Raw genomic sequence first — 72,089 nt, 5'->3', positions numbered from 1 at the left:
GGATTCCTAACCACTGTGTCACCAGGGAAGCCCAAGAAAAATATATTTTAAAGATATTAACCTATAAAACAAATAGCAGAATGGAGAGAACAGAGCAAAGCGTCAGTGAAATGACAAAATATTTCAATTCTTTCTGATTTTAATTCTTTTGGATAAATATTTTTTTTGGAAATCAGGATCTTGAAGAGCTGTTTGCACCCCCATGTTCATCTCAGCATTATTCACAATAGCCAAGATATGGAAATAACCTAAATGTCCATTGACAGATGAATGAGTAGAGAAAATGTGGTACATCCATACAAAGAAATATAATTCAGCCTTAAAAAAGGAAGGAAATCTTGACATATGTGACAACATGGATGAACTTGGAGGACATTGCTTTAAGTGAAATGAGCCAGTCACAGAAGTACAAATACTGCATGATTCTGCTTCTGTGAGGTATCCAAAATAGTCAAACTCAGAGAAGCAGATAGTAGAATAGTGGTTGCCAGAGGCTAGGGTGGAGTGGGGCAGAGGGCGGGAATGGGGGGGAGTTGTTGTTCAATGGGTATAAAGTTTCAGTTATGCAAGAGGAGTCCTAAGTTCTAGAGATCTGCTGTATAACACAGTGCCTACAGTTAACAATACTGTATTGTGCACTTTAAAAACGTGTTAAAAGGGTAGATCTCATATTGTGTTCTTACCACAAAAAAGACGGGGAGCACAAGGAAACTTTTGGAGGTGATGGTTATGTTTATTACTTTGATCGTGATGATGGTTTCACGGGTGTATGCGTAGGTCCAAACTTACCAAATTACATACATTAAAGTTGTGCAGTTTTTTGTATATCAATTACTCCTCAATAAAGCAGTTAATTAAAAAAACATAAAAGAATGAAACAAGTGATATCACTGTAGACCCTGAAGACATCAAAAGGATAATGAGGGAATACTAAAAACAAACAAAACAAAAAACTCTGAACACCTAAATGTGACAACTTAGATGAAGAACTAATTCCTTGAGGAACACAAACTACCATAACTTACCCAATATCAACTAGTTCATTTGAATAGCCCTATAACTATTAGGGAGATTGAATTCAAAATTTTATAACTCCCAAAAAAGAAATCTCCAGGCCTAGATGGCTTCACTGGAGAATTCTCCCAAACAATTACATAAGAGTTAACACCAACTCTACAGAATCTCTTCCAGAAAATAGAAGAGGACATTTCCTAACTCATTTTATGGACCTAATATTACCCTGATACCAAAACCAGACAAAGATGATGCAAAAAAGAAAACTACAGACCAATGTCTCTCATGAGCTTAGATGCAAAAATCCTCAACAAAATATTAACAAACCCAACCCAACAATACATAAAAAAGAATTAAATACCATGACCAAGTGGAATTTATTCCAGGTATTCAAGACTAGTTCAACATTTTAAAAACAATCAATGTAAACCACCTATCAACAAGCTAAAGAATAAAAATTACATGATCAGATTAATTGATGCAGAAAAAATCAATTTGACAAAATTCAGTACCCATTTATGATAAAAAATAGGAATAGAGGGGAAATGCCTCAACTTTTTAAGAGCATCTGCAAAAAACCCAGAGCTAACATTATTGTTCATGGGAAAGGAATGAGTGCTTTCCCCCTAAGATCAGGAACAAGGCAAGATGTCCCTTCCCACCTCTCATATTCAGCGTAGTGCTAGATGTTTGCAAATAATGGTTTGTCTTATGTTGATGTATCTTGGAAGTGATTAAACACTTATTGTTGAGATCAAACACTCATAAGTTGTCCAATACAGAGGAGCTGCAGGTGGTGGGTTAAAGTAGCCAAGGAGGAAGAACCTTCCACAAAGCCCACCTCTCCCCACCGTTTGTCTGTTCCAAAGGAATATGTCTGGAATGCAAAGTGTACATGTAACACCTGGAAACCCACAGGTCCCAAGAGGTCCAGGCAGGTGTCCAAACAAGTGAAGAAGGCTACTATGACTTCCCACCCCAGGAGGTTATTGCAGCCAGGATTGTGGCCACACAAATATCTGGCCCCTCTAAAAGTAAACTTTATTATTTTCTAGGTTTACTATTTCCTTAATAATATGATTCGTAATGTATTTGAAAAGTGAAATATTCTAGACATCTCAAATCATTTTTTTAAGAAGATATTTGGAGTAGGAGTTTATTAATTAATTAATTAATTTATGCTGCGTTGGGTCTTCGTTTCTGTGGGAGGGCTTTCTCTAGTTGTGGCGAGCAGGGGCCACTCTTCATCGCGGTACGCAGGCTTCGCACTATCACGGCCTCTCTTGTTGCAGAGCACAGGCTCCAGACGCGCAGGCTCAGTAGTTGTGGCTCACGGGCCTAGTTGCTCCGCAGCATGTGGGATCCTCCCAGACCAGGGCTCGAACCCGTGTCCCCTGAATTAGCAGGCAGATTCTCAACCACTGTGCCACCAGGGAAGCCCCTCAACTCATTTTTTAAAACAAGTTAGATTCAAATAAGATTCAAAAATTAATATATAATCCCCTTGGTTCTTACCAGCTAGGCAGTCCTGCCCAGAATGCACTGCTGAAGAGATGTAGCAGGTCACCTGGTCCTTCCTTAAAATTTCTGTGCCTCAGTTTCCTCACCTGTAAATTCGTGATCATAATAATTCTTATCTGGTAGGGATGCGGAAGGGATTAAAGGAGATCATTCAGGTGAAGCATTTAGAACGGTGCTTGCATCTGGTAAGCCTCCTGAAGAGAAGTGCTCCTAGCCTTCTGCCCACAGTTATTGGGGAGTCAGTCTTTTGGAAGGGCACCGGAGAAACTGCTTTCTATGAATCTCATTCTGTATCCAGAAGTGATTAGTGAACACTGTAGTTGCTCATTACCATTCACTGAAGGCTGATGAAAGGAGATAGCATTAAGAAAGGAAGCCCAAGATCACTCACTGGATGCCTGCAACTGCATCCATTGATGTCTTATTTGGTCTGATTTTCTTCACCTGCCTGGCCCCCTAAGGCATTTGAGTTTGTGATGTCTGCTGTTTTGCTAATCTACGTTATAGAATTCCCCACCACTTAGGCCAAACAGCCATGGTTGAACGGCTGAGAGAGAGCAGTCCTCTCAGAGGTAAGGGAATAAAGGAAAGACTTTAGCATTTGCCATCACTTTAGAGAAGTCACTTATTTAAAGTTTCTCATGTGAAACCTTAACACTAAGTGGAGGAGGGACTGAGGGTGGATTTAAAGGATTCTCAAGGGTACTTTGGGTTATCTGCTGTGCGGAGGTCTTCTGTTTGCCCTCCTGGTCCTCTCTCCACCTTCCCCACCATGCTCTGTGCCCAGGACTGCATCACCAGGTTGTGTTGCCCTCTGGCTTCCAGTTGAGTTCAGGCAAAGGTTGGGGGTAGGGGTAGGGGACACCAGCAGAGATGGAGGGGCAGGAGAGCAAGGCTGGGGTGTCTCTGCTCCTCTCAGGTGACCGTGTCCATACAGCTCTGTCTCTGGGTTCCTGCGAGTACCCTACTCCCTCCCATGGCCCCTGCAGGTCTAGGAGTGGAATCAAAGCTTGCTATTAAAGACGCTTGGTACCTACACAGAGCCGACACCTTGGTAAGCAGTCCCTGTGAAATAATAAGAAATATATATTGGTCTCTGCCCCTGGTTCCTGACACAGAGCTCCTAAAATCCTTGTAAATTACGGTGCTAGGAAAATCTTTTGCTCTAACAGTCAGTCTTTGATCCCTGTTCCTGACCCAGAGCTCCTAAGACATTTGTATTGATAATTTTCTGGGTGATAGGAATGTCTTTTGTTCTAATGAGACAAGTCTGGGTGGGCTCCTGGATGGAAGCTGGTCACCAGAAAGGCCAAGCCGTGATTAGAAGCTAGGAAAGTTCAGCCACTCGCTTTCCCCAATTCTCTGGAGAAGCGAGGAGGGCTGGAAGTGGAGTTAAAAATCAATCATAGCCAAGGGATGAAGCCTCCATAAAAATCCCCAGAGTACAGGATTCAGAGAGCTTCTGGGTTGGTGAACACACCCATGCACCAGGAGGGTGGCACACGCCAACTCCACAGGGACAGAAACTCTTACACAAGATCCTTCCAGATCTTGCCCTATGTATCTCCTCATATGGCTGTTCATTTGTACCCATTAAAATATTCTTTGTGACAAATCAGCCATAGAAAGTAAATTTTTCCTAGGTTCTAAGAGCCACTCTAGCAAATTATTGAACCCAAGGAGAGGGTTATGGGAACCTCCAATCTGTAGCCAAGTCAGACAGAAGTTGTGGGTGACCTGGGGACCTACTACTTGGGACTGGCCTCTGAAGTGAGGGGCACTCTTGTGGGACTGAGCCCTTTACCTGTGGAGTCTGCACTAAATTCTAGTTAGTGTAAGAATTGAATTGATAGCAGGACACCCAGCTGGTGTCAGAGAATCAGTCATTGCAGGAAGAACCCACAACCTGGGGTCAGAAATATGTGTGAGAGTAAGGGAAAACACAGTTTTTCCTAGACATCCTCTTATTAAACTCTCTTCAGACACCCTCCTTTGACAGTTGCATCTATTTCCTAACACTATATCTGAATATATCTGAGTATGTTGCACATATATACGTATCTTCACCTTCCTCATCTTTGAATCTAACCCCTGGGTAGAGTATGATTGGACCAAGGGCCAGGGTCAGCAAGGATGGTATTGATAGATAAGTAGATAGGTAAGGATAGATTCGAACCTCAACCTGAAAACTCTCAAGTGTACAGAAAATACAACTTTTTCTACTTTTCTATAACCCAACTTATTTTCTATTTCAGTTCCCAATCCTCCAGGGTTGCAGAAACATAAGCTAAATCAGTTTAGGGTCCCCCCTGACAATTAAAATACAATTAATAAGTGTAAGAATAGAACTACCCACTAGGAATTTGGGTGCCAAGAGGAGGGACACCTAACACATCATCAAAGGAGGGACAAAGGAGTGCCAGGGAACTTCCTGGAGAGTGTGGTGTCTGAGCTGAGACAAAAGGATGAATGGAGTTAAACAAGCAAACAAAGAAAACCTCATGATAGGCACAGGGTCAAGCCCAAGCAAAGGCACGGAAGCAAAAAAACAGCAAGATGCATAGGAGACTACAAGCACCTCAGTGTTTTTGGAGTGTAATGTTCAAGACAAGGCGAGGTGACTGATGAAACAGTGACCAGATCTTTTTTTTTAAACTGAAGTATAGTTTGTTTACAATGTTGTATTAATTTCTGCTATACAGCAAAGTGACTCAGTTATACATATATATTCTTTTTTTAAACTATTCTTTTCCATTATGGTTTATCATAGGATATTGAATATAGTTCTCTGTGCTATACACTACGACCTTGCTGTTTAATCTACCTTATATATAATAGGCTACATCTGCTAACCCCAAACTCCCAATCCACCCCTCCCCCAACTCCCTCCCCCTTGACAACCACAAGTCTGTTCTCTATGTAACGGTGACCAGATCTTGAAGGGTTCCGTTAGATCAGGTTAAAGAGCTTAAACTTTATCTCTTAGATCAGAGGTCCCCAAGGGGGAGGTACACACACCCCAGGATGTACACAAGAACATTCACTGGAATACAGGAAGAAAGTGTTAGAACTTCTAGCTTATGTTTTAATTTTTTTACTTTTGTGTATGTTTTATAATGTTTATATTAGTGCCAGAGGACATGTTATATAATAAACAAATAAATATTAGACACACATTGAAGAGTGGGTTCAATGTCAGAATTCAACCAGAATCTGAACTGACTTCGGCTTTGACCAAGTGCTCCTTTGAATGTCATTTCTTTCATCCCTGAGCCACTGTGTAATCAATGATCCTGTGAAAGCACAGATCACCAGCCTATCTAATCAGTGTAACAGCTACAATTGAACAAGACATTGGTTTGGTTTCATTGTTAGTATTAGAATATTTGTTTTCCAAAGTGAGTGAGCTTTCTAGATGTAATTTTGAGTAAATTTTCCTTACGTGTTTATAAGTGGAAATTCCCCCTTTTGGGTAAAATATATATAAATGTATATTTATTATTGCCAGAGTAGAATGCTACAATTATTAGTGATCACTGTGAAGCTAGAAATTTTACATATGAAATCAATTTAAAACTTTCAAGTTATTAACTAAATAGAGAAATTGACTGGCACTTAATATGAAGATTTAGAAAGATTGAGGTAGCTGGATAACTTTATGAAGAACCTTATTTTGTTTTTATTGAAATATAGTTGATTTACAATATTGTGTTAGTTTCAGGTGCACAGCAAACTGAGTCAGTTATACATATGTATGTATATATCTATATTCTTTTTTTCAATTCTTTTCCATTATACTTTATTACAAGATATTGAATGTACTTCCCTGTGCTATACAGTAAATCCTTGTTGTTTATCTATTTTATATATGGTAGTGTGCATCTGTTAATCCCATACTCTCAATTTACCCCTCCCTCCCTTTCCCTTTGGTAACCATAAGTTTGTATTCTGTGTCTGTGAGTCTATTTCTGTTTTGTAAATAAGTTCACTTGTACTATGTTTTTTTTAAATTTATTTACTTATTTATTTATATTTGGCTGCGTTGGGTCTTCGTTGCTGTGTGCAGGCTTTTCTCTAGTTGTGGCGAGCGGGGGCTACTCTTTGTTGTGGTGCGCGGGCTTCTCACTGCAGTGGCTTCTCTTGTTGCAAAGCATGGGCTCTAGGCACGTGGGCTTCAGTAGTTGTGGCTTGAGGGCTCTAGAGCCCAGGCTCAGTAGTTGTGGTACACAGACCTAGTTGCTCTACGGCATGTGGGACCTTCCCGGACCAGGGCACGAACCTGTGGCCCCTGCATTGACAGGCGGATTCTTAACCACTGCGCCACCAGGGAAGTCCCTGTACTATGTTTTAGATTCCACATATAAGTGATATCATATAATATTTTGTCCTTCTCTGTCTTACTTCCCTTAGTATGATAATCTGTAGGTCCATCCATGTTGCTGCAAATGGCATTATTTCTTTCTTTTTTAATGACTGAGTAATAGTCCATTATATTTATATATCTATATATATCCATATATATATATATATATCACATCTTCTTTATCCATTCCTCTGTTGATGGACACTTAGTTTGCTTCCATGTATTGGCTATTGTTACTAGTGCCGCTTGAACTTTGGGATGCATGTATCTTTTTGAATTAGAGATTTCATCTTTTCTGGTTATATGCCCAGGAGTGGGATTGCTGGATCATACGGCATCTCTATTTTTAGTTTTTTAAGGAACCTCCATACTGTTCTCCATAGTGGCTGCACCAATATACAACCCTCCTACAACAGTGTAGGAGGGTTCCCTTTTTTCCACATCCTCTCCAGCATTTATTATTTGTAGATTTTTTTTGGTTGATGGCCATTTTGACTTTTGTGAGGTGATACCTCATCGTTTTGATTTGCACTTCTCTAATAATTAGTGATATTGAGCATCTTTTCATGTGCCTGTTGGCCACCTGTATGTCTTCTTTAGAGAAATGTCTAATTTAGGTCTTCTGCCCTTTTTTTTTTTTTTTTTTTGGCTGTGTTGGGTCTTCGTTGCTGCGTGCGGGCTTTCTCTAGTTGTGGTGAGTGGGGGCTACTCTTTGTTGCGGTGCGTGGGCTTCTCATTGTGGTGGCTTCTCTTGTTGCAGAGCAAGCGCTCTAGGCATGTGGGCTTCAGTAGTTGCAGCACGCAGGCTCAGTAGTCGTGGCTCACAGGCTTAGGTGCTCTGCGACATGTGGGATCTTCCCAGACCAGGGATCCAACCTGTGTCTACTGCATTGGCAGGCGGATTCTTATCCACGTGCCACCAGGGAAGTCCCTTCTGCCCATTTTTTTATTGGGTTGCTTGTTTTTTTGTTATTGAGTTGTATGGGTTGTTTGTATATTTTGTAAATTAAGGGCTTGTTGGTCGCATTGTTTGCAAATATTTTCTCCCAGTCTGTAGAAAGAACTTACATTATTTTTGAGCCAATATGTTTATAAAACTTTAAAGAATAATAGAATGCTGGGAATTCCCTGGGGTTCAGTGGTTTGGACTCAGTGCTTTCACTGTTGGGGCCCAGGTTCAACCCCTGCTTGGGAACTAAGGTCCCACAAGCCACACAGTGCTGCCCCCCCAAAAAATAGAATGCAGACTAAAATGGATTATATTATACTATAATTTTAATAGTTGTAGAAGCACTCAGTGTACAAGCCTGCATTTGTAACACAAAATAACTTGTAAGAATTGTATTAAAGTTTTAATTATTTAATTCCATTTTGGCCATGAGCATTTCAAGACAAGAATATTTATTTGGGTGTTCTTTACATCATGTCAACTGTGCCACTTCAAAATTTCACTCCAATTTCAAGTACCACAATTTCAAGTACCTAATACCTTTAATACATTTATTATGTCTTTAATTCAGACATAATAAAGATATAAGTAGCAGTTTTAAAGATGAAACTTTTAAAGAAAAATGAAGTACCCCAAATATATTTTGATTTCACCAATTAAACTTCTACCATTTTCCATAGGTGAAGTAAAAAATCTTTTGAGATTTCCCAAGCTATGGATCCTAGGTACAAAGTTCCTTTAAGAACACAAGATACTGGAAAATCTTTTCCAGAATTTCATTTGCCATGTACAAAAAGGGTAGTGCTTTTATTGAATGTGCTGTTTTGGTGTTTTAGGTGTTGTATATGTAGACATTTGGCTAAATGGAGAAAATCTGACTTCTGTAAGTTTGGTGGTTCTGTGGAATAATAACTAAACCAACTCTCCTGCTCTCCTTCATGGCTGAGAGGTTTTTGGATTTCCCTAAAACTGATAGCATAGAGAATCTGATTGATAAAACAGTGATGGAATGGAAAATCACTTAGGTGTCATACAATTGTCACTGCATAAAACAAGCAAGGTAAAGGTTAAGAATGATTTAGGAATCACAAATATTCAATGTTTTGTTCACATCTTTTAGTTATATGTTCAATAAGGTAATTGTAGTATGGCATAATGTAACAGGATTACTGGCCATGGGTTCAACTGTGGAGGGCCCCTCTCATCATTCTTCAGTTAAAGGAAGCTATTGAACATATAAGAGATTTAGGAGCTCTCTTATCTTTCACTTATTATAAAAGATGCTCAAATAAGATGGAACAGTGACTATTACATGTTTTAAAGGCACTTGAACAAAATAAATCCTTAATAATGTACCACAGAAAACAATGGCAATGTAGCAGAGCTTAGTAGCAGTTCAATAGTTGGTTGCAGAGAAAGTGCCTCATTTGCTGGAACCTGATGAAGAAATAAACAAATTGATGTGCCTTATGAGTTCAAGTACAGCCTTTCCTGAATGATACCTGCTGTAGGGATCCTCTTATAATTCTATTCCAGGTAAGATGCTGAAATTGGCATATGTGCAGTGACAACAGAGGCACAGATTGAAATTCAAATATTATTTGGTTATTGCAAAAGCCAGTTATTTTCTTCTCTTGCCCCATTCCTGGATCCAAGCTTCAAGAAATTTTTTTTCCAAGTGATTGTGTGAAACAATTAATGAATGCTAAAGTATTAGAAGCAAGAAATATAAGGAAGGGCAAGAATCTTGAGTTTGTTTCTGAAAATATTCAGAAAGCATCCTCTTTAAGATTGGCACAAAGCTTCAGATGGTGCGGTTGCTTCAGTGAAACTGCATCATCAGAAGCACCCAAATCTTTAATCCAGAAGTAGAAAGAGGAGATTCGTATTTATGGCAGCCAGATGATATTAGAAATGAAGGGAAAAGACGATTAACAACATTAATACCGGTAGACTTTGCTAAGTTATGCATGTATATTGGTACACCTAGAGCAACAACGAAGAAAACTGTACAAAGCAATATGCCTAAAAACACTGTAAATAAACCAAGAAGGAATCCTTGAAAATATGCAAATAAGAGAGAAACAGAGAAAACAAGAAGAAAACAACTCATAAAAAGCTAAAGTATATCAATAATTACGTTAAATGTAAATGGTCTAAGCACACAAATTAAAACAAAGAGATTGGCAGAATAGATTAAAAAATAATAACCTAACAATATTCTGTTTACAAGAATCTCATTTCAAATACAATGGCACTTGTAGGTTGAAAATAAAAGGATGGAAAAAGTTAAATCATGCAAACATTAATCCAAATAAACAAAAACAAAAAAAGCTGTGAATGGCTATATTAATATCAGATAAAGTAGACATCAGAGCAAAGGAAGTTACTAGAGACAAAGAGGGACATTACATAATGTCCCTCTTATAAAAGATAATATGATAAATGTTATTCCACCAGGAACACATTGCAATCCTAAATGTGAATCCACCAAGCATGTGAAGCTCATGAAACACATGACCCACAAAACACACGAAGCAGACAGTGAGAGAGCTGAAAGGAGAAATAGACAAATATATAATTATACTTGGGGAACTCAACTCTCTAGTCTTAACAATTATTAAAACTACTTAAACAGAAAATCAGCAAGGATATAGAAGAACTCAACAACACAATCAACCAACAAAATCTAATTAATATACAATACTTAACAACAGTAGAACACACATTTTTAAGTACCCATAGAACGTTCACCAAACAGACCATATCCTTGGCCATAAAACAAACCTCAACAAATTTAAAAAAGTTTAAATCAGACAGAGAGTATTCTTTGACCATAATGAAATCAAACTAGACATCAGTAACAGAAAGAGAAGAAGAAAATGTCCAAACACTTAGAAATTAAACAACACACTTCTAAATAATACAGGGGTAAAATATAAAGTCTCAAGAGAAATGAAAAACACATACAATTGAATGAAAATGAAAATATAACATATCAAAATGTGTAGAATTTAGCTAAAGCAATGCTGAAATCAGGAAATTTCTAAAACTAAATGCTATATTGGAAAAAAGAAAAGGTCTCAAATCAATCATCTAAGTTCCTACCTCAAGAAATCAGAAAGAGCAGAGTGAAAAAAAAAAAAATCTAACGTACACAGACAACAAAAAATAATAAAGATAATAACAGAAATAAGTGAAATTTAAAACAGGAAATAATGGAGAAAAGTAATGAATTAAAGAGCTAGAGCTTTAAAAAATTAATAAAATTGATAACTGTTTAGCAAGACTACCACAGATAAAAGAGAAAATGATTTAGCAATATCAGGAATGAAATAGGGACTATCACTACATATTCTGCAGCTACTAAAAGGATGACAAAGGAGTACTTCAAATTTATAGTCATAAATTTGACAATAGAAAAAAAGGGACAAATTACTTAAAAACCACAAATTACCAAACTCAACCAAGAGAAAATAGACAACTTTTGTTGTCCTGTGGCCATTAAAGAAATTTAATTTATAATTAAAAACTCCCAAAAAAGAAATTTTCAGTTCTAGATAGTTTCACTGAAGAATTCAATCAAACTTTTAAAGATTTAACACCAATTTTACAAAATCTTTTCCAGAAAATAGAAGAGAAGGGAACATGTCCCAACTTCTTTTATGAGGCTAGTATTACCCTGATACCAAAAACAAAGACAGTACAAAAAAAGAAAATCACCAATATTTCACAATATATCACTGAGACACAAAAATCCCCAGCAAAATATTAACAAACCTAATCCAAAAATATATAAAAAGAACTATGCAACTTAGGCAAGTAGGATTTATTCCAGGTATACAAGTCTAGTTCAACATGTTTAAAAATGATCAGTGTAATCTACCATGCCCATAAGCTAAAGAAGGAAAATCACATAATTGTGTAAACTGAGAGAGGAAAACATTTAACACCATCCAACACTCATTCAAAATAAAAAATCTCAGCAAACTAGGAACAGAAAGAGCTACCCCAAATTGAGAAAGAGCATTTACCAAAAAATCTACAGGTAACATCGTACTGAACGGTTTTTATGAATGCTTTCCCTCTAAGATCAGGAGATCCTCTCACTATTTTCATTTGACATAGTACTGAAAGTTCTAGCCAGTGCAGTAAGGCAGAAAGAAAGAGAAAGTCATGGGGTAGGGAGGGAAGAAAGAAAGAAAGAGAGAAAGAGAGAAAGAAAGAGAGGGAGGGAGGGGGGAAGGAAGGAAGAAGGAAAAAGAAAGGAAGAGAGGGGGAGGGGAAGAAAGAGGGACAAAAGGCATACAGACTGGAAAGTAAAATATAAAACTGTCCCAATTTGCAAATGACATGATTGTCTAAGTACAAAATCCCAAGGAGTCTACCAAAAAATCAAAAAGCAAAACTCATAGAGCTAATAAGTAACTACAGCAAGGTCTCAGAATACAAGATCAAAACACAAAGACCAATTGCATTTCTATATTCTAACAATGAACATGTGGAAACTGGGATTTAAAACAGTACTATTTACAATCACTCCAAAGAAAATTAAATACTTAGGTATAAACTTACAAAACATGTACAGGATCTGTACACTGAAAATACAAAATCAAAGATCTAAATAAACAGAGAGATATATCATGTTCATGCATTAGAAAACTCAACATAACAAACATGTCAAGATTTACCTATAGGTTTCATACAATTTCTATAAAAATCCTAGCAAGGTATTTTGTAGACATACACAAGCTTATTCCAAAATTTATATAAAAAGACACAGGCCTTAGAATAGCTCAAATAATTTAAAAAAATAAGAATAAACTGGGAAGAATCACTTTACCCAATATTAAGTCTTACTATTTAGCTAGTGATCAAGAGAGTGTGATATTGGTGGATAGGTAGACACATAAGTCAATGGAACAGAACAGATAACCCAGAATAGACCCACACAAATATGACCAAATGATTTTTGATGAAGGTGTAAAAACAATTCAATGGAAAGATAGCCTTTTCAACAAATAATGTTGGAGCAACTGTACATTCATAAGAAAAAAAATTTAACCTAAATCTAAACTGCACATCTTCTACAACATTTAACATAAAATGGATTTTGGACTTAAATGTAAAATGTAAAACTATAAAACTTTCAGAAAAAAAATAAGAGAAAGTCTATGGGATCTCAGGCTAGACTTGACACCAAAACATGATAGATCATGGAGAAAAATTGAAATTGGACCTCATCAAAATAAAAATAATTTTTGCTCTGCAAAAGACTCAGTTAAGAGGAAACTCTGTTAAGTTACAGCCTGGGGGGAAACATTTGCAAGCCTTTAATCTGACAAAGGACTAGTATTTAGAATATACATAGAACACTCAAAACAGCAAAAATATAAACAATGCAATTAGAGCAGGAGACAGGAGAGTGAGACCAGAGAGAGATATGAGTCAAGAATGACTCTCAGGGACTTCCTGGTGGCACAGTGGTTAAGAATCAGCCTGCCAATGCAGGGGACACGGGTTCGAGCCCTGGTCTGGGAAGGTCCCACATGCCAAGGAGCAGCTAAGCCCGTGTACCACAACTACTGAGCCTGCACTCTAGGGCCCGTGTGCCACAACTACTGAGCCTGCGTGCCACAACTACTGAGCCCATGCACCTAGAGCCAGTGCTCCGCAACAAGAGAAGACACCAAAATGAGAAACCCGTGCACCACAACTAGGAGTAACCCCTGATTGCTGCAACTCGAGAAATCCCACGCGCAGCAACGAAGACCCAACGCAGCAAAAAATAAATAAATTAATTAATTAAAAAAGAAAAAAAGAATGACTCTCAAGTTTCTATCTTAGGTGAATAGGGATTACCAGCTGATAAGGGATAAGAAGGATAATAAACTATTTTTTAAATTAGTTTCTGCTTTATAACAAAGTGAATCAGTCATACATATACATCTGTTCCCACATCCCTTCCCTCATGCATCTCCCTCCCTCCCACCCTCCCCATCCCAACCCTCCAGGCAGTCACAAAGCACCGAGCTGATCTCCCTGTGCTATGCGGCTGCTTCCCACTATCTATCTACCTTACATTTGGTACTGTATATATGTTCATGCCTCTCTTTCGCTTTGTCACAGCTTACCCTTCCCCCTCCCCATATCCTCAAGTCCATTCTCAAGTAGGTCTGTGTCTTTATTCCTGTTTTACCCCTAGGTTCTTCATGACATTTCTTTTTTAATTCCATATATATGTGTTAGCATATGCTATTTGTCTTTCTCTTTCTGACTTACTTCACTCTGTATGACAGACTCTAGGTCTATCCACCTCATTTTAAATAGCTCAGTTTCGTTTCTTTTTATGGCTGAGTAATATTCCATTGTATATATGTGCCACATCTTCTTTATCCATTCATCCGATGATGGACACTTAGGTTGTTTCCAGCTCCGGGCTATTGTGAATAGAGCTGCAATGAACATTTTGGTACATGTCTCTTTTTGAATTATGGTTTTCTCAGGGTATATGCCTAGTAGTGGGATTGCTGGGTCATATGGTAGTTCTATTTTTAGTTTTTTAAGGAACCTCCATACTGTTCTCCATAGTGGCTGTACCAATTCAATTCCCACCAGCAGTGCAAGAGTGTTCCCTTTTCTCCACACCCTCTCCAGCATTTATTGTTTCTAGATTTCTTGATGATGGCCATTCTGACTGGTGTGAGATGATATCTCATTGTAGTTTTGATTTGCATTTCTCTAATGATTCATGATGTTGAGCATTCTTTCATGTGTTTGTTGGCAGTCTGTATATCTTCTTTGGAGAAATGCCTATTTAAGTCTTCTGCCCATTTTTGGATTGGGTTGTTTGTTTTTTTGCTATTGAGCTGCATGAGCTGCTTATAAATTTTGGAGATTAATCCTTTGTCAGTTGCTTCATTTGCAAATATTTTCTCCCATTCTGAGGGCTGTCTTTTGGTCTTGTTTATGGTTTCCTTTGCTGTGCAAAAGCTTTTAAGTTTCATTAGGTCCCATTTGTTTATCTTTGTTTTTACTTCCATTTCTCTAGGAGGTGGGTCCAAAAGGATCTTGCTGTGATTTATGTCATAGAGTGTTCTACCTATGTTTTCCTCTAAGAGTTTGATAGTTTCTGGCCTTACATTTAGGTCTTTAATCCATTTTGAGCTGGATAATAAACTATTGACACACAACTTGGATGCATCTCCAGGGATTTTTGTGGGGTTTAACAGCACCATGTCAGCAATTTATGCTCAAGTGGTTCAAAGAAAAACTATTCTTTGCAGTATTCTTGAAAGCCTGAAATTATTTCAAAGAGAAAAAGAGTAACTGGCAAAGCTTAAAGTCTAATTGTACATGAGAGAGGCAGGAGTCAAGAATGACTCCCAAGTTTCTAGCTTAGGTGATAAGGGTTACCAGGTGAGACCAAGAATATAAGGTACAGTAATAAGAATATAAAGTAGAGATTCCTTTTTAATATTGCATTTTAATTTATCAAGGTTATTTTGACAAATTCTTGTACTTTCAGCTAAATTCTAAAAGTTGCCTGTGGTCAGATGATTTGGTACCAGAAATCCTGAGTCTCATTCCTGGCTCTAAATTAACACAGAGCACTTAATTTCTTCAATGCTTGCTTTTTCATTTACAAAGTGAGACTAATAACTCTAGTCTGCAAAGTACTTTCCTCAGGAGAGTCATAATTTGAGTGCAATTAACTGCTTGTAATTTTTCAAACATAAAATTCTAATTGATGTTCACCTAATAGTATTCAAAACACTATGTCCTAAACTGTTTCCTAAAAGTGATTATTTTTTTAAACCATCAATTCATTTTGAGGTAATTTTATGACATGGAGATTAAATTAGAACTAACTCATATAAAAATAATATCCTTTAACATTAGCCATAACAACAGTTGGACATTATCTTTTTTTTTTGCATTACGCGGGCCTCTCACTGTTGTGGCCTCTCCCGTTGCGGAGCACAGGCTCCGGACGCGCAGGCTCAGAGGCCATGGCTCACGGGCCCAGCCGCTCTGCGGCATGTGGGATCTTCCCGGACCGGGGCACGAACCTGTGTCCCCCGCATCGGCAGGCGGACTCGCAACCACTGCGCCACCAGGGAAGCCCGGACATTATCTTAATAGGAAGATTGTGTAACACAAGGAAGGTGGGGGAAGAGATAAAAACAGCAAAAAGTCAATTTCTACATAGAACTCCATGTTTCCATAATTATTGGTATCCACTCCTCCTATAAGTTTTCTCAGAAACCAGCAGACAGAGTTATATATAGTCCCAGCCATGAAACTAATGAACTCAATACAAAGAATACTGGTAGACATAATGAGAGATTCTACCTGGGGGTATTAGTGTCAGACTTTAATGCTGAAGGCCAGACTTGGGTACATACCTTAACCTCAATGGGACTGACGGAGCTAGAGTGTTCAGGTAGACACTGGGTCCCAACAAGAAGCTTTTGTTTGCATATTGTCAAGCCCCCTCCTTCACCTCATCAGAGTGTCTCTCAGGTTGTTCTTGAGAAGACCAGGAAAGCTGAGGGAGAAAAAACAGTGCACATATTCATCATCTCTCCTCACAGAGAAACAATGATTTTTATAGTACAGTAATTTTTAAAATGTTATTCCTCCTTCCTATTTTAACGTGAGTTTTTAGTCTGAATACACTCATAAAATGATAATAGTCATAAATTCATGAAATATGCCTACAGTAGCAGAAATAGAAGAAACAAGTGCTTAGAACACACCTGAATAAGATTCTACAGTCCCTGTGCAGGATTTGAGGGGCCATAGGTCACAGAATCATTAATTTCAAAAAAAAAATTATTATTGAAGTATAAGGTACATAGAAAAGTGCACAAATCCTAAATGTACAAATCGATAAATAATAAAAAGTGACCACATCTATGTAACCAACAATCTGGTCAAGAAATGGTAATCTATGAAAAGACTAAATAGTCAGAATAGTGGTTAATGTTGGGAGCTGTCATCTGGGAGGGGAACACACCGCTGGAACTTGAAAATGTTCTATATCTCAATCTGGGTGATGGTTATCATAACTGTTTACATATGTAAAAATTATCCTGTACATTTTAGATTTGTGCATTTCCTCTACTTAACTTATAATTCAATAAAAAAATTTAAAAATTTAAGGATTGGTTTTGAACTGCATGTAAATGGAACTATACCACATGTGTTCTTTTGTATCTTGCTCAACAGTATGTTTGGGAAATTCATCCATGTAGTTGCATATGTTGCAGCTCATTCATTCTTATTGCCAACAGTGTTAAATTGTATGAGTATGCCACAGTTTATTTATCCATTCTACTTTTGACTGTATCCAATTTGAGGCTAATGTGAATAATATTTCTGTACATGTCTTTTGGTATATGTATGTACACATTTCTGCAGGGCATATATTTAGAAGTGAAATTGCTGGATCTTAGGGTATGTGTATATGCAGTTGGATATACTGGCAGTTATACAACATGGTCATTCCAATTTACCTCTCTACCATCAATGTATAAGAGTTCCCACTAGCTCCACATCCTCACCAATAATTGCTATGTGTCAGTCTTTGTAATCTTAGTCATTCTGGCAGGAGTGTACAGTACACTGTATTGTTGTTTTCATTTTAATTTCATTGATTTTGAATACTTTTTCATATATTAGTAGTCATTTTGTGAAATCTGTTCTAATCTTTTTCCCATTTTTTAAATAGCTTGTCTGTATTTGTCTTATTGATTTGAAAGAGTTCTTTATATATTCTGGATATATATCTTACAGGTTGCCTTTTCACTTTCTTAATGGTGTCTTTTGATGAACAGATGTTATTAATGTTGGTTTGGTCCAATTTATCAATCTTTTCCTTCATGGTTAACGCAACTTTGTGTCCTGTTTAAGAAATTCTTTTCATCATGATTATGAAGATTGTTTCCTATATTGCTTTTAGAAGCTTCATACATTCAAATCTGCAATTTCCTGGAGTTTAATTTTCTATATGATATGATGTAGAGGTCAGGTTTCATTTTTTTTTCCATTTGGATATCCAATTGTACCAGTACTATTTATTGAAAAGATCATCTTTCCCCACTGCTCTGAAGTGTCACTTTTGCCATAAATCAAATGTTTTTGTGTGTGTCTATTGCTGGTCACACTATTCTGTCCAATTGGTCTACAGACCTTAGTATCTGTCCTTGCACAATATTAAGCTGTCTTAATAACTGTAGATTTGTAATAAGTTTTACTCAGTAGCAAGTCCTTCTACTTTATTCTTCTTTTTAAAAATTGTCTTAACTATTTTTTGCTCTTTGCATTTCCATATAAATTTCAAATTTGGCTTGTCAAAACCCACCAAAACAAGCAAACAGAAAGCTTGCTAAGATTTTTATTGAGGCTGCATGAATATTTAGATAAATTTAAGGAGAATTATATTCTAGTCCATGAATGTGTTGTTTTCCTCCATTTATACATTTGAGAGTAAATCGTAGCCATGATTTCATTTTACCTCTAAATATTTCAATCTGTATTTTGTAAAAACAATGATATTCTCTTACATAACCACAATACACATATCAAAATCAGGAAATGAACATTGATATAATACTATTCTCTAATCTGTCTGTATTATTTAAATTTCATTAATGCCTTCAATAACATCCCCTGAAACAAAAGAGAAAATAAGTGATGTGGTGTTTTTGGTTTTTCTGGTCCAATGTCCAATCCAGAATCACATATTACATTTATATGTTATGTCTCTTCAGTCTTCCTTAATCTGGAACATTTCCTGAGTCTTTCTTTGTTTGGAAATGTTTAAGAATACAGGCCAGTTATTTTTTGTACAACATCCCTGATTTGGTTTTGTCTGATATTTCCTCATGGTTGGATGTGGGGAAGAAAACATATGCATTTGGGGAAGAAAAAACCATGAAAGTAACTTTGTGTCTCTCTTTGTGCACCATATCAAGAGGTACATAATGTCCATTTTTCCGTTTGCTGGTAATGTTAATTTTGCCCACTTGGTTGAAGTAGTATCTGCCAGTCTTCTCAACTGTAAGGTTACCTATTTTCCCTATTTCATGTGTTTTGAGTTTTTTTGATGCTATTTTAATGCTATTTTTAAACTATCATTTTCTGATTGTTGATGGTATATAGAAATTTAGTTGATTATAGTAGATTAAACTTGTATCCATCAACCTCTCTAGACTCTCACTTCTCTATAATTTGTAATGTTTTAACTCTTTAAATTCTTTTCATTCTAATAATTTATTGGTAGATTATTTATGAATTTTCTACATATACAAGTATGTCAGTTATATATAATGACAGTTTTTTCCTCCTATTACAAAGCCTTATACCTTTTATTTTGTTTCTTGCCTTTTGTACTGTCTAGGACAATATTAAATAGAAATGGTGATGGTGTATATCCTTCTCTTTTTCCCAATTTCAGGGGGAAAGGTTTTGATATTTTACTCTTTAATACAATATTTGCTATAGATATTTGGAGAATCACTTAACATGTTAGGGAAGATTCATTCTATCCATTGGCACTAGACCTTTTTTTTTTCAGTCATGAATATATGTAGCATTTTACCAAATGCCCTTTTTTCTCTATTAAGTTAACAATACTTTGCCTTTATTCTGTAAACATAGTTAATTACACTGATTAACATTTTAATATTAAACCAACCTTGCACTGCTGGAATAAACTCAACCTAGTTATACGCAATTGTTAAGGTATTTGCTAGGTTCTTATTTTAAGACTAAATTGCAGTTACCCCAATTGGCTAAAAAAAAAATCCCAAATATTATTTGGTTTAATTTATGCCCAGGTTATGGTCAATTTTGGTAAATGTTTTAGGCTCCCTTTCCCATATGCTACGGTTATGTAACAAATCACCAAAACTTAACGGCTTAGAACAGTAATAACCATTTTTATCTCTCATAGTGTCTGTGTCAAGAATTCCAGAGCAACTCAGCAGACTCAGTTCTGCTCAAGGTCTCTTATGAGGTTTAAGTCTGATTGATTGGGATTGGAGTTATCTCAAAAGCTTCTTCACTCAAATCCCTGGTGCCTAGGCTGGGGAGACTCCAACAACTGGATTTTGGAACACTTGGGGCTCCTCAAACATCCCCTCTAACTCTGTGTGGTTAGAGCACATCTCCAGCACAGCAGCTTTGATGTGGTAGGACTTCTGATATAGCAGCTCAGGGTTCCCAAGGCATGTGTCCCAAGAGGCAGACAGAGGGAAGCTGCTTTGCCTTTTATGATCTAGCCTTAGAAGTCACACAGCATCATTCCACCAAACGACTGGTTACAAAAGCCCACTCAGTTTCAAGGGTTGGGAACATAGGCCCCATCTCTCAGTGGAGGAGTGGCAAGTCACATTGTAAGGAGAACATGTGATATATATTGGTGAGGCCATCTTTAGAAAATGTAACCTGCCAGAGCAGCATCCCACAAGCCCCATAGCTTGTGGGATCTTATCTCTACCCCCAATAGCATAGTGCCCATCTTCTCTTCATTGTCCTTCACTCACAGCCGCATGGTGAAGTCTCACAAGCTCGCTCTTAAGGCCCATCTCTCAGATATCCTCCCTAGAGTTTTGGAGGGTGAGGAAGGGCCCTAGTGGGCCTACAAAATGGGTATCACACATCACCCAGGCTAGAGGTCCTGAGAAATGCCATTATGCCCTTGGGACAACTGGACAGACCCCTGAATGCATCTTCATTTCAATGTCCCAAGATGAAATTCTTTCCTCAGTGCCTCAAACATCTCCTCAGTAAGGGCCTCCTCCCGACCAGGATTGTGTTAGGAGCTGGTAGGGTGGAGAGATGTGTCTGTAGACTTGTCAGACATGATCCAGAGGACATAGGGGACATTAAAGGATGTTAAGCCAAGAAGTATCATGATCAGGTTTGTACTTTAAAAAAATCATCGCTATGTGAATGAGTAATGCAAGAGCAAAATTTTAAACCTTTAGAAAATAGCAGAAAAAATACAAGAGAAAAGTGAATGGGTGTCAGATTCAGTGCCAAAGACTTGAGAAAAAGTCAAAATGCAGAAAAAAGGAAGAGATTAAAGTGAGAATAAATAATCTATATGGAAAATAGTGGAGTTGAAATATGCAGCTAGTTTTCTTCTTGAATAGAACATATAGAAGAAAATATTCAAAGATAATAGAAGAAAGCATCACCTAATGTGAAGGAAAACTTAAATGCACAGATCATAAGGATTCAATAGAATTTCTGATTCAAGCTGATTGATGGATTTCACTCAAGAAGGATGCCACCAACAGTCAAGAATATCGGGAACTTTTTGGAAACTATAAAGCAGATGAAACAAGACCGATGGAAAAGCTGAAGACAAACAAATATGAGCGTTCTGAGCAGACCGAGATGCCAAGATCAGTGGCAGTAAGAACTAGGAGTAAGATTAGCCTAGAGAGTTTTGAGTTGGCAAAGTTTTTAACTAAGGGACTGTGGAACAGTTGAACCCACGTGCCCTTCAGAATACCTAGCCCCATATTTTTCCCTCAGGTCAAAATCTTCTAAACAAATCTCCAAATAAAAGAGAATACAGGGCTTCCCTGGTGGCGCAGTGATTGAGAGTCCGCCTGCCGATGCAGGGGACACGGGTTCGTGTGCTGGTCTGGGAGGATCCCACATGCCGTGGAGCGGCTGGGCCCGTGGGCCATGGCCGCTGAGCCTGTGCGTCCGCGGCGGGAGAGGCCACGACGGTGGGAGGCCCACGTACCGCAAAAAAGAGAAAAAGAGAATACAAAAGAAACCCAATATATTTTAAGATTTAGAAATAGGTAATTTCTGGATATCTCACCCATTTATTCATATATTCAGTAAAAATATATAGACACCTAATATATGCCAGACACCATTTTAAGCACTGGGCATGTAATATACCAAGAGAATATGTTATAAACATATATCCAAACAAAATATCATTAAATTATTTAAAGCAAGTACATTAGAAATACATTGTATTAGACTTTAAAGCACCTTTTTCATAAATGGTCATGTTAAGTAAAAAAAAATAAGATCAGAAATAATTTTAATAACCAAATCAATAGGTTTGATTTTTTCCTTAGTTTCTTTTGTATATATTTAAAAATATTTCTAATTTTTGTTACAGACAATTCATAAATGCATTATTTTTCAATTTCAAATAAAAGAATATAGAAAAAAAAAGAAGAAAAATCATCGCTACATTAAAGCAAAGTTATCCTTGTTCCTTACTGCCAAGAACAATACTCAGTGGCACTGTGTGTACAAAATCTCCATTACAATGTATTAGACCCGAGGGAGATTTCTTTGATATGAAGCCTCTTTGAGAGAGAATCATCCAGCCCTTGCTTGTTTATATACACGCCAGGAAGCACACATTGAAGAAAACCTGCAATGGAATGGAGTTTGTTTTCCTCAGTTCAAAAGACAGAATTCAGAGCTATAGTAGCAACGACCTCCTCTTCAATTTTTTTTTTTTTTTTTTTTTTTTTTTTTGCTGCGCTGCGTGTCTTGAGGGATCTCAGTTCCCCAAGCAGGGACTGAACCCAGGCCACGGTAGTGCAAGCCTGGAATCCTAACCAGTAGGCCACCAGGAAACTCCCCAACCTCCTCTTCTAAAGAATTTACCCCAAATTCAGTTCAGAGTTAATTTTCACCATCCCATCAGATAAAGGCTCATTTGATTCCTTAGCTATGAAAAAAATGAGTATAGCAACATCCTTTGTAAAATACTTGGGTTTGTTAAAAATGCCAGGGATGCATTCAGCAATGGAATCCTATGAAAAGTCATTACAAAGGTGTTATTTTCATAATCACCTTTTGTGGAATCCAAAGCGGCAGCAACAATTCCTGGTAGGACTGTCTTTTCCTGTACCATAACCGAGATTGAACAAGGAAACCGTATACCTGATTGATTCAGGAAATCAAAGTAATAAAACTGCCAGCAACAATGCGACCAAGCTATTAGAAGTCTGGTTGAAAATTTAAGCACCCTTTTACTCATTAATCTCCAACTGCTAAAGACAAACAAAAAGTAAAATTAACATGATTGTAAACTAAACACTTGTGTCCTGCGGCTACCGTGCTGGCCTGCTGAGAGGGCATGAGCTGATCAAAGCCAGCGAGTCCACAGAGAGAACTACCGGATTAGTGCTGCTTCGGGGAGGGCACAGCCGGGATCCATTACCCAGCCTGTTTCGGGAACAGGTGAATACCGTAATTAATCTTGGCTTCAGTTTGGAGGGAAACAGGGAACCTACCTGCCCTGTCCACTAAGTTTATATGTTAATCCCCCGAGCTCTGGGGAAAAGTTTTTAAATTGGTGTAAAGACTTTTTCTGCCCTTCCGAATGTATAGAGAAGAAAGAGCTGGGATGGGTTGCTGAGATCCCTAACTTCAGGCAGTTAAGACGCCTCCTAGGAAAGCTGTTGATTGCTGCCTTGCTTGGTGTGGCTCATCAAAGCGCCCAGAGCAACGGCTCTTCCAATGAAGCTAGCAGGATTTTAATGCAAGAAAATACTTGAAGATGCAGGGGGCCTCACCCCACAAACATAAAACAGGAAATTCAGATACTTGGAACTGGAGTTGCTCTCAGGGGCAAACTCATCTAATCAATGGGCTCTTCAACTGCTTAAAGCATGTCCAGGACTTTACATATTATTCTAGATAAAGAAAAATGAATAGGCACCTGCCTTGTCCCTCCTTCGCACCAAATTCATTTTTTAGGCAATTAATTGTACAAACAAAAGATCTGCATCAGCAATAGAAATTTCACAGTAGAAACACTGAGGGCTTGCACTAAAATTCAGTGCTGAATGATCTGGGTAGCAAAATAAAACAGAAAGTAATCCTTTTTCTTTGAGGAGACAACAAATTATGGATGTAAGCAAAAGATGCTAGACGGTGCCCTCTGACACCCCTAACATGGAGTGGTAGAGACCACCCTGTCACAGAGAACTGAAGAAAAGCAGGTTGAGAGGCCTGTTAGGAATTGTAACACTTGGGTGCCCCTCCCTCTTTGACATCCTTGGTGACAGGCTGAGGCCCCAGTGAGGCACAAACTAGTCATCCAAGCATAAAACCTTAAAGAGTAAGGTCCTTTTCCCAGAGACACTACACACATTGATAAAAACGTGGCTTCGCTATGACTACCTCCCTCATTCCACTCTGTCATCCCCCACAATTCGATAACAAAATATTACTACATATCTGAAATGTCATTGTTGCCTGCTTCTTTTCCTTTTTATTTCATCCAGATCTGATGTCCTACTATTAAAATTTTGCTTGGGGACCTGTCTTAGTTCAGGCTGTTATAACAAGATACCATAGATTTGGTGTCTTAAAGCACAGAAAATTTTTTCTCACTGTCCTGGAGGCTGGGAAGTTCAAGATCGGGGTACCAGCAGATTTGGTGTCTGGTGAGGGCACTCTTACTAGCTTGCAGATGTCAATGTTCTCATTGTATCCTCATAAAGCAGAAAGCAAAGAGAGAAAGGAAGCTTCTTCCTGTTTCTTTTTCTAAGGGTACTAATCCCATCATGAGGCCTCCACCCTAGTTCTAACCTTTGAATTGGAGAGTGAGGGGCACAAACAATCAGAACCTATATCAATTTCTGACAGTATCCAACTCCTATTTGTTCAAAGTCAACTAAGCAATATTGGACATGAATCCATGGAGAACAATTTCAACCATATATTTTATTTTTGTTGTTCAAAGTAGGGAGGGAGTCCGTGCATGGTTGCCACCTATCATGCAACAGGGCTTGAGGTGAATTCCACGTGGTCATTCAGCTTGAGTTAAGGAACACTCTTTAATGGGGAAACTTACAAGCCAAGGGTCAGGAAGAGAAGATGGCATGGTCTCAGGTCTTCCCATTATCCTAGAGAGAGGGATGCTATGGCTAGGTGCTGTGTGTATTCCAGGAGAGGGACATGTCCCTTGAGATGATACTTTCTTGGAGTAAAATTGTGAGAGGGCAGCCTTGTCAGAATGTGGAAACAGAGACTAGAGCCAGCGTGACTGAGTTTAGGTGCCAGCTGCCCAATACCTGGGGATCTCAGAGGCCCTTAAGAAGTTGCAGCCTGGGACTTCCCTGGTGGCGCAGTGGTTAAGAATCCAACTGCCAATGCAGGAGACATGGGTTTGAGCCCTGGTCCAGGAAGAGCCCACATGCCATGGAGCCACTAAGCCCGTGTGCCACAACTACTGAGCCTGCGCTCTAGAGCCCAAGAGCCACAACTACTGAGCCCGCATGCCACAACTACTGAAGCCTGCATGCCACAACTACTGAAGCCCACATGCCTAGAGGACATGCTCCACAACAAGAGAAGCCACTGCAATGAGAAGCTCACGCACCACAATGAAGAGTAGCCCCCGCTTGCCGCAACTAGATAAAGCCCACATGCAGCAGTGAAGACCCAACACAGCCAAATAAATAAAATAGTTAAGGTTTAAAAAAAAAAAAGAGGGACTTCCCTGGTGGCGCAGTGGTTGAGAGTCCGCCTGCCGGTGCAGGGGACACGGGTTCGTGCCCTGGTCTGGGAAGATCCCACATGCCGCGGAGCGGCTGGGCCCGTGAGCCATGGCCGCTGAGCCTGCGCGTCCGGAGCCTGTGCTCCGCAACGGGAGAGGCCACAACAGTGAGAGGCCCGCGTATCGCAAAAAAAAAAAAAAAAGAGAAGTTGCAGCCCCTTCTGTTAGGGGTAGAAATCTATCCTAGGAAGCGAAGTGCTGGCAGAAGGGGAGACCCTAGTCCTTCCTGGCATGATATGTGGGCAACCTCAGTACCAGCTCCCAAGGTCATTTTGGGATGATCATACTCTTCTATTCATTTTTCAAAGAGTGTTAGTAATAACCTGCTAATGGCCAGTGTAAACAGTACTGTGCTACAACAATCTGCTAGGTAAAGGAAGTACTTAGAGTTAATGGAAGATTGTTCAGAGATGGAAAACTTTTAATTGAGTACTTGTATTACATTCAGACACATCAGAATATTAAGTTACAGGGAGAAGGCAAAATGGAGATAGCCTATCAACTGGGGCAAAAAGATGAAGATACGATGAGATGAAGAAAGATATAAGAGAGAATAATACTTGAAATAAATTAATTCGACAAATATTTATTAACACCTGTGCTAAGTTCTGACGATGAGCAGGTGAGCAAGACATATATGGCCCCTACTTGTCCTACAGACAAGTAAACAGCCCAGTATATCTTAAAAAGCTAAAATATTAATTTTTAAAGAGTTTTTCCTGAATTACTTGTACTAACATTTAAAAACTCTCTCAAGGTGAAATTCTATTTACCTGAATGAACTGAAAAAAAAAAGGTGATTGATAAACAGAAGCAATAATAAATTTTAAAGTAGAAATAAATTTTACCTAATCTTTAAAAAAGATTCAGAAAAGTTTTTGAATGTTTATTTTGTTCCAGACATATTTTAGGAAAAGACAGTCATACAAAGGCCTATTTAGGGAGACTTTTTAATCTTCAAAAATAAGAATCTTACAAGTGTCCAAGACCCTTCAGGTAACAATAAAGCAACATTTACCAAGCTTTCAAGGAAGTGTTATTATCTAATAGAAGGGCATTTTCAAATATGCCAGAACTAAGAATACATACCCCCTTTATGAATAAGCTATTTCAAGACACATTCTAGAGCAAGAGATGATCAAAAGAAAAAATTCAAGCATAGGGAAGTTGCAGCTGGAAGAGACTGGCAATAAGTACTGAAAACATTTCATTTGTAGGGATGAGACTTGATAATTGGTGTAAATACACTTATACCAAAAAAAAAAAGACAAAAAAATATGAATAGGCGAGCCTCACAGAAAGAAATACAATACAAATGGCTGGTAAAATATGAAAGATGATCACTTTCACCACTGATCAGAAATATGCAAGTTAAAATCACAAAGAAATACCACTTTCCAACCTATTATATTAATTTAAAAGAATTCTTTTTGAATACTAACAGAGGAACCAGCTTGACAGAGGAACCTATTGGCCAAATTTGGGACAATTTTAGCATCAAAAGAACAATGACTGTAATTGATTGAAAAACACTGACTATCCAAGAAACCATGAGTCCATATGATACTCAAAAAAAAAAGTAAGAATAATAAAACAATCAGGCAAGCAAAGAAAATAAATAAAAACTTCTTTGCATGTGACCATTACACCAAGTTCTTACTCTGAAAGGGACAGGAATATTTTTCATTTGCAATAGTAATTGTATCACAGGGTGACCTAACAGTCCTAGTTGATGAGGAAAAGCACTTCTTTCAAGAAAAGTGCCAGCTATGAATGTAGACAGAATTTGAAAATCACAATTTGCAACCCCTAAGGACATAATTAAGTCAAGAATTATCAGTGAATGCTAAAACTACTAGGTAAAAGTTTGATAGAGAGCTGGATATTCACCTGGTGCCAAAATTATCACCTCACAGATCACTAGCTAGTTCCAAGATGATTGTCACCATGTAAACCCAGTGGTCAATCTTAATATCACCAACAATGGAATAACCAGAGCTTCATTATGTGACTCCTAGTTACACCATTATGTGATGCAGTGTTTAGCCTGAATCTAACTAAGACATCAGAGTCAACTTCCAATAATAGAAAATATGGGGGTTATTATTAAATGACAATCAGAAAAATCCAGAAATTAGGACATTCTAGGGAACAACTATCCTGGTCTTTCCAAGTCAGTGTCATAGGAAAAATAAAAAGCTGGAGGGTTTAAGAGGGAGATAAGGAGGGACAGGAAAAGGAGTGTCTGTTCTAGATTAAAGTACACTTCAGAGACCCAACAACCAAATGCAATCATAGTTCTTGATTGGATTCTAATATGAACAAACTTGCTGCAAAGACATTTTGGGGACAAGTGGGGGAAACTTGGGTGTGTTGATATTATTGTGGTTCTGTAGGGAAGTGTTCTTATTTAGATATGCATATCAGAACATTTTGGAGTGAGGTGGGGATGGGGGAATTGGACAGTCAAAAGGTACAAACTTCCAGTTACATGACAACTAAGTACTAGGGATGTAATGTACAACATGATAAATACAATTAACATTGCTGTATGTTACATATGAAAGTTAAGAAAGTAAATCCTGAGTTCTCACCAAAAGAAAAAATTTTTTTGCTATTTCTTTAAATTTGTATCTATATGAGATGATAGATGGTCACTAAACCTACTGTGATAATCACTTCATGATGTATGTGTTGGGTTGGCCAAAAAGTTCGAGTTTTTCCATAAGATGCTACAGAAAATGAAATTTTTGGCCAACCCAATAAATCAAATCATTATGCTGTACACCTTAAACTTACAGAGTGCTATTTGTCAATTATATCTCAGCAAAACTGGAGGAAAAAAATATTAGGAGTGAAATATTTAGGAGTCACAATGTCTATATTTAAAAAAACTTCAATTTAAAAAAAGTGAAACATATGACAAAATGTTAAAGTAATTATTAAATCTAAGTGATAGGTATATGGCTTTATTCTACTACTCTCTCTACTTTTCTGCACATTTATAATTTTCATAATAAGGATAAAAAGCATTTTTAATATCTAGCATTTGTGAAGGTTTAAGGAAATAGACCATCTCATACACATTGTTGGTTAGAGTGTAAATTGGTATAACCTTCTTAGGGGACAATTTGGAATATATAAATTTTATTTTATTTATTTATTTCTTATTGAAGTATAGTTGATTTACAATGTTGTGTTAGTTTCATGTGTACAGCAAAGTGATTCAGTTATAAATATATGTAGAAATTAGATTATATTTTTAGATTATTTTCCATTATAGGTTACAAGATATTGAGTATAGCTCCCTGTGTTGTACAGTAGGTCCTTGCTGTTTCTCTATTTTATATACAGTAATTTGCATCTGCTCATCCCAAACCCCTAATTTATCCCTCCCCCCTTTCCCCTTTGGTAACCATAAGCTTGTTTTCTATGTTTGTGAGTCTATTTCTGTTTTGTAAGTTCATTTTTATCATTTTTTATTATTTTTAAAATATTTATTTATTTGGCTGCGCCAAGTCTTAGTTACAGCACGCGGGATCTTTAGTTGTGGCATGCGAACTTTTGGTTGCGGCAGGAGGGGATCTAGTTCCCTGACCAGGGGTCAAACCCCGGCCCCCTGCATTGGGAGTGCAGAGTCTTAGCCACTGGACCACCAGGAAAGTCCCATTTGTATCATTGTTTTAGATTCTGTGATATGTTTTCGATATCATATTTGTCTTTCTCTGTCTGATAAATTTTATTTTTAAATATACATACCCTTTGACATAGTAATCCCATCATTAAGAATCTATTAATGACTAGTGATACAAGTGTAGAGGATATATGTATAAGGATGTTTACTATAGCATTATCTATAATATAAACAAATCTGAGACAAATGAACCAGTGAAATGGTTAAATATATTTTGACAAATATTACATATTATTTATGACAAAGAATACCATATTACTGTTAAAAAGAAAAAGTAGGTGTATACTTCCTATATTGGTTTGCTAGTGCTTCCATAAGAAAGTAACACAGACTAGGTAGGAGGCTTAAACAACAAAGATATATTTTCTCACAGTTCTGGAGGCTAGAAATCTGAGACAACGTGTCAGCAGGGTTGGTTTCTTCTGAGGCCTCTCTCCTTGGCTTGTAAATGGCCGTCTTCTCCTGTGCTTTCACATGGCCTTTCCTCTGTGCCATCTGTGTCCAAATTTCCTCTTCTTATAAGGACATCAGTCGTACTAGAGTAGGGGCCACACTAATGACCTTATTTAAACTCTCCAAATATAGTCACATTCTTGGGTGCTGGAAAATAGAACTTCAACATATGAAATTTTGGGGACACAATTCAGTCCATAACATTTACTAACATAGAAAGATGCTCATGATGTTTTTGGTTACAAAAAAATCAAGGAGCAGGACAACACGTGCGGTACGACCCCTTTATTTTTTTTTTCAAAATTAAAAAACAATAAAATCAAAACCTCTGGTACATGTTTATATGCGGTTTGATTGAAAACATTGTATATTGAAATGTATTGAAAACATTGAAAACATTCTGGAAGGAGAGATACCCAGCCGTTAATAATGGTTCCCTGGGGAGTAAAAATGGAGTTAGGAATGGAAGGGAGGGAGACATTTCCACTCTTTCTTTTCTTTTCTTTCTTTCTTTTTTTTTTTTTTTTTACAAACATGGGTTACATTTGTGGGGTTTTTTTGTTTTGTTTTTTTGATGTGGACCATTTTTAAAGTCTTTATTGAATTTGTTACAATATTGCATCTGTTTTATGTTTTGGTTTTTTGACCATGAGGCATGTGGGATCGTAGCACCTCCTGCATTGGGATCAGGGATCGACTGACCAGGGATCGAGCCCACACCCCCTGCATTGGAAGGCAAGTCTTAACCACTGGACCGCCAGGGAAGTCCCATGGGTTACATTTGTAATTGGAAAATTTTAGCTTAAAAAGTATAGCTACAATGTAGACCACCCCCCAACACACACACAAAGGAAAACATATTCTTCTTTGAAAGAAAGTGTCCTTATTGAAATGGGGGTTGGGGACTGGCATTCGATCCCAGGTAGATTAACAAAGATGGGGAAAATGGGAAGAAACAACTAAAAATGAGGCAAACTACAAATAACATAAAACAGAATTAAAAAGTATTGTTCTGACATTGACTTTGATAATTACATAAATAAAGGCTTAAAGCTGTCTTTGAAACACTTTAGGATTTCCTTGAACTAGTAGAATTGAAAGCAGAGTTTACCTTTCTTCCAAATTACTGCAGCAGGTAAGAGCAAACAAAGCATTCTATACAGAGAAAAAAGCAAAACAAAAGCATTCTATAAGAGAAAAAAAAGAAAGAAAGAAAAGAAATATTTCAAAATTAAATACATAAACAAAGAGAAAAATTAGGAGATAAGAGTTATGGTAATCAATGTAAATAAGAGTTAGATTTATTGAATCCTATGTTCCTGGTGCTGAGTTAAGGACTCTGCCCTGTGCAGATAACAGAATCAGCCTGCAACTCTTTCTGGCTTTGGGGTTTGAAACAAGGCTGAGCCCTGAAGAGAACTCTATGCAACTAGTAACAAATGTCTTGGTTAGAAACCTTGAGGAAAGGAGACTTTCTGTCTTCCAGTCTGGCAAGATTCCCTAAACTGTTGGGGAGATGGGGAGAGGTGGGAGAAGAATTAGCCCTGTGATGCTTCTGGGCTGAGACCACAAGCCCTTCCAATGAGCCCTAGACAAAACCTAGAGGCAGCAGGGACCCTCGAGGCCCATGTGCCAAGAGGACAGGAAGGTGCTTTTACCAGGGCCCAGGGCCAGATGTACGCAGTTTGCCCTAACTCCCCCATCAGCGAATACCCTATTCCAGGAAGCCACTATTGACCCTCCCAGCCCTCAAGTTTAGGCGGCCTGCTTTAGGCCTCCCTAAATGCCCTGACCCCATCTTATCACGGACCATACTATATTTTAATGATCTTTGTATATGCTGTTCTCCTTCACTAGACTGTGAATTCTCAAGAGCGGGAATTAAGTATCTCCTGTGCCTGACACATAGTAGGCGATTTAGTTCTACAACAGAAGAATATCACTTATATTTGACTGTTTCCTCACTAAACTCTAAACTCCATAAAATTAAAGAATATACATCTGGTTTTATGCACAATTAAATCACCGGAGCCTCACACAGTGCTTGGCACAGATTAGATTTTCAATAAATATTTTTGAATGAATAATTCTGTCTTCTCTACGATTCTATCTTCTCTATCTACTGTGTCACATTCCAAGAAAAAGCAGCTTCTTGACATTCTTTTCCTTGTAACGACTTAGCGTTTTAAATTGTTTCTGCCCTTTAACTTTTTAAAATTTGTCATCATTTTCCCGTTTTCATCCTCACACTCACATGGAACATGATCTCCACTATTTGAAAGTGTGCGATTTTGATTCAGCCTTGTATTTATCCTCCTATTGCAAACTGCCAGCCTTCCTATCAACCTCCCTTACCTAACTGCTAGAATGCCATGAACCAGGGGCGGTACTTAGAGGTGAACAGTTAGCCTCCAATTTACAAGCTTGCTTCTCTCCGGGGTAACTGCAAAGTCACACGTTCCTGGGTGTGACCTTTTCACGACATAGTCTCAACGAGTGGGTTAATTAGATTATGTATGACTATAACCGATTAAATTAAAAGTGTGGTATAATGGAGGAGTTAAAATAGTATTCGCTAGGCAAGGTTGTGAAGTTTTTAAAAATATATGATATAGGCTTTCATAAGAGAATAAGAGAAACAAGGAAAACATGTTCCAAATTACCTTCCAAGCAGTTAGTCTGGATTGACAGTCACACTGACAAAGGAGGGGACCAAACGCTCCTTCGTACCGGTGTCGGCAGCCGGAGCCGGCGCCTCTGTGGGCGGGGCCACCGGAGCCTCCAGGGACCCAAAGGGAGAGGGGGCGGGGTCAAGGCGGGTCCAGGCCTTCAGGGGCGGGGCCGCAACGGGCGAGGGGCAGGCTGGGAAGCGGCGCCATATTGGCGTCGGCCGCGCTGTATTGTCATAAATAGAGCCGGATTTCTGGTGTTTTCAGTATTCGGTTGGATGCCTCGGCCGTAGTAAGTGAGAGAGTGAGCGAGCAAGCGAGCTACAAGCGAGCGGAGGAAAGTGGACAGGAGGAGAAGGGAAGAGCAAGAACAGGACTCCAGGGCGAAAGACTCGCCGGTGAGGGAGACGCAGGAAGCGATGAAAGAGATGTCTTCGTAAGTGGTGGGGGCCGGCGGCTGGGGGCGAGGCATAACGGGGTGGGCTGAGGTGGCCGGCCTGGCACCCCGTTTCTGTTCCCTGCCCCTCGCGCCGTGCCCTGAGCTCTCTCGATGGTCTCCTTCCCCTCTCCCGGCCGTTCGGCAAGGGCACCTCCCCTACACCCGGCGGCTCACCTGGCCACCGCTGCACAGACTCGGGGACTGCAGGAGTCCCCATCTGCCCCTGGCAGCCCTACCTCTGAGGACGCCCCCAGACAAGGTTGCGGCGGAAGAGAGGCGCGTGTGTCCGTGGGGAGAAATTGTCGGTCACTCTCCTGCCCCCAGCGCTGTCTGAGCCGGTCTCTGCTCCTGTCTGCATTAGCGCAAATACCATCCCCCTCCCTCCCCCTCCTCCCTTCCTGACCGGCTGTCTCCACGTCTCCTGGAGTGAATGACCTATCCCAGCCCATGGGTTTCTCTTTCGTAATGACTATGGTCTTTTCACCCTCCCCTGGTCTGCCCACCTATCCACAGTACATCTGCCGGTCTATACCTCCTGCTCATACTTTGATAAGTCAGAAGCAGTGTCCGTGCTTGGCAAGATTTTGTTGTAGCTTCTTACATTTTAGTTTATTAGGAAATAATTTAAACATACAGAAAAATGCAGAGAATAACATAAGCATCATTTGTGTAGCCACCATCCATCTCTCCCAAAGCATAACGTTCCGTGTGTGTGTGTTTGTGTGCACACATATCTTTATTTAGCATACCGAATACATCTGAAGGATTCTGTTACCTTCTTCACTGGTCCATCCACCTCCCTCTCCAGAGTTCCCCACAGTTCCAAATTTGATGCTTATTGCTGCATGTTTTTTTATGCTGTTACTACATATGTATGTGTCCATAATCGGCATTGTTTTACTTGTTTTTAAGCTTTATATAACTAGTATCACACTTGTCATTCAACAACTTCTTTAGTGCAGCATAGTATCTTTGAGATTTGTCCATGATAGTATTTTCAGCTCTACTTAATTCGTATTACTGTATTGTATTCCATTGTAGGGATACACCCTAATTTAGTCCTTTTCCTGTTAGTGATTATTTTAGGTCATTTCTAAGTTTTGTTTGTTTGTTTTTTAATGTTACAGTGTGGCAGTGAACATTTTTGTACATGTCTCCTTGTACACTTGTACTAGACTTGCTCCAAGGGTGTTTACTTATAAGTGGAATTGATGAGTGGAAGGGAACGTGGAGTTCTGTTGCTTGCTTTGTTTTCTTGTCTAGATGAGGGAGGTTCAGAATAATGGATTTGTAATTTCAGTGCTAGTAGGGACCTTGATAGCCAGCTTTTTCAGCATAGAGATAAGAAAGTGGGGCCCAAGGTAGCTGGTGTCATAGCCTTCACTTAGACGATGAAGAAAAAATCAACTAGAGTGACAGAATGTTAGGACTATAAATTGTGATGCAAGCAAGGAATGTTAATATAGGTTTCTAGGCAACAAGTCTAGTTGTGATTTCTTTTTCAAAGCTAGACTATTTCACTAGGACCTGCTAATGGGATGTTTTTGTTTCTTGTGGGGGGGCACTGTTTTTACTTAGAGCTTTCTTTCAAGTGGCTGACTGCTTTTCCAAGACTGACTGTAGATGGTACTTGACGTAAGTCTGCAGGGTGTGTAGTGGAGGTGGCCCTGGCCCAGCTCCCATTCAGGCTCTTTGCATTTGAGCTGAGTGGTGTTGGTACAGCTGTCCTGATGCCAACATAGGCTGCTTTTGGCTTGAAAAGACATCCTAACCATGAAAGCTTGAGGCAGTATGAATAGTCCTTCATCAACATAAGCACAAAATATCCTTTTTCGTTAAAAAAAAGCGGGGACTCCAACCATTAGTACTTAGTAAACTTTTAAGGTAGCTAAAGTAATGAGTGGATTCAGAGATTTAATGTGTCAGTATATGATACTTTAAATTTTTTCTGCTGTTTCATTTTTCTTGAACAGAAACACCATGCTGGACAGCCAGCGTCAACAAAAGCATTATGGAATCACCTCTCCAATTAGCTTGGCATGTCCCAAAGAAATTGATCATATTTACACACAGAAATTAATTGATGCCATGAAACCATTTGGAGTATTTGAAGATGAGGAAGAATTGAACCACAGGTATGTCACTTAAAAATGCAAAATATTTTATAGTACATTCTTTAATCATTAATTCTATGAACATATATCAAGTACCAATTATGTCCCTGCCTAGGGATATAAAAATGACAAAATGAAGAGAAAACTTGGCCCTCCTGGAGTTTATATTTTAGTTGAAGGTTAGAGGAGGAAACTAACAATTAGCCAAGTAAGTAAAATAAATACAGTATTACACATGGCAAGTGCTGCTGAGAAGAATGAAGCTGGGAGAGGAGGTTAGGTTGTCAGGGAAGGCCTCATTGACATTTGAGGGAAATTTTAAAGGTGAGGGAGGAGCTATGTGGATATGAGGGAAGAGCATTCTAGGCAGAAGGCTTGAGGTGGGAGTGTACCTGGTATACTTAAGAAATAGACAACAGGGTAGCCTAGGTATGTGAAGCAGAGTGAATAAGAAGGGGAATGTGGGCTTAAAGTAAACGAGGTGGGAAGGAGCTTGGAAGGAAAGGTCACTTAGGACCTTGACAGCCATTTATAACGGTTTTGGCTTTTACTCTGAGTGAGACGGGAAGCTGTTAGGGTTTTGAGCAAAAGATTGACATGATTTACTCATGTTTAACATAGTCACTCTGGCTGCTTTACCGAGCATAGTCTGAAGGGGGGTCAAAGGCAGAAGTAGGGAAACTAGTTAGGAGGCTATCATAATAACCCAAGGAAAAACATGATGGTGGCCCGAACTAGGGATGGCAGGGGAAGTGATAAGAAGGAGTAGAATTCTGGATGTATTTTAAAAGTAGGGTGGTTTAATGACTGTGGAATGTGAGGGGGTGGGAGGGGAGGGGTAAAGGATGATGCCAAGATTTTTGGTCTCAGCATCTCGAAGGATGGGATTCCATTACCTGGGGAAGGCTGAAGGAGAAGCAGGTTCGGACAGATCAGGAATTCAGTGTTTCGTGTGTTATCTTTGAGATGCCTAAACTCTTCTATCTTTCTTCTTCTTTTTTTTTAAAATCTGGATTTGGATATGCCATTGGTTGCAAGTTTGTTTTAATATCAAATTGCTTTTATTAAGTAAATTTTATAAAAATTAGCCAGTAAATTATTTACCTGTTTTTATTATCCAAAAACTCATAACTGTCAGTGAGAGAATGCTAACCTCTATTATCACCACACTGAATTGATTTTATTCCATAGTAAGGCCAAGAAAGTTGACAGTTCAGTTGGCCTCTGCAGCTTTATTGAAGGTAATTTTGATTTTTTTATTAGGCTTTTTGAATTTTGAAAATAGCTCAAAGACCAAAATACTATCATCACATTTATCGTCTCTTTGGAACTCTTAGGAACCTAAGAATGCCAAAGAGATGTGCCATGTGTCAACAGATGTGATAGCATTAGCACGTGTATAATATGCTTTTACTCTAGCACCAACACAAAGGTACTGCCTATATGTTTAATTACTTTTTAAAATACTGTTTGTTTTTGGTGTTTGTTTGTTTTCATCTAAAGCGTGTTATTTTTTATTATAGGCTGGTTGTTCTTGGTAAACTGAACAATTTAGTAAAAGAATGGATTTCTGAGGTCAGTGAGAGTAAGGTAAGACTCTAAACTAAATTGAATTCATAGTTTCATTATGTCCTGGTAGTAAGATGCAGAGTTGAGAATAATCAGAAATACATTAAAACTTTTTAGTATACTTGGAAATGAATTGGTGTAGATATTGAGTCCTAAATAAGTGAGGATTTACCCCAGAGGTAGCCAGTGTCTGACTGCAGTTCACATAAATGTCTTGCTTGACTCACATGTAGTAGATCAAAATTTAAATACTGAGATTTTACTTTAAAAGCCAGATTTCAGACTTCTTGTGAAATACCAGGTCTGGCAGCACTGGGCCTTCCTTTGTGCAAGGCAGGAAGAGGCTTGAATGGAATTGGGCTCCTCCCCTTTGGTGCTTCATGGTCCCCATCACTCCCTGCTCTCTCTGACACAGCACCTGTCAGTTATCAGTTTCTGTGTTTCTTATGTGTATACTTCCGTCATTTGCATACCTGCCTGGCCCATGAGACATAGGAGTTTGCAAACCCTAATTTATACTTAGACAACTTCCCCCCCACCCCCGTAGCTTAACTATTTTTCTTCTGAAATCGATTACATTTTTCTTGCTTTCTTAGAGTATTTTGAGTATAATTGAATTCTCATTTGTCAGGGAATCATCACTATGAATATTTTACTGGCTGTAGTAAAATGAGGTAGGGCATGTTCAACTGGGTAATACTATTTGCCCCTTCACTAAGTGGCTCAAACTGTTGTATTTTAAATTTTAGGGTTTTTGTTTTGTTTTGTTTTGTTTTTGTTTTTTTACAGTTTTCCCATCTCTTAACAGCATTCAGCTGAAAGTTAACGGCTCACAGCAGTAGTCTCTCTCTGTCAAATCCCTTTCTGCCCATTAATCTGCATCAGTTTAGAAATTAGATAAACACCTGTTAGAATTCTTTCTTTTACAACTTTTATTATTTCCTTCTGTACTTATGATACATATATAAAATTGGTTCTTTTAAAAAATGGGCTCTGAATAAGGTTATGAGGGACTGTGCTAATCTACAGTCATTCAGTTTAAATAAATGGTCTTTATGCTGTTTACTTTTGCTGTCAAATGACTATCTGGCTTATTTCTGAGCTCACAGCCGGGTTATCAATAGTAGAGGTTTTCAGTTAGGTTGAATTCTGAGCAGGTGAAATGCTAGTCATGAGTAATAAAAAAAAAAAAAATTCATGCTTGTTTCTCTGCTACTAGCTGATCAACTCCTTAAGAAATAAACCTGTCTTATTCACCTGTGCAACCTCAGGACAGAGCTCAGGGATTGAATAAATGTCAGCCCATAATTGCTATGGGTATGCAAACCAGATACACAACTTGCTAGAATTATTTTAAAATCAGAGTATCAAGCTTTATGACTTCTTGTGTGGTCTTTATGTCAGCTGATGTGGTTGTGCTGAGGTCTTTGCTCCCATCCATATTCTAGGATACATCAAGGGAAGTCAAGTGTTAAACTATTCACAAAAGAGGCTAGATTACTTTACTGAGAGATACACCTAACTAATTTTCTTACTGTGTGGTTTTTTGCACCTAAAAGAAAAATCCAGTAGAATCTGTTCCAAGGTCAAAAAGTTTTTTTGTTTTTAATTATTTAAATTGCTTTTTCCCTCATTTCGTTCACATCAGTGCTTTAATATGCAAAGACCAGTAGCTGGTTTCCATTTAATTTCTAGGCATAAAACCATTGTTAAAAATTTGAGGCTTTGCCACTATTTGGCATTTTTTAAGCAAAGAAAATAAAATATCTAATCATTTAAAAAATTTTAATTGATTTTATCTTTATTTGCATAGATAAGGTGATTGGTCTTCTTTATATCATTATAATTCCCTTTCATTTATGCATATTTTAGTTTGAAAAATATCTGAAGGATTTGAGTTAGATCAAAGATCATTTTAATATTCTACACACAGTTGGAATATTTAAAGTTTAAACAGTCCAGAACTCCAAGTCAAATCATTTTAGTTAAATACTGTGGTTTGTGGGGAAAATACTTTACTCTGTGATTCAGTTTATCACTTTCTCATAAATCAAGAAGAAATCATGCTTTTCAAAGTAGGAAGGTAAACTAAAAGGGGCTTCTGTATCCTTTTGATTCATGTTAGTCATCAATAATTTTATTAACTCTTTCTAGCTATTATTTGTGGTACTCTTGAAACATGTTCGTTAAACAGAGAAAATAACAAACATAATGTCTTGTTGTGCAGATACTTTTAGTCAAGTTCATTAGCAGATATTACTCTCTGGAACTTGGACTGGGCATTTTGAGGAAATAGAAGTAGTAGACATAGTTCTCACCTTCAAGGAATTCAGATATAGTTGAAGAGATGGAACTAACATACACAGAATTAAAAAAGTCAGGGCTTCCCTGGTGGCGCAGTGGTTGGGAGTCCGCCTGCCGATGCAGGGGACACGGGTTCATGCCCTGGTCCGGGAGGATCCCACGTGCCGCGGAGCGGCTGGGCCCGTGGGCCATGGCCGCTGGGCCTGCGCTTCTGGAGCCTGTGCTCCGCAACGGGAGAGGCCACAACAGTGAGAGGCCCGCGCACTGCAAAAAAAAAAAAAAAAAAAAAAAAAGTCAATAAATGTAGTATAAAAGTGGTTAAAGATAATAACAGTAGAGGAGCACAGGGGGAAAAAAGAGCTTGTTACAAGATGGATAATCAAAGAAGGCTTCATGAGGGAGGTGGAACTTGAAGTGATCTTTGAAAAATAGATAGTATTAAGATACCCAGAGAGGATGGCAAGCATTTGAGAGAAGGAAAATGGCAAATGCAATGGAAAGGAGACTAGGTTATGTAACATGTTGGCAGTTGGAGCTTCAGAAGGGAATATCAGGAGACAAGGCAAGAAAGATCCTTAAGAGCATACTGTGGAAGTCCTTGGGATCCAAGGATCAGTATCCGTAGAAGAATGCATTGGCAAGTTTTGAGCAGAAGAGTTATGTAATAGAGTTAATTTAAGAACACCAGCCAGTGAATTTTTAACAAAATGGAGTAAGAAATAAAGACTAATGGCAAGAGGGTAACTTATGATACTGTTAAATAGCACAGAATGGGAGTGGGTGGGGAGAAAGTGACATGTGTGGGATATAACCTAAGAATTGGTAAGCCAGGAAGAATAATAATGACTTATAGGTATGGGCAGTAAGGAAAATAAGGAACAAAAATAGAGAAATCAGGAGGTATACCTGGTTTATCATAGGAAGAATTTTTTGCTAGGTTTCAAGCATGGATATTGAAGTGGATCAGAAAGTCTAAGTGAAAATATCTGATGGGCAGTTAGAATTGGCTCTAGAGAGAGGTGAAAAGTAGCATTGTACTTCTGGTACAACCAAAAATACGTTAATTAAAGTTGTTAGATTAGCTCTCATAAGGAGATCATGTCAAGAATTACCCCACTTTCTTGCAGAAATATTACAGAGCTAGAATCAATAAGTTAAGCATATCTGTCACAAAAACTAAAGAGGAGATTAGTATTAGTCAAGAGTATGATAACTGTAGAGAGCTGAAAGTGCATTAATTTGGTAGTTGCAAGTTCCTTGGTGACTATTAAGAGTGATGGAGCCAAATCAGGTAATTTGGGGGGACAGGTAGGGTCAAGTGATAAAAAACGTTTTTCTTAAGATAGAGATGTGTGCACGTATACTGGACACAGATTTGTCTCGTCTTTCCTCTGGGAATACCTTCATTACTTCAGCTGCAATCAAAAAAGCTCTGAAGTACTTTTGCAAATGTCAGCTCACCAAACTTGACAAATGTAGTACATATCAGTAGCATTTAGGCAATTTTTAAAAATTGAGGTATAGTTTATTTACAATATTATATAAATTTCAGGTGTACAACATAGTGATTCTCAATTTTTAAAGGTTATATACTTCACTTATAGTTATTATAAAATATTGGCTATATTCCCTGTGCTATACAATATATCCTTGTAGCTTATTTATTTTATACATAGTAGTTTGTACCTCTTAATTCCCTACCCCTATCATGTCCCTCTCCCTTTCCCTCTCCCCACTAGTGACCACTAGTTAGTTCTCTGTATTTGTGAGTCTTTCTTTTTTGTTATATTCACTAGTTTGTTTTTATTTTTTAGATTCTACATGTCAGTGATATCATACAGTGTTTGTCTTTCTCTGTCTGACTTATTTCACTAAGCATAATACCCTCGAAGTCCATCCACGTTGTTGCAAACGGCAAAGTTTTATTCTTTTTTATGGCTAATATTCCATTCTGTATATATACCGCATCTTTATCCATTCATCTGTTGATGGACACTTAGTTTGCTTCCGTGTCTTGGCTATTGTAAATAATGCTGATGTGAACATTAGGGTGCATATCTCTTTTCAAATTAATGTTTTCATTTTCTTTGGATATATACCCAGGAGTGTAATTGCTGGATCATGTGGTAGTTCTTTTTTTAAAAAATTATTTATTTATTATTTGGTTGTGCTGGGTCTTAGTTGCGGCAGGTGGGCTCCTTAGCTGCGGCTCAAAGGCTGCTTAGTTGTGGCTTGCTGGCTCCTTAGCTGTGGCATGCAAACTCTTAGTTGCGGCATGCATGTGGAATCTAGTTCCCTGACCAGGGATCAAACCCAGGCCCCCTGCATTGGGAGTGTGGAGTCTTAACCACTGCACCACCAGGGAAGTCCCTGGTAGTTCTGTTTTTAGTTTTTTTTAGGAACCTTACTACTGTTTTCTACAGTGGTTGCACCAATATACATTCCCACCAATAGTCTACAAAGGTTCCCTTTTCTCCACATCCTTGTCAGCATGTATTAGAGCATTTAGACAATTTTAATGCTAAATAATTTGAACAATTGAATGCCTTAAAAGTTTTTTTATTTTATTTTAGAATCTCCCACCTTCTGTTGTGGCTACTGTTGGTGGAAAAATTTTCACCTTTGGCTCCTATAGGCTTGGAGTACACACCAAAGGTAATTGCTTTTCTATGTTTTACTGATAAGAACTTTCAATAACAAACTTATTTGTTGTTCATAATTAGAAAATACAGAGGAAAAAATTCCCATTATCTCACTACTAGAGTACTGTATTATTTCCTATACTCATCTTACATAATTTCTTCTGTACATATGTTTGTGTATACAAAAACGTAATACATATTCAATATACTGTTCTTGATAATAAATACTTTGATTTGCAGGAGCTGACATTGATGCACTTTGTGTTGCTCCAAGACATGTGGAGAGATCTGATTTTTTTCAGTCTTTTTTTGAAAAACTGAAACATCAAGATGGCATTAGAAACTTAAGAGTAAGTATCCTCTCGTATTTAATATTTTGAATTTATTAACAGATAACTGCAAAAGCTAGGGCTTATGATGGTTGACATATTTCTTAAGAATTTGCTGTATCTTGTTAAAATAACAGTAATGACTAAAAACATGGGCTTTTTAGTTATACACACCTGCGTTGAATCTAGAATCTACCACGTATTAGCTCGTGGATTTTGTTCAAGTTACCTATTCTCTCTGAGTCTCAGTTTCCTTAGCTATCAAATGAAGATCTAGTGATAACATTCTTATAAAGTTTTTTGGAGGATTGATGAGATAATTTACATAAGTCATTTACTATAATATCTGATAAATGGTTGGTGCACAGCAAATGGCTCATTATGTATAAGGTTCAACTAGTAACTCTTTATGTGTGTATATCTAGCCATTCATTCAGCAGATAAAATTTCAGCACCAATGATTCATCAGATACTGGCCTTAGTCCCACAAATACAAGAGCGAACAAGATAGTTTGTGTGAGGGAGGGACTGGGGGTACTAAACAAACAGGTAGTTTTAATGCAATCTCAAGTGCTTGGATAAGGCGAAGGTCAGAGGATTTGTTATTTGGGTGTCTGGGAATGGAGAAGGAGGTTAAGAATTTGTTAGGTTGGGGAATTCCCTGGTGGTCCAGTGATTAGGATGCCAAGCTACCAGTGCAGGGAGTGAGGGTTTCATCCCTGGTCAGAGAACTAAGATCCACACATGGCAGTGGGGCCAAAAAATTTACAAAAAAGAAAAAAAAATTGTTAGGTTGGGGGATTAAAGAAGGCTCAGAGAAAAGTTTCTACTAAATCCAAATGATATAGATTTTTTTTGATAGATCAGTCATGGGATCTGATATTTTAATGTCTAACACTAGTGCTTTTTGTAAATAATCAGTTTTCAGCTAAGTTCAACAAATAGTAAATACCCAGATGATAGCAGTTCTGCCTGCCAGTTTCTGATGAATATTTTTAGAAGGATATAATATGTTAGGTAACTACTGTCATGGACATTTTGCGTATCTTAAACAACACAGTCACAAAGTAGAAGTGCTTGCTTAGCTAGAATGAGAAACTAAGAAAATTTTCACTTTTCCTACTGAGTTAAAATAAAAATTGGGAGAAAAAGTGTTCATGTTATTGGCATTTGGGAAGGATAGAGGATTACACCTTATTTGTTATAATTGTTTTCTTTTATTGTAGGCTGTAGAAGATGCCTTTGTGCCTGTCATAAAATTTGAATTTGATGGAATTGAAGTAAGTGTTAAATATTTTTCTGACTTTATAATTGAACTATTTAACCTATATGGGTTTGTTTGTTTGTTTTATAGTTTAAAAATCAGACTTATATAGGCACGAATTTTAAGGAATCAAATAGTCTAGTCATGGTGAGTCCTTCCTCACCATGGAAAAGGAACCAACCTCCATCCCTACCCCCAAGATGTTTATACACATCCTTCTCATTCCCATAATCTCCTAAAATAATTATATTATTATAGTTTTCGTTGGAGCAGTATTCAGTGTTTATATTATTATGGTCTTATAAATAATGTTCAAAACTGAGCACAAAATGTACTAGGTTACCATTCTTTGCTGTGTGGCTTTTGTTTTCTTGGGAGTTAATGTTTTGTGTTTTATTTGCTTGATGTTTATACTTTGACTAATTCAAATTCAGTCTCTCCTAATTGTCTAAATCTCCACTAAATAGATTTGGATTTCTCAGGTGTCCTGTCGTTATCGTCTTGAAAAAATATCTCACTGATTCTTCTCACTTCTTCTAATCCACACTGATTGTTCTCCATGACTGATATACAGCTGTCATTCTGACACCTTTCTTCTCTCATCCTGGGATTTCCTTTTGCTTCTCTCTTGAGTTTTCTTCTTTCTTGACTTACTTTCATTTTAGTGGCACTCATCCACCAGCTTCCTGAAAAAGAGCACATATTTTTGAGATCTTGAATGTTTACAAATATCTTTATTTTGTTCTCACACCAAATTGATAGTTTGGCTAAGCATAGACTTCTAGGTAGGAAATAATGTTTCTCAGAATTTTGAAGGCCTTGCTTCATTGTCTTCTAGCTTCCATACTCTGTTGAGGAGCGTGAGGCCAATTTGATTACTCATCGTTTTTATGTGACCTATTTTGCCTTTTTGGCCACTTGTGTGATTTTCTTTTCTTCTTTTTTCCCTGGTCTTCATAGTTGTAAAATTTATGGTAATACACTTTGTTTTGGTATGTGTCTTTTCAACCAAATGTGCTAAGGCACTCAAGTAGTTCTTTCAATTTGGAAATACCTGTCCTTTAGTTCTTGGAAATTGTATTGAATTCAATTGTGTTGCCTGCCTTTGTTTTCTGTCCTCTTTCTGGAACTCCTAACATTTGTATGTTGGACCCCCAGGACTGCCGTGTTTTTTTGGTTTTTGTTTTTTTTTTTACTTCTTCCTTCCCACTTATAACTACATCTTCATATTTTTGTTCTGCTTTTTTGGGGTTTTCTCATCTTCTAAATGTTCTCTTGTTTTCCATTTCTGCCATCATCTTTTTAATTTCTAAGAATACTTTTTTATTCTCTAAATGTTCCTTTTTATTTAAGAACTTATTTACAGCCTCCTGTCCTTATTTCCCAGATATAATATGTTTTATCTCTGCTTCCTTAGATCTGCTGAGTCTGTTACCATTTGTGCATCTGCTTTCCAGATTTCATGGTTTTTACGGTTGTCTCCTTCTGTTCTCTTTGACTTAGTGGGTTATGCCTTTAAAAAAAAAATAAAACTAAAACAAAAAAACAAAACAGGGCTTCCCTGGTGGCGCAGTGGTTGAGAGTCCACCTGCCGATGCAGGGGACGCGGGTTTGTGCCCTGGTCCGGGAAGATCCCACATGCCGCGGAGCAGTGGGGCCCGTGAGCCACGGCCGCTGAGCCTGCGCGTCCGGAGCCTGTGCTCCACAACGGGAGAGGCCACAACATTGAGAGGCCTGCGTACCGCAAAAAAATAAAAATAAAAATAAAATTTTGCTGGTATTTTAGTGGGGTTTCAAGAGGGAGTGAATGTAAATGTGTTGGATCTGCCATCTCTATCTAGAAATTCACTTACGAGGTTTTGATTTTTTTTAATGATTGGCAAAATTAAAATGCTTTCCCTTAATTTGAAAATTATTCTCCCAAAACTTTGCAGTGATTTTCCAATGTGATATTACCTGCATAGGCCTTTGGAAGTTTTGGTAGAACTTCCCAAACTAATAATTAGAACTTTTTACATTTTTGAGGTGGGAAGGGGGGAGAATGGACTAAAAGGAGAAAAAGTAATATTTCTCTCTCTTTCTTTTTTTTTTCATCTTTCCAAAGATTGATCTAGTCTTTGCAAGACTGGCAATACAAACCATATCAGATAATTTAGATCTAAGAGACGACTCTCGACTGAGAAGCCTTGATATAAGGTGTATTCGCAGCCTAAATGGTAAGCTTCTAAAGAGAAATCTCAGATACCTGCTTGAAAACAATTAGACAAATAGAGATCTTTTTGCAAAACTATTAATAGACTTTTTAAGAATTAGACAAACTCGGTTAAAAATGATGTAATTTTCTTTATACAAGTAATCTGATCACATTTAAGCATCTTAAAACACAAATTTACTTGAAATGTTTATGTTTATAGCAGTGGTCCTCAAACTTACTGGTCTCAGGACCCTTTTATACCCTAAACATTTTTTGAGGACCACCCCCGGCAAGATCTTCTGTTTATGTGTGTTATATTTATCAATTTATCATATTAGAAATAAAAACTGAGAAATTTTTAAGGTGTTTAATTATTAGTTCATTTTAAAATAACAATAGTAAACCCATTATAAGTGAATATAAATATATTTTTGTGTGAGTGGCTTTTTTATTTTTTTGCATTTTTGCAACTCTTTAATATTTGACTTAATAGAACACAACTAGATTCTCATATCTGCTTTTGCAGTCAATCTCTTGTAAAATTTTGTTTTGATTGAAGTATAGGAAGAAAATCTGGCCTCTTAAAGATATGTAATTGGAAAAGGAAGGAGTATTTTCATAGCCTTTTCAGATAATTGTGGGTATTCTTTAATACTACACCAAAACTTGACTGATGACAATTTCCTTTTTTTTTTTTTTTTTTAAATAATCTTCTTTCTGGAGGAAGCCTCTTTTTATTTATTTATTTATTTATTTATTTTTCTTTTTAAATTTTATTTATTTTATTTTTTGCTGTGTTGGGTCTTCATTGCTGCACGCGGGCTTTTCTCTGGTTGCGGTGAGCGGGGGCTACTCTTCGTTGCAGTGCACGGGCTTCTCATTGCGGTGGCTTCTCTTGTTGCAGAGCACGGGCTCTAGGCGCATGGGCTTCAGTAGTTGTGGCACGCGGGCTCAGTAGTTGTGGCTCACGGGCTCTAGAGCACAGGCTCAGTAGTTGTGGCTCACAGGCTTAGTTGCTCCGCCGCATGTGGGATCTTCTAGGACCAGGGCTCGAACCCGTGTCCCCAGCACTGGCAGGTGGATTCTTAACCACTGCACCACCAGGGAAGCCCAATTTCCTTTTTCTTTTCAGCAGCTTTATTGAGGAGTAATTGCATACCATAAAATCCATCCTTTTTAGGTGTACAATTCAGTAGTCTTAGTATATTCACAGAGTTGTGAATGTTTAGAACATTTTCGTCATTCTCAAACGATCCCTCATACCCATTTGCAATCATTCCTTTTTCTAACCTCCAATCCCAGGCAACCACTAATCTACTTTCTATCTCTATAGATTTGCCATTTCATACAAATGGGGTCATGTAATATGTGGTCTTTTGTGTCTGGCTTCTCTCACTTAGCATAATGTTTGTGAGGTTTATCCATGTTTGTAGCATATATCAGTAGTTTGTTCCCTTTTTTGCTGAATAAAAGTGATCTTTTTAAAGTGTTAATTAGAATATCAAACCTAAAACTGTATAAGTTAACTTTTTGCACTCTTGCATTAAAATCTATTGGTCTGTCTTATTCTTTGAATGGATCTTTTACCCATGCATGATTTTGTCCTATCGTGCCTTAGTCATTTAGAAAATACTGGCTCACAAAGTTATTTGGTTCGTCTAAATGTTAACACACATTTCATTATAAAATAATTTTTAAAAAATCACATTCATTAATGTCACCACCAATCTCATTAGAAAAGTCTAAGTCTTGGAAAGCTATCAAGCTCACACTAGCAGATACCAGTTGTCCAAAATTCTAATTTTTACTTGAAACTTCAAGTTTTATTATTGGTAACAAATTTTGTCATTTGTTTTCCTAGAAGTGAGGGGCTCACTTTGTTCATTTTTAGGAAATGTCTGCTAAATACCCAAGTATGAATAACTGTAGTTGTCTTGTCAATCATTCTTTCAAGTAAAACTGGTGTTCCTTGAAAAAAAACAGATAGTTCAGCTTACCTTGAAAATGTTCAAACATCACACACGTTCCTTTCCTGTTTTTTAACTGCAAATTTTTGGTGAAGATAATATTGTCTACTATTTCAGTTTGTTGCCATGGCTTTGATTCACTGCTAAGATACCAGCAGTTTTACCCACCACTGGTTTGGCACCATGAGTGCAAATGTTAACACAGTGAAACAGGCAAAGAAAGCATTAATATTATAGAAATGGATTTGACCTAATAGATTCCCAGGAGTCCACTGACGACACTTTGAGAACCACTGGTTTATATTGGATTGGCCAAAAAGTTCATTCAGGTTTTTCCATAAGCTGTTATGGAAATATTTTGTTTAACTTAATCATTGCATTTTGCTGTATTTCCAGAGTGCAACAGTAAGTCACAGTATTTGTGGATAAGGTTTGCATTAAAGCAATAACAGTTTTATAAGTTGGAGGCATTTGATTAACAGTAAAGCCAAAGGTGGAAAAAAGCTAAAAAGATATTCAGACTCATCTCTTATGTTAATATTGGATTGTATAACTCATGTGCTTTTTAATTCTTTATAAGCAAAGTGATTTCTCTTATATAAGGGCTACATTTAAAGTACATAATTTAAAGTACATAAAGAAATTAAACCTCATATTTTAGTATCTTTGATATTTTTAGCATTTGAGAGTCAAAGTTAGATGGACATTTGAATTAACTGGAATTTGTTGCATAATGAAAAATGAATGCTTTATGTTTTTCAGGCTGTAGAGTTACTGATGAAATTTTGCATTTAGTGCCAAATAAAGAAACTTTCAGACTCACCCTAAGAGCAGTCAAACTATGGGCAAAACGTAAGTATCCCAAGTCTTTTATTTTACGTTTGCATTATAAAATTATAATTTTCAGTTGCTCATGGTAGAAGCACATATGGGAATTCCTTAACCTGTTGATACCTTGGGGGATTGAGGTGCAGTAAGCTTTGGAGAAGCTGTTTCTTTTTCAGGTGTGATGCTTACCAGTGCTCTGATGTGTGACTTTACCTTCTTCTCCCATGGGTGAAAACTAAAAGCCCCTGACTTTACATCTTGGGTTGCAGCCAGGGAGTCAGAATGAGTTAGAACTTGAAGAGTAAAACCCTTACTTGTGTTCGGGCTCTCTATGGACAGGACCATCATATCATCTCTGTCTCCCCATTACCAGCAGAGAGGCTGGTGTATAGCAGGCGTTCAGTAAATGTATTAAATGAAGAACCTACCGTGATAATTTTAACCTTTTGTTTTTACCTTTCAACACTCTTCTAATAAAGCCTTGAACTGTACTAGTTTATATATATAGGATGTGGTTCATAAAAGACCCAGCCCTGAGCTGGCATAGCACATTTTGTATTATTTGTAACTACATTTAAGCCGTGCTGCACTTCTGGCACCAGGTTTTACGGTCTAAAACAGTGCTTTCCAATCAAACCTTCTGTGATGATGGAAGTATTTCATATCTGTGCTGTCCAATACAGTAAGCATATGGCTGTTGAGCACTTGAAATGTGCACCTGAGGAACTGAACTTAAATTTTATTTAATTTTAATTAAATTTAAAATTAAATAATATCTAAAAGAAGTGAAAACATAGGTCCTCACAAAAACTTTTACACAGATGTTCATAGCATTATTAATAATGTCAAAGTGGAAACGACCACAAAATGTGGTATATTCATAATGTGGAATATTATATGGCAGTTAAAAGGAGTGAAATTTTGATACATGTTACAACATAGATGAACATTGAAACCATTATGTTAAGTGAAAGAAGCCAGTCTGCATATTGTATAATTCCATTTATGTGAAATGTTCAGAGTAGGCATATCTATAGAGGTAGAAAGTGGATTAGTGGTTGCCTAGGTCTGGGAAGACTTAGGGGGAATAAGAGGTGTGTGACTGTTAAAGTTTTCTTTTTGGGGTGATGAAAATGTTCCAGAGTTGATTAAAGTAATGATTGCACAACTCCGTGAATAGAATAAAAACCGTTGAATTTTATACTTAATCGATGAATCTTATGGTATGTGAATGACAGCTCAATGAAGCTGTTACCAAAAAAATACTATATATAGGCAAATGTGGCTACCATATAGGACAGTACACATCTAAAAAGACCTTAAGCAAGTAGAATTTGTCCTTGGGCTCAATTATATTGTGTAGTCAGGGTAAAGTAATCTGCAGTAAAGGGGTATTATGAACAATTTGTTTTTCCTTATAGATTAAATACCATGTTTTGTCAATTATTAGATGCATGTTTTTCACATTTAACGTAACTGAAATGATATTTTGTATTTTTTTATCTTGCTTAATGGGACATAAAATCATCTATATTATATAATAACTGAGGACATCTCAGTTTTGATGAAATATGGTAATGCTTCTTTATAGATTGCTGTAAGAAATAATCATTCAAAAAAAAGAAACAATCATTCAAGAAAATGAGTAATATCAATGGTGTATTGTACTTTATGGAGAGGTATACAAATTTTTGCACAATACTGAAGTCAGTCCCCAACTTTACAGTTGAATTTTTAAATGCCCAAGAACATGATTAGGGTAGTCCCCCCTTATCTGCCATTTTGCTTTCTGCAGTTTCAATTACCTGCAGTCAACTGCAGTCTGAAAATATTAAATGGAAAATTTCAGAAATAAACAATTCATAAGTTTTAAATTGCATGCTCTTCTGAGTAGTGTGATGAAATCTCTCTCTGTCCTGCCTGGGACAGAGATGGTATTGCAGTACTTGTGTTCAAGTAACCCTTATTTAACTAATTAATGGGCCCAAAGTGCAAGAGTAGTGATGCTGGCAACTTGTATTTGCCAAAGAGAAGCCTGTAAAGTGCTTCCTTTAAGTGAAAAGGTGAAAGTTATCAACTTAAGGAAAAAAAAATATGTCGAGATTGCTAAGATCTATATAAGAACGAATCTTCTATCATGAAATTGTAAAGGAAGAAAAAGAAATTCGTGCTAGTTTTGCTGTCTCACCTCTGTGAAACTGCGAAAGTTATGGCCACGGGACTTCCCTGGTGGCGCAGTGGTCAAGAATCCGCCTGCCAATGCAGGGGACACAGGTTCGAGCCCTGGTCCAGGAAGATCCCACATGCCGCAGAGCAACTAAGCCCATGTGCCACAACTACTGAGCCTGCGTGCCACAACTACTGAAGCCCGCGCGCCTAGAGCCCATGCTCCGCAACAAGAGAAGCCACCGCAATGAGAAAGAAGCCTGTGCACCACAACGAAGAGTAGCCCCCACTCACCGCAACCAGAGAAAGCCCCAAAGACCCAACATGGCCAAAAATAAATTAATTAATAAATTAATTTTTAAAACGTTATAACCACAGTTAGTGATAAGTACTCAGTTAAGATGGAAAGGGCATTAAATTTGTACAATAAGATATTTTGAGACAAAAAGAGGCCATATTCACATAACTTTTATTATAGTACATTGTTATAATTGTTCTATTTTTATAATTGTTAATTTCTTACTGTGCCTAATTTATAAATTAAACTTTATCATAAATATCAGTACCATCCCGTGTTTCAGGCATCCACTGGAGGTCTTGGAATGTTTCCTCCACAGATAAGGGGGAACTAGTGTACTGTTGAAGTTTTTCTTCCCTACTTGTGGACCCTCCGAATATCTTTCCTCCTCCCTTTCATTTCTCTCCCAACCACAGATATTGAAAGGTGGGAAATTCCAATGTTGTATCAGTAGAGCCCAGTTGGACAGTCAGAACTGAGGCAAGGAACTGAGATGTCTGTGTTGGAGGGCAAAGTAGGGGGTAGGGTGAGCAGCTTAGGGTCTACTGATAAGAATGTGAGCCTAACATGAAGGTCTGTTTGTTGATTTTAATGTTTCTATAAGGGGGAAAAGTTAGAAGCAAATCTTAGGAGGGAAGTTATACTGTTCCTTACACTTAAATGTCATGGATAGTAGGTCCTAACAATAATTAACAACTGAATTAATTTTCTAGGACGTGGTATTTATTCCAACATGTTGGGATTCCTTGGTGGTGTCTCCTGGGCAATGCTAGTTGCAAGAACTTGCCAATTATATCCAAATGCAGCAGCTTCTACTTTAGTTCATAAGTTCTTCTTAGTTTTTTCCAAGTGGTAAGTATTCATATGCATATTTTCACTACTTACTAACCTCTGCCTATATGTAAATTTGTTTGCAAATTTAAGAGCTATGCTTACACCTTTTCTGTCGTCTTACATTCCTTTTTTAAGTTAAATTTAAAAACATCAAAATTGAGGCAATGATGGGACCCCAGATGGTGCTTTCTTCTAGGGGGAGTGTAAGTGTGGGCCTTTAGCTTATGAGATTAGTCTTTTGCCAGTTACTAGCTATATAGAGGTTAAGATCTCCTCATATGTAAACTATAGCTGCTGCACACAATTTATTAGGAGTATTCTCAGTAAATGTTAGCTGTTGCTGGTATTAAATTATCAGAGTTAAGTCCATGAAAGCAAATGAGAAGGAAAGAAAAAATTCAGGTTTAAATTAGTTACAGCTAATGGGCAAAGTAGTATTTGCCCTTTCAGAGAACACTGCTTTAAAATAAGCAGCTTTTTCCTTTGTATACTCCCTTCCTTTGTCAGTTTTTTTTTTCAATACCAAATACCCAAAACATGTGCTGTGTGAAAGTTGGAGCAGCCTCTAATGATTTTAACATTTCATATAGTTCCTGAAATGAGGTCTTATGTGAGTTTATTTGCTTATTTCACGTTAGGGAATGGCCAAATCCTGTGCTGCTAAAGCAACCGGAAGAAAGCAATTTGAATTTGCCAGTTTGGGATCCTCGGGTATGTGACTTATTACGGCATTTCATTAAAACCTTTTAGGAATAGGATGATTCTGTAAAGTGCAATCTAGTTAAGGATAATTCCTCTTGTTCCTGTTCATCTTCCTTCTGTGTAACTGTAGACCTTTCCCTCCCTCTACTGTGTTTTTTCGGTGCAGATGATTTGTATCTCCAATTCTGATCCAAATGTTATGTCATTAAAAATCACCCATATAAGACTTGATGAGTGGGTATATCAACCAAGATGTTATAATCTATTGTTAAAAACTGTCTTACAAGTAATTAGTTACTAATAATAAAGTACTGAAGTATATAAAAGATGTACTTTGCAGTACAGTTTAAAGCAGATTCATGGTTCCAAGATAGCATAACTCTCACTCACCTTGCATTTTAATTTGCTTTTAGAGTGAGTACTCATTCCTCTGAGTAACCAAGGGGAAGTCATCTGTTGAATAGGTGCAGAAAGAGGATGGAGAACCATTGGACCAGATAATGCTTTTTGCACTTACATTGTGTTTCCTTGGTTCTAAAAGACCACTGTTTATAGGCTGCACCATCCATTTAACAGCTTTTTGGGGGAGAAATAAACTTCTGCAGAGTTTTCTTTAACTTTGATTATCAGACACATCTGACTTCAGAAATAAATGAAGTTGGGGAGGGGAAATGTACTTCTTAGAACTGAGGAGATGTAGTATTAAATTTATATTTCATATTCTTCAGACTTTTGGGGAAATGAAGTGAGGACAACTGAAATAGGAGAATAGATCAATTATTCTGCTTCTAATTTCACAGGTAAATCCATCAGATAGGTATCATCTCATGCCCATAATCACCCCTGCCTACCCACAACAGAATTCTACGTATAATGTGTCCACATCAACTCGAACAGTAATGGTAGAAGAATTTAAACAAGGTAAACCTGTTAGCCCTATTACCCTTTACATGTTCCCACGAGTTTTTGATTGACAACAGTTTTATTCTCTATTGCAGTTATGCCTATTATTTCTAAAAGTTCTTTCAAATGTGTATTTTTTAAGTACTTGGTTTTACAAAATATATGATAATATGAAGGCCAAAAATAGAGCCACCCCGGTCTGGTTGAAATTGACTTTTATGTTCTAAGAAAGAGCATAATAAATCTATACTTTTTTTTACTCAGGGATTTGGTGGGGCTAGAACTTTGGGGGTAGGGTCACACAGGAGCTGATAATACGATGGTCAGTTTTCAAAATCACTGTCTGTCTCTCTTTCTTTAGGTCTCGCAGTTACAGATGAAATTCTTCAAGGGAAATCAGATTGGTCCAAACTCCTTGAGCCGCCAAATTTTTTCCAAAAGTATAGGTATTTGAAATTTTGTATTGTGTGTGTGTGTGTTTAAGGAAGAAGAATGTTAAACTTATAAAGTTAATACACTGTAGGTGACGTCACTTATATTTTAAGTGAGGTAAAGGATAGGTTAGCAGAAGGCTTCCCTGGTGGCGCAAGTGGTTGAGAGTCCGCCTGCCGATGCAGGGGACACGGGTTTATGCCCCGGTCTGGGAGGATCCCACATGCCGCGGAGCGGCTGGACCCGTGAGCCATGGCCGCAGAGCCTGTGCTCCGCAATGGGAGAGGCCACAACAGTGAGAGGGTCCGCGTACCGCAAAAAAAAAAAAAAAAAAAAAAAAAAAAAAAAGAATAAGTTAGCAGAAACCCTAGGTGATGAGAAAGTCTCTATATTCTAGTAGTGTCTAACCCAGTATTTGTGGGGTTTGGGGTTTAATGAGTTGTTTTTAATTACAAGGTCTAGAATTAATTTTGTGAAAATCAGAGCATGTTTTAATTTTCATAAATGTGTGCCTGTATTAGCTGTTTTGTTCATTGGGAGGGAGAAAGAAAAAGTAATAATGGAAAGTCAGACCCTAACAATGTTTCTCTTGGCTTTTTTCCCCCTGATTATTGCTGAAAATTCTTCACAGACACTATATAGTATTGACTGCCAGTGCATCAACAGAAGAAAATCATCTAGAGTGGTAAGACGTTTCAAATTCTCTACCTACTGTGTGATGATAACATATTTATATGGTGCTTTATCATTTCTAAAACACTTTCTCTATTTTCAAAATTATTAAATCTTCTTGATGACTGTTGTACTTGACCATGAAGCATCAGTGTTTAAGAAATACCATCAAATTAATGTTTCAGAATTGGAAGTGACATGAGATAAGAATATATGTACAGATTTTTGCCTTTTGTCACTTCTCAGAGTCAGATTTAAGCAAAATTGTGAGGCAGTTTGAATGATTCTGATACCTAGCCTATTACCACACACACACACACCTAGACTATATATATACATATATGTATTTTGAAGTATAGTTGATTTACAGTATTATATTAATTTCAGGTATACAGCATAATGATTCATTATTTTTGCAGATTATACCCCATTAAAAGTTGTTACAAGATAATGGCTTTAATTCCCTGTGCTGTACAACATATCCTTGTTGCTTATCTATTTTATACATAGTTAAATCTGTTAATCCCATACTCCTAATTCGTCCCTCCTCTTTTCCCTCTCCCCTTTGGTAACCACTTGTTTGTTTTCTGTATCTGTGGGTTTGTTTCTGTTTTGCATATACATTCATTTGTATTATTTTTCAGATTCCACATATAAGTGATATAATATAATACAGTATTTGTCTTTCTCTGTCTGACTTATTTCACTAAGCATGGTATTCTCCAGGTCCATCCACATTGCTGCAAATGTCAGAATTTCATTCTTTTTACGGCTAAGTAGTATTCCATTTTGCACATACACCACAACTTTATCCATTCACCTGTTGATGGGCACTTCAGTTGCTTCCATGTCTTGGCTATTATAAACAATGCACTATGAACATTGGGGTGCGCATATCTTTTTGAATTAGTGTTTTCATTTTTTCCAGATATATACCCAGGGGCGGAATTACTGGATCATATGGTAGTTCTGTTTTTAGTTTTTTAAGGAACCTCCATACTGTTTTCCATAGTGGCTGTGCCCATTTACATTCCCCCCAACAGTGCACAAGGGTTCCCTTTTTTCCACATCGTCCCCAACATTTGTTATTTGTATACTTTTTGATGACAGCCATTCTGATAGGTATGAGGTGACATCTCATTGTTGTTTTGATTTGCATTTCCCTGATGATTAGTGACTTGAAGCATCTTTTCATATGCCTGTTAGCCATCTGTATGTCTTCTTTTGAAAAACGTCTGTTCAGGTCTTCTGCCCATTTTTTGATTGGTTTGTTTGGGTTTTTTTTTGATACTGAGTTGTATGAGCCCATATATTCTTTTAATTTAGGAGATGGTGGCATGAAAGGTTTCAGAATCTTAAGCTTCTGTCAACAGATAGGAGATATTTTTGGTCAAGGACTAGTACATTCTTTCTAGCGCATCTGAACTAATTCCTTCTGCCTCCAGTGTATTGACTTCACTAGCTCCATCAGGCAGAAACTGTTAGATCACCAAAGATGGTTGTGCTTTCCTCAGGTCTGATTTTTGGGAAAGGAAGACATGTTACCGTCCTGTTTTTGCTTCAAGGGTTTAATGCTTATTTCATTGACAATTAAAGAGACCTTGGGAATTCCCTGGTGATCCAGTGGTTAGGACTTCGCGTTTTCACTGCTGAGGGCACAGGTTCAAATCCCTGGTTGGCCAAAATGAATGAATGAATGAATGAATGAATGAATGAATGAATGAATGAAAAAACAAACAAGAAAAAAAATTAAAAGAGACCCTGAAAAGAATCCTTTCACTAAAACATTATTTTATTTGTCTAGATTAGGGGTCAGAAAACTATGGTATAGTGCAAATCCAGTCTGCTACTTATTTTTATAAATAAAGTTTTATTGGAACACAGTCAGTCACACTCATTCATTTATGTATTGTCTATGGCTGCTTTCCTGCTGCATGGCAGAGTTGAATAGTTGTGACAGAAACGTATGGCCCACAAAGCCTAAGATGTTTACTCTGGCCCTTTACTGAAAAAGTTTGCCAACATCTCATTTAGATAACACAGAGGGAGTAACTCAGTGTTTTGTATATCTGCTGTTGAAGAACCCATAATTATAATGTGTAAGCTTTTTCAAGCGTTTGAAAATGTGAAAATGTTCTTGTAGTTATTCTTTGTAATTCATAAACTCATTAATAAGTTAAAATAAGTGACAGTAGTCACATTTAAGTGAGGTAGAAAGTAAAGTTGCAGGTATCTGATGAAGTTTTTTTTTTAAATAAATTTATTTTATTTTTTATTTATTTTTGGCTGCGTTGGGTCTTCACTGCTGTGCACGGGCTTTCTCTAGTTGTGGCGAGTGGGGGCTACTCTTCAATGCGGTGCGCGGGCTTCTCATTGTGGTGGCTTCTTTTGTTGCAGAGCACAGGCTGTAGGCGCACTTCCTTCAGTAGTTGCCGCACACGGGCTCAGTAGTTGTGGCTTGCGGGCTCTGGAGCACAGGCTCAGTAATTGTGGTGCATGGGCTTAGTTGCTCCACGGCATGTGGGATCTTCCCAGACCAGGGATCGAACCAATGTCCCCTGCATTGGCAGGCAGGTTCTTAACCACTGTGCCACCAGGGAAGTCCCTGATGAAACTTCCTATATTTTAGTAGTATCTGATCTGACTTTAGTGAATTCTTTTTAAAATTTAATATTTAGTATCAATTTTGTAAAGATCAGAGCATGTTTATTTCATGAATTAAGTGCTAGTTATTAGCTCTTTTTGTTAACATTATTTAAATATATGTTAGCCTTAGGGTTTAGGCATAAGATTTGAAAGTAGAAAAAGATTTAGAACCAGGTTAACGAACAGTTTTTGTTCATGCTCCAATCATGACTATTTTATGGTCTTAAAAGGCAGGGTATTTTAGATCAGGAATACATTAAATAGATCAGTTCTTCTTGAAAAAGAAAGGGGAGGAAACAGAAATTCACTAAGTAACTTCTCATTTACTTGAATGGTATTTTAAACAGAGTCCCTAAAATATTGGACTGAATTTTTTTAATGAACCCTGTAAAGCATCATAGCTAATATGCTGTTTGGTTTACTTGGATGCAGCTTCCACATTTAATATGGAAAAATCTTGTTGTTTTATTTTAGGGTTGGATTAGTAGAATCTAAAATACGTGTACTTGTTGGAAATTTGGAACGGAATGAATTTATTACTCTTGCCCATGTAAATCCCCAATCATTCCCAGGAAATAAGGAACATCATAAGGAGTAAGTTAATTATTTTTTAATATCATATTTTTAAAATAATGGTATCCGAAATATGCATGGTTTAAGACCAGTTGTGAGATGCTATTTAACAGGCATTGATGGAGGATAATACATTGTATACTTGAGCACGAGTTGTCATGCATTAAAACTAAGTACATGCTATGTTGGTAGCCCACAGACCCCAACAAAAAACTCCATCACAATATTTGGAGCATCTTTAAATATATATTTAGTAAGTCATTTTTGAAGCATTTAATCCTCTTTTACAATAACACAGGATAACTTAACAGTGTTCTTGGTGTCAGTTTTAAGAATTTGGCCAAACCATTGACATCTGTATTTATGCTTCTATAGACCAAGTTTTAATTACCAAATAGCATCTGTAAAATTGTAAAAATTAATGGAAATTCTTAAATTTTATTTTATAGCAACAATTACGTATCAATGTGGTTCCTTGGAATAATTTTTCGGAGAGTAGAAAATGCAGAAAGTGTTAATATAGACTTGACATATGATATACAGTCATTTACTGATACAGGTAAGACTTTGTCATCATGGAGCTGTGGTGCTCAACCTTGGCAGTAACGCAGTATCACCTGCCTAGGATCTGGCTGGCTATAGTTTTTAAAGTTCTGCAATTGGTTAAATGAAGATGGAACATCTATATCATGAAAATAAATTCTGCTATTAAAAAAGTAAAGGCATGATGAAGCGACTTCCAAGACCTGTTGGTGGGCGGGGGGTGGGGGGTTGCAGACCAGTGTAAAGAAAGAATATATGTATGTTTGCTTAAAAATACATAAGACTATCTCTGGAAGGATATATAGTTTTTTTTAAAAAGAAACTGGCAGAACTGGTTGCTTTTAGGTCAAGGAACCAGGTGTGTCTAGTGGACAAGAGTGAGGCAACTTCACTGTATACTCTTGAACCCTTTTGAGTTTTTGTTGTTGTTGTCGATGTTGTTTTAAATACTTATTTAATTTATTTGGCTGCGCCAGGTCTTAGTTGCAGCACGTGGGATCTTAGTTGCAGCATGCATGTGGGATCTAGTTCCCTGACCAGGGATCGAACCCAGGCCCCCTGCATTGGGAGTGTGGAGTCTTAACTGCTCAACCACCAGGGAAATCCCCCCTTTGAGTTTTGTACCATGTAAATGTATTAACTGTTTTAAAACAAAAAGAAGACTAAAGAAACTCTATAGGTGATTCTTAGTGTGCACAGTCAGTGTTTGTAATCACAGTCATAAAGACGACTTGCTTTTTACTTTTTTTACATGAAATATCATTCAGTACAGGCTTGCTGAATGTGTTTCAGAATCAGTGAAAAAGGGTCTTTCACATCTAGCTCCCTAAGAATATCTCCCTGAAATACCTTAATATATCTGTTATAAATTTGGAGTTGTCTTAATAATCTAGAATAGTGTACATTCATACTATTAATATTCTTGGTTAGCTCATCTGAGTTTTCTAAATTCTTTTGAATTAGCACTCACATTTATCATGAAAATCCAGGTTCCTGTGCATCACCTAGAACCACTGAATCACATGCTTTGGGAGTGGAGCCAGGAGTCTGCACACTGAACAAGCACTCCTGGTGATTCTTTTATAAGCAATCTGGAATGAAAACATAGATATAAATTTTTCCATTCTAATTTGGACTCATCTTTCCAAAAGGAGGGGGTTGGGAAGTTCTGTTTATTATAGATTTATAAAATGTTCTTCTTCAGATAGAGATACTGAGGCCCCAAGAGATTAAATAATTTACATTTCACAGTAGTTACTGTGCAAAGAAACCTCCCATCCCTGTCTTGAGTAAGCTTATAATCTAATTTGGTATTCACAATTAACATACATTAAATAATTTATATGGTAGTTAATAAAACTGATTTTCTTATAAGGAGTGAAAAGCACTAGACTGGGGACCTAGGGCTACGTGTATTCCAGTTTTGGCAAGGCATTCAAGGCTGTTGAGCCTCATTTACCCACCTGTATAATAAGGATGTACTTTTAGATGGTTTCTCATGTCTAACCTTCTGTGATTGGTGTAGTAAAAGAAGCTTCATGGAGGAGGAGAGCTTGAATTGCATCTTGGATATTTGGTATTAGGATTAGCTCAGACTCGGGCAAATAATTATGAGAAGACATTGCCTTTGGGGAAAATAGCAAAAAACACGATTTGGAAAAAGCCTTTTTTCCATACATTTATGTTGTTAGATTTGATTATGGGGAAGTCTTAGAAGTTGGACATGAGAAAACTAGTCAGTACTTGAATAGGATTGTGACATTGTGAAAATGTTTTGGAAGTATTTGTTCTGTAAGAGGAATGTGTGTTTGTGTAGTGATGTGGAGATATTAAAGGTATGTATTTCAGAAAAAGAAAACAGAGCCCTTGGTTCAGAAGGAAGTTCCCCATTTTAACATACTGACTCTGTTACAGTGTACAGACAGGCAAACAATATAAACATGCTAAAGGAGGGAATGAAAATTGAAGCAACTCATGTTAAGAAAAAACAACTTCATCACTACCTTCCCACAGAGATTCTTCAGAAGAAGAAAAAGGTGAGTTTGTGCTCGTAACTCTCCAATCTGAGTGGAACTCAGACGAATGATCCTGGGACCAAATTTGCATTTTTACAACGCCCAAACCTATTGAGAAGAAAGAGGGAAAGTACAGACAATTCAATCTAGGACTAAAATCTTACCTTCATTAATCACCAAAGATAATTTGTTTTATATGTACTTCAGAATTGAAACCAGTCATTTTTCTCATTTACTTTTTGAAATCCTAAAAGCTTTCCCCTCTTTCAGCAAAGTCTTTCTGATGTCAGTCGAAGTTCAAGTGGACCTCAATCCAAAAGATCATCTCTGGATAGCAGTTGTTTGGATAGCTCCAGAGACACTGATAATGGAACACCTTTTAATTCCCCAGTGTCTACAAACAAGCCTTCCAAGCCTGGTATTCCTCCTTCAGCAGAGACAGAAAGGTCTGTATTTCAAAATTTTCCTCTCAGTCTTCAGTTTATTTGAGGATGATGTAAACTTCTCTATACCTTTGCTAAATACATTTTTTTAACTGTAAAAAGATTTTATTTTGCCAGTTAGTAGTCAGTTTCTTATTTAGAATTATTTGACAATTTGTGGTAATCCTATGGGGCATGGTATAGGTTTATGAGTATGTGGGAGTAGATAAGTACACAGAAATGTGCAGGTTTTCCTTTAATTTTTTCTGCTAATTCTCTCCCTGGGTCCTCTTCCTTTCCCTACCCTTTTCTTTTCCTTCAGTGAAATGTTAAAGTTAGGAGTACTTGAAAGAAATTATCTTAAATGTTAAAATAAGAGTGTTTTAAATACATACTATTTAAATCATTTAATGATGATATTTTAACACTTTTAACAGGAATAATGCTGAGCCTGCTGCTGTAGTTGTGGAAAAGCCACTGACTGTCCCGCCAGCTCAAGGGTTGTCTATTCCCGTCATTGGTGCAAGTAGGTATCTACGCTTTGTTTAGTAACGATGCTACTACATTTGTATTTAATTACTGAAATCTTTCTTTTTTCCTTTTCAGAAGTTGACTCTGCAGTAAAAGCTGTATCACCTCCAGCTGTGTGTACCATTCCTACTGTAGTAGGACGAAATGTCATTCCTAGAATCACAACACCCCACAACCCTGCCCAGGGGCAGCCACATCTAAATGGAAAGTCAAATATAACTAAGAATGTTACCCCCAAAAGATCCCACTCCCCATCCATAGATGGGTCTTCTAAGAGGCTGAAAGACATAGAAAAGGTAAAATTACAACTTCAGTGGTGATTCAGTAGTTGATTTTTTTCAAAGTAAACTTAAAATAGTGCTGAAGAAACTCAAATTCTTCATAGTTATCTTAGTGTTCCATTAGGATTTGACTGTTTAAAAAGAGTATTTACCTAAACCCTAATAGGATAATACTAATTGTTCATCTTAAATTTAAATTACTGGGCTTCCCCGGTGGTGAAGTGGTTAAGAATCCACCTGCCAATGCAGGGGACATGGGTTCGAGCCCTGGTCCGGTAAGATCCCACATGCTGCAGAGCATCTAAACCCATGGGCCACAACTACTGAGCCTGCGCTCTAGAGTCTGCGAGCCACAACTACTGAGCCCGTGTGCTACAACTACTGAAGCCCGTGCACCTAGAGCCCATGCTGTGCAACGAGAAGCCACAGCAATAAGCCTGCCCACCACAAAGAAGAGTAGCCCCCACTCGCCGCAAGTAGAGAAAAGCCCGCGTGCAGCAACGAAGACCCAATGCAGCCAAAAATAAAAAATTAATTAATTAATTAATTTTAAAAAATTTCAAATTACTAATGTGTCTAAAAATTTGAATGATTGATCTTCGTTTCTCCTTGACTTACATAAAGGCATTATTGGTAACTAAATAATCATATTTATTGTGTTATAATGTTGATCTCCTCTGCTTCCAGTAGGTGGTGGTAAAACTTTTATTCATTATCATCTGGATAGATTAAACAAAAAGATAAAACTTTAGAAATTAAGGGTGACAATTGAATTCAGTCTAATTTAAATTCTCTTCCCTCATCAAACCATGTTCGTAATAGGTTTTTAGTTTTAGTTTTAGTTTTTGTTTTTTGGCTGTGTTGGGTCTTCGTTTCTGTTTGAGGGCTTTCTCTAGTTGAGGCGAGCGGGGGCCACTCTTCATCGCTGTGCGCAGGCCTCTCTTGCTGTGGAGCACAGGCTCCAGACGCGCAGGCTCAGTAGTTGTGGCTCACGGGCCCAATTGCTCTGCGGCATGTGGGATCTTCCCAGACCAGGGCTCGAACCCGTGTCCCCTGCATGGGCAGGCAGATTCCCAAACACTGTGCCACCAGGGAAGCCCCTGTAATAGTTTTGATGTTAGCCTGGTCACTAATTAGTTTCTCAGTTTATATAGATTTATGTGGTTTTTATAGGTAATAATAGCAACTCATTTTAATGTTTATATTTTAGTTTATTCGACTTGAATCAACGTTTAAGGAGTCACGTGCTGCTGAAGACAGAAAAAGAAAATCAATGGTAAGTATATCAATAGTGTGCTTCAAAATATTTACTTTTAAAGAGCCATGTATCAGGAAAAGTACTATATTCAAAAGTAGATCAGATTATATCTGTCAACTCTTGGTTATGTTTTATTTCATGTAGAAATAAGCATTTGCATATAGGAAAGAAAGTTTTCACTTGTATGTAATTCTGTTTTTAGGATGCCATTGGAGGAGAATGTATGCCTATTCCAACTATTGATACATCACGCAAAAAGGTAATAGATAGTCTTATTTGTAATAAAATACACAGGTAAAAATTCATAGGTAATCTGCAGGTACAAAAAGCTCACTAAGAAGAGCCTAGCACGGGGTCAGGAAAAGAGTAGTAAGATTTTGTCCCTGTCCTCAAAGACCAGCAGTACAGTTGGAAGTTGGGTTGGAAATAGCAAACAAAGTGTATGATCCTAAATGTATGTACCTCAAAAGTCTAGAAAAGAGGGAGTCGTTTAAGACTTCACGATTTATGCAGGTTATGTTCAACCTTTGTTTTTATTTATTTTTAAAGAAGCAGTTTAGTGCTCAGCACAATAATTTCCTACCAACACTTGATAGTCTTTTGTTGTACACCACTGCTTACTGACAAAATTTAGGTTTGATGGTTGGGGACCATAGTTACTAATATTTTGGAGGAACCAAATGTACTGGTATACAGAGTAAGTACCTTTAAAACATGAGCTAAAGAACCCCTAAATCTCAATTTAAAAATTTATTTTCAAAGGATTACCATTTAAGCTAATAATATTATAAGTGCTCAAAAAAAGCGGCCTTGTGTAAATCAGAAGAAGCCCTTCTTTGAGAGGTTACAGGAAACAAAATGGCTTACTTTTCACCCCCATTAAATAATAAAGTGGTTCTCATCACAGTCAGCTGTCACCCTGCCAGGTTCCCCAGGATGTATTGGCAATTCTAAAGCAAAATAGAAAATGTCCTCATACTTTCTATTAGTTGTAGAATTTGTAAAATTTCTTTTAACATAAGAGTGGGTTACAAAAAGTAGAGGTGTATAATTATGTATGGTAATGGAAAAAAAATTTAAGATGGATATTAAAAGTATGAAAGTGTGAAATGACATGTCTGGGTTTTGCTTTAAAAGATTTCAAGTATAATGGGTAAGGAGCATAAACCAAACAAATGTGGCAAAATTTTAATAATGTCTGAGTCTTCATTGTGGCATCTAAGTCGTCATTGTGGCATTTAAGTCTTCATTGTCCTTCCTATTCTCTACTTCTATGCACGTCTGAAATTTTTCATGTCTTTTTTTTTTGAATGGATGTGCGTATGATATAATTCGTTTAGCCAAGGTAACATGCAAGGAGAATTAATTCTTGCAGTCATCTCTTGACAAGAAGCTGATATGCTGTTTCTGTCAGACAACTAACTATCTGTATTTTAGGCTTCTGTCTTTGTTTCTCAGTCTTAGACTTTGCCTTCATTATATAATAATCTTTAGTGTCTTCAAAAGCCCTCATATAGATGTCCCTGAATTTTACTATCACTGAAGTTACCTACCCTGACTACGAAGTTGGTTTTCTTAAAAACTTAATTATCTCACAAATTGGGTTATTCTTCTGCATGAATGTATTACAGAAACTAATTGAAGGATATAACTGGATATCAAGTTTTCCTCTGTATCACACACTCATTTTTTCACCTTGCACCCCAAGAATTTCCTGTTTAGTGACCATGCTCTTCAGCTATTTCTCTTTAACATTGCCTGAGTCTGAGGAGGACTTTGTTCTCTATGCATTTCTCAGTCTAGAAGTGGCAATTGATTAAACAAAGTCCTCTTTCCTATTCATACAGTCCTCCCACTTCTACCCTTTCCCTATCCCTCTGCTTTTCACCTGTTTAAAAATAATAATAATAATAATAAGTCCCCCAAACAAGGGGATTTGAATATAGGGAAAAAATATTCAACACATACTTGAGTGTTTAGGAACTTAAAGCATGTGGAAAAAAACTCAGAGTTTTGTGACTGATTTACTCGTTGGACCTTTATAATGTGTATTTGTTTTTCCTACTTTGTATTTCTTTCTAACAGAGACCGCCCAGTAAAGAACTACCAGATACATCATCTCCAGTTCCAGCAAATAACATCCGTGTCATCAAAAATTCCATTCGACTGACCCTAAATCGGTAAAAGCAGTGCCTCCTTACTTAAGTGAATATGCAATCATTTAGTGGCATAGATGCAGCCACTCTTTTTAAGATAGAGGTGGCTGTCATACATAAAATAAGGTGAAAGTTACAGTCATCGGCCTAACAACCTTGAAGTGGTTTTTTGAACTCTTACACTTTGACCTGCAGATGCTGTAGCATTCTCTCATTGATTGCTACATACAGTTCTCTGAGGATCACCTGCTATCAAATTATCATCTACAATATTATGGCTTTGCGTTGGAGGTTTTACTGCCTTAACTTTCGATGCTTGTTTCTCTGTTGTGGGAACCAGTGCTTGGCTCTCTGGACACTGATAAAACAAGTCCTGAACACCGCCCCCTTCTTTTTTTTAAGTCTTATGTTGTAATCATTGTATAGAACTAAAAAAGTTGAAAACAAAAAACAAAAAAAGTAATTTTCCAAATGTTAACACATTTACTTTAGCATTGAAGCCACTTTGTGAAACCTGAGATAAATGAATGTGAGGTATCTTCTCTGCTTTCCTCATTTGTGTAGATGTACTTATTGTCTGTTCTGTTGATTTAAATTATTTTTTCTCAGATTGGCACACGGAATATTTAAATTTTTATTGTGCCTTTCTATCCAAATGTTGCATAGTTACCAGGGAGGATTAGTCCAGTGATTACATAAGAGTTGGGCACCATAAATTCTCTATATTTTGCCTCCCATGGAGGCCTTTGAAATGCATCTTTATTAAGAATCAAAATATGACCAGGATACTGAAAGTCAGTATATGAACGGTGAAATTGTTACATATCCTATCTCATGCCATTCTTGTTAGTTGACTGGTATTTTTTACTGAGGAGCAACTCATTCCGGCATCAACAGTAAGATGCCTTTAAGTATGGCAAACTTGTATTTTTGAAGTGTACGATTAACTTGGCATGATACTTGCTGACCATTACTTACCGCCACAACTTCAGACAGTTCCTTCGTGGACTAGGCATGCAGAAATGAGCAGTGGATTTTATTGAAACCTAAAGGCATTTTTGAATGAAATTGTTACCAACCATTAATTGGCTCAGGACCTTTGTAATTTTTATTTAAATATATGAGTTGTCTTTTTTTACACTGCTTTTTTCAGTGCATTTCTTAGTATTTTTTAAGTTTCATGAATGCATGCTCCATTTATTAAAATCCATAACCATGTAATTCTTCTTGTAATATGTTGATTCAGTGTTTTGTAAATGAAGTCGTATGTATTTTCAGAGTATTTTTGTATGTACTGTAAGATACCATCTTTTCAAAGAGAAAACTTTAAAACCTTTACTGTCTCTCTTTAGTCTAATTTTTTAAATATGGATTATGCTTGAATTACTCTTAAAATGAAAATGTATAGATTACACAGCCAGGAATGTTGGTATATATTACCTTCTTCAGCTTTCACTCACCATTTAGTAGGTCCAGTAGGAAAAACACAAAATGGTACATTTGAATAGTGCAGGGAAAATTCTTGGTTATATAGTTTATAGGACTCATGGGATGCCATTTAGCCAGTGGAGTAATAGTCCATTTTCTCTTGCAAGCCCTTTACCATTGAAATACTTGAATTCTGATTGTCAGAGAGCAGGATCCTTCTTTTCCCACTCCTGTTCCTGACCCCCTACATCTCTGAAATGGAAATTCTAGTGTTTAACTTTTACAAAGGAAGACTTCTTAGAAATAAAGACGAGCAAGGGGAAAACAATGGTTGTTCCGTTATTCACTTTTTATATAGCAAAAGACGAGAATGAAATCCCATAACCAAGTTGTAGCTTCCTTGGCAAAGCTGTTCTCTTAGTTGACCCTTTTTCTTTATTCAAGTATTTTGAGATTTGTTCTATAAATACTCTATTTGAGCAAAAGAGGATGATTATGAAAGGACTGAATAACTGTCACCTGACTTAAAACATTGATTGATTGAAAACTTCTTTAATAAGGGCTTTAAGAATTCCCCATATGTACATCCATGTTTACCCTATTATATAAACCGATTCCTTGGAGTAACTAGTGGAGTTCATCTTTAATTTAAAGAAAGCAACAGGCCTAACCTTTGTACTGTAGTATAGTCATTCCTCTTGTTTTAATGGTCCATTTGACATGGGGTTAAGACATAGCCAAGAGTTTAACGTTATACTTCTCAAAGATAGCATTCTTCAACCTGTTTGGTAACTGGGGAGTTGATGAGGTGCTTTTGAGATAGCGGGTTTGGTCAGAAATGAAGTGTTTTCTACCCTGAACAGTAGGTAGAACATTGAGTACAGTTGACCCTTGAACAACACAGATTTGAACTACATGGGTCCAGTTATATGTGGATTTTTTTCAATAAATATAGTACTTGTACTTTCATTTCACAGAACTTTAAATTAATTAATTAATTATAGGGGAAAGTTTGATTGAGATCACAATATGTGGAATCGAAAGAACTAGGGTTTGATCCAGACGGTTTCAGCTTCCTGCCCTTGCGTGAGTCATGTATCAATTCCTTTGTTTTTGAAGCAGAGATAGCAGTACAGGTGTTTTCAACTGGGGTGACTGGGTCGGTGCCCCTAACTCCTGCATTGTTCAAGGGTCAACTGTACATTTTGTTACCATGGTAGGAGACCTCCACTGTAGTAAGGGTTCCAAGTAAGTAAGAGGGAATGGTCTGCAGTTATGTGCTATGTTCAGAGGCACTAGGTAGATGCATTTGATTTCAAGTGTAGAGACTATACCTAGAAATATAACTAGAAATATATTTTATAAAGTCAAATAACCTGTTCTTCAGTATGTAGACACATGTTCATTTTCACAAGGGTATTTTAATCTCATTTTTCAGTGACTGGCTCTAAAGAATAATATATCAATGAAACAATTATCTGCTAGTTTAAACCTTAGGGACTTAACTAATCTGAGAGACAAGATAAATGGCTTAAAACCTTGTAAAACTGGGGCAAGAGGATTTTATAAGACTATGCTTACAGTAAGAGTTTTTGTCTTAAGGCAGCAATTTAGTAACATCATTAAAATGCTTACTGTCCTGTATAGTTGCAGTGAAGTGAGGTGAAGATGGGCAATGTCGAAATGGGCTAAACTTATTTTCCACTGTGTCCCACAGCTTTGAAATAGAAATTCCTAACCTGCGGATCATGGACTGTAGGGAATCCCTTGCAAATGTATATAAGAAGTTTTTGTTCATATGCATTTTTCTGAGGGAAAGTTCATAATTTCATCAGCTTCTCAAAGTGGTCACGACCCTTTAAAAAAAGTTAGGAACCACAGCTGTTCAGGATTGAATAATCTCAAACTCTTTGCAATTTTCTTCTTAAGATTTTTCTGTGGTGTATTTCTGAAAATGTACTGTGGCCCTTAACTAGTAAAGTGGGCTAATGAAGGACTCCGGAACACTGAATTTCTCTCCAAGCCTCTTTATATATCTCAGATGAAACTTCATCAGTATTTAGAAAAAGGCGTATGATTAGATTTATGTGTCTTCAGTTAACTTAGGTTCATTAACAGGGTCAAACTTAAGTTCAACAAATTTCAACCTAAGAATGATCAGAGTAGAATAGCTTAGAATAATGATAAGAAATGGTAAAAAAAAATAGGATTTATCATTAAAGATCCTAATCCTTTGATTTTGGTAGCCTTAAATTTCTTATTTCTCCATGTTTGTGGTTCAGACCAGAACAGACTGAACAGACCAATAAACAGAACTTTAGTGTAAAAAAATTTTTTTTAATAAATAAAATTGTGTGCATATTTAAATAAATAACTACCTATTAAATCTTCCAAAGCTTAGAATTTAGGTCATGATAATAGTGATGAATATAGTGCAAGTGGTGGAAGAAAACTGGTCTCAATAATGGTAACTATTTCCTTAGGATTTTTTAAAAGAATTGTACAAGGTCAGACCCTTCCCAAATTTCCCATTTTTTCTGGAATAATTTTATATTTGAAGTAGTTGAACATAAGATTATCATCAGGCTTGCTATAATTTTTAATGTATTGCTGCATTTTTAGCAAGGACCCACGTAATTACCTTAAAAAGTGCTTAGGATATCTTTGAGGTAAATGGTGCTACATCACTTCACAGTATTATGTAAAATGAATGCAGCTCCTGTTCCTTTTTAGCTAGTTGTTTGTGTAGTTCATATTAATTTTTCCTGCCTTTTATCTGGATTGTCTTAATTTCTTAGCTGTACACACGAGCCTCATTATCTGTCTGGAATAAGTAATCAAATAAACTTGCTTTGATAAATAGGTGTTGATGATTGATATTATTCGGGAGTAACTTAAAAGTACCAGACGTCATAACTTATTTATCAAACTGACAGCCAATTCGGTCCTTCACCACTCAGAGTCTTTGGCAGGTAGTGGTATCCACAACCTGCTTAACATAAAAGCAAAGTCCATACTCAATTTGCCTTACACAGAATATCTGATTAAACATTAGCAAGCAGTAGCATCTGCCTCAGGTGTTGAGGGCAAAATTCTATCACCCCGTGGTCAACATCAGGCAACCAGAATACTCTACTAATGGCTGGACAGAGGTGCATTTAGCAATCAGATCTTGGGTACTGTCCACAGAAGTACAAGCTACAGAGCTTGTCACAATCTTGTTAATGACTTGTTTTTAGCCTATCCACCTATCTTAAATCAGGTACTGAATTCACAGATAAGAACCTGCATCTACATCAAGATTATTAGCAAGCCACTCATGGCACCAGTGGAAACACACTTGACATTTATTAAGTTATTAGCAAAGCCTCCTGTCCTGAGTGAGCTGTAGATAACAGAAGGGCTTCTAATAGTCCCTTGTGAAGTACACTGATTGGAGTACCAGCTGACCATCCCTGGAGTGTGAATTTCTGATTAGGGCAACTCACTGCTCCTCGGATATAACTTTAACACAATTATCACACTGTGCTGAATGTGTTAAATTAACATCATAACAGGTTCTTTGTGGCTCTGAATGCATTAAGCTATTAAGGGCAAGATAGAATTTGATGCTTTTAAAGCGCATGTTCCAAAAACTATCTTTCAAACCATATCCAGCCAAACTTTATTACTTATTAGTCCTTAAAAAGACACACTTCTAAACCCTTCCTTGCCAATCTCTGATTACTGACATTTTGAGCCTAATGGCCACACAAAGCCTTCCACGATAACCTGGTCAGAATCAATCATCCTACCTTCCCAACATGTTACTTGTGACTTTTCAACGTTTCAGTTACTCTAACTTGCATAATGTTCTGTTTACATACTTGCTTTCCCCTGAGAGGTTGTAAGTTGAGAGTAGGAACCTATATCCAAGAATCTTTATGTAGTGGGTACCCAGAAAATACTGAGGAAGAAAATGTGTGAGGGACTTCCCTGGTGGTCCAATGGTTAAGACTGCGCTTCCACTGCAGGGGACATGGGTTCCATCCCTGGTCAGGGAACTAAGATCCCACATGCCGTGCAGTGTGGCCAAAAATAAATTTTTTTAAATGCATGAGTCCTATTTCAATGGTTGGTTTTAATTTTTTTCGGTTTTGGTTTTTTTCTTTTTAGTTCGAAGAGGGTAATCTAGAAGAGAGACCTGATGAAGGAACTAACGGAAGCAAACGAAACAGTGAAAATCATTAAGGCACGTTTCTTTTTCACCGTGAAGATCATTAAGATGCATTTTTCAAACTTTTTCAACTGTAACAGTTAAAAACATTTTATATTGCAAGCCAGCACATACATACATGAATATGTGTGTATATTTAATTTATATATGTTTATACACAGGTAGGTAATTAAAACAAGTTTCACAAAATGCTTTCCTACTATGCGAGATGCAGGTTGATACTTTAAGAGCCAGCTGTGATCTCACTAAGGTGATTTCACAGCCTCTCCTGAGTTGTGACCTACAATTTGAAATACACTACATTAGAAGTTCTCTTCCCAAAAGTTCATCTCAAACTTGGATCATCTTTCTTTATTCAGCCTGTTTTAGAATGCAAACTGTTACAGCAAATAGTACTGAAAGGCTCGTAGGGTGAAGCATGGGGGAGAAGTAGATGAAGTATAGCTAGCTACTCCTTTCTCCCAAGGAAAAATGTTACCCAAAAGACTTAACATCTTTGCATCAACTGACAAGAAAAAAAAATCATGAAAGCCAAAAAATCAGCAAACGGCAAGAATTGGGACATTTGGATGGTATTTATTTTAGTATGGGTTAGTTGACCTCAGCTGACCAAGGGGTGTCATCAATTCCTGGAGGGTGGACTGGGAATTCTAGACCATAATTATAAATGTTTAACATTTCCTAAGCAGTTAGGATGTGCCTTTTAAAACATTATAGCACTTAATCTTTACAATGATCCCAATAAGGTAGCACTGTTGTCCTTATTTTACAAATGAGGAAATTGAGACTTAAAGAGTTTATGTGACCAGCTCCAAATTGCATAACTATTAACTGGCAGACTCAGGAAGTATTATGATTCAAAGTATAGCGCTCAATCATATCTCCCATTTATGAAAGAACTTACATGGAGGTGTGGATGAAATTCCTGCCACCCTGCATTCTTCTGTGGAGTCTGGAACTTTTGAGGGAAGGCTGGCCAGCAGCAGCAACAGTCATTTGTGCCAGGCTGCAGGGGGCACTGTGGCCTCCTGCAGGGAGCCCAGGGCTACGACTCAGGAAAGCCCAGTTCTGCCCAGCCTCTGCCACTTACATCTGTGTACCTTCAACAGACACTCAACCCCCCTGTGCTTTGCTTTCTCCCACCTGAAACACTTGCCCTTCAAACCTCATGAGGAAGCTGTGACATGAAAATATTCCAAAAGATTGGGAGGTTCTACAGACAGGATGGACAAACAGACTGTTAATCTCCCAGAATAAGCTGTGTAGCATTCCTTAACCATCAGTCTAAGAGCAGGAAAAAAAGGGATCCAGGAGGAATATCACCAAGAAAAGAAAAGTAAAAATGAAGTTTTACTTGATATGCTTGATCATAGTGAGAGGATATTAACACTTCTGTCAGAGTTTGAGAACAACCAAATAATTTTTTAAATGACACATCTTAGTTTCAGTGAAACTATATAAAAGGAAATATATGCTTTATATTATATATATTTTTTATATATAAAGTTATATAAAGAGGAAATCCACAGTATATCACATGGTTCAGCTATAAACATTCATATGGTCATCATAATGTAAGTAGCCCCAAATTATACCTATATTGAGAAGGGGTGGCAGAGGGCGGGGGGGAGAATAGCGTGTAAGAGAGTGAAATCCTCACCTTCAGTGGTGGTAAGTAGAAAATATCTAAAACCAAAAAGTGTAGAATAGTGTAAGCATGTTATTTAGAAATAATAGAAAAGTAAATAGTAACTAGGAATAAATAATAGGAGAAAAGTCTTAAAGACTTGAAAATAAATGGCTCTTGGGAGCAGAAATCAGGACTGAGGAAAAGGAAGGGAGAAGACGACTTTTTGTTGTTTTTTAAGAAGAGTTGTAGAACTTTTTGCCTTTTAAACTAGTATATCCACTATCTCTAACCAGTATGCAGTCAGAGAATGTTGTAGACTTTGGAACAGATAGATCTTGGCTCCAACTCGTACTGCTTGTGAGACCTTGGGTTCCAGGTTCCTCATCTGAAAAGTGAGACTATCAATACCTGTTTCGCCAGTGAAGCATCGAGAAGTGGTTTAGAAGCTCTGCAGCCAGACTGCCTAGGCTCAGACTCCAGCTCCGACTGACTGACAGAAGT

At 37.4% G+C, this 72,089-nt stretch overlaps 1 protein-coding gene across 2 annotated transcripts; it reads left to right on the top strand.

Annotated features, from left to right (window-relative positions):
• Positions 1-32,651: 32,651 nt before the first annotated feature.
• Positions 32,652-64,342, top strand: PAPOLG (poly(A) polymerase gamma; the record flags this gene model as incomplete). 2 transcript variants are annotated; one of them, XM_079720839.1, is made up of 22 exons in its annotated part: positions 32,652-32,668; positions 34,645-34,806; positions 36,309-36,375; positions 41,232-41,313; positions 41,541-41,650; positions 42,856-42,909; positions 44,998-45,109; positions 47,817-47,906; positions 51,060-51,198; positions 51,819-51,891; positions 52,683-52,803; positions 53,147-53,231; positions 53,849-53,902; positions 57,010-57,129; positions 57,558-57,667; positions 59,566-59,687; positions 59,940-60,112; positions 60,526-60,614; positions 60,695-60,915; positions 62,111-62,176; positions 62,361-62,417; positions 64,244-64,342. In XM_079720839.1, 22 exons carry the CDS (start codon positions 32,652-32,654, stop codon positions 64,340-64,342), a joined length of 2,223 nt encoding a protein of 740 aa, XP_079576965.1. The 2 variants fall into 2 exon arrangements, with proteins under 2 accessions (XP_079576965.1, XP_079576964.1); XM_079720838.1 differs by having other exon boundaries at positions 59,937-60,112.
• Positions 64,343-72,089: the final 7,747 nt, after the last annotated feature.

This window comes from Hyperoodon ampullatus (genome assembly GCF_949752795.1).
Source record: "Hyperoodon ampullatus genome assembly, chromosome: 15".
Lineage (NCBI taxonomy): Eukaryota > Metazoa > Chordata > Mammalia > Artiodactyla > Ziphiidae > Hyperoodon > Hyperoodon ampullatus.
The sequence above is the reverse complement of the archived record's forward strand: the minus strand, read 5'-3'. Positions and strand labels throughout refer to the sequence as shown.